The sequence below is a fragment of the Falco biarmicus genome, chromosome Z, assembly GCF_023638135.1.
Source record: "Falco biarmicus isolate bFalBia1 chromosome Z, bFalBia1.pri, whole genome shotgun sequence".
Taxonomy (NCBI): domain Eukaryota; kingdom Metazoa; phylum Chordata; class Aves; order Falconiformes; family Falconidae; genus Falco; species Falco biarmicus.
In genome coordinates this window covers 29,585,886-29,646,833 of record NC_079311.1, presented here as the reverse complement: position 1 = coordinate 29,646,833, position 60,948 = coordinate 29,585,886, and the positions used below count along the sequence as shown (strand labels likewise).

The window sequence follows — 60,948 nt, the reverse complement described above, 5'->3', positions numbered from 1 at the left end:
TTAGCTAGTCTTTATGTCCTTACAAATTGATAATGTCTTGTTGACTTGAACAGAGATTGAAAGAAGTACTAGTTGGAGTACTAGTTGTATGTCGCAGCTTTTTTGCTTGGGAGACTCTTGCCACACTTGAATAACAGACTAAATGAACTTCAGCAATTGCAATTTCTAGTACTGCCAGGAGGAAACACAGTTGCTGTGAGGGAGTCTGAAATTAGAGATGCTCCAGTAGGCCATTTCTTTGTCTTCTATTGCTAACAGTCTATAGGTTCAGACCATAATTTTTACATCTTTAACAAAGAAAATGTAGCGTCTTTGTGCAGAACACTTCAATTTCCAGAGTACAACGAGTTTTCTGTGGTTTGTTTCTCTTCAGGTTTACCTGTAGTTTAGCATCAGTACTTCATCAAATATTGATAGTAGCTTTGACCTGAAAAATATTTTGATCCACTAAAAATAATTTTTATTAGAGTCATCAGTGCTTTTAGATACAGAATTTAAAACAGCCATGGAAAAGAATGTCACCAGTTTACACATGGGGTCTTTTCAACTAAAAGGAGAATGTCATAGTTGAAAGTCAAATGCCTTCTTCAAGGTTAGTGATAGCCATGTAAAGTCAAACTCATTAGATTATTCCATGAAGTTGACTTGACCACTGTAAATCTGACTGAGTGCTAAGCTGAAAGTGTCTTTTTCTTTGTAAAGCTTCAGTTTCTGCCCAGTTTTCCTGACTTCTTCCAGTTCCCTAAGTGCCGTTTGTAGCTCTTGGAATATAATTTCTGGAGATTCTTGCTCCTTCATACTCCAGTGCAGGGCCATGTGATTTCTCATCCTTTCATCTAAGGAATACTGGGAGTAGTAGGATTGCTATTATTCAGGAAAGTAACAACAGATATGGAAGTCAGTAACAAATATCTTTTGGGTTTTGCTGTTTTTTGGTTTTGATTTTAACACAACAACTTACAGAACCATTCATTTCTGGACAAAAATAACACAACAACGTTTCTGCAACATGCAATACATCTTTCAACAACTGCTATTAAAAAGGAATAAAATATCCATCAGATATTGAATTACTTTATAAAATGCCAAAAATACTAAGCTATAGCTAAATTTTCTTCCTATGAAAACTAAACTTGAAAAGTGGTAATATTTTTAATGTCAAATGTGATTTTCTTCCCCTTGGAAAACTTGGAATACATAATTGTTCTGTAGAATGTAACACAGTACATAACCTAATTTAGGGAGTGCAATGTCTTGAAATTGTTCAACCTAATACATTTCTAAATAGTTTTACAATAATGGAAGATAAAACATGCTGGGTTTGCAGTTTAATTCTGGTGACTTTTCTGCCTGTTTCTTGATAGCTTTAAGTGAGAAATACTCCAGGGGTCCTACAGTGACAGCAAGGACAAAGTACAGACAATATAAATCTACTGTAAAGTTTAACTTTGTCTGAAGTCCTGTATAAATTAAAATAAAGGAAGAACAAATTAATTCAAAACTTCAAAGAAAATTATTTGCATATTTTAACCTCAGGTAGTTAACCACACACACAGCCCAATGTGATATGGTACTTGCCAGGAGCACTTTGTTTCATGTAATTCCCAGTAGCACTGAACTCCAAGGACGACCACGAAAAGAGCTTCAGCAGCAAAAAGTCAACATGTTGGAGCATGAGGTGCCGAGGTCTCTGGTGAGTCTCTGGGAACAGGCTATGTCTTCACTTGCCTTCCTTAAATATACCAACCAACCACAGATATAAAACCTTGGGAGAGGGCAAACAAATGAACAAGATTCACAGGGAGACACTGCACTAGCAGCACATGCTAAAAGCTACAAAAGGAAGCAGCTGTCTGCTGAGAGGCACTGGGGCGTTCATCTGCTGGCCTGATACACAGGGAAGGAAAGTTTGCTACTAGCCAGGAGCCAAGATCTGGGATGTCACAGAGAGACTGCTGGAACTGGTCAAAAGCACAGACTGCTGTCCCCTACTTCTGCATGTGGGTGGCAATGGCATGGTAAAAAAAAACACCTGCGCAAAATCAATCAAGACTTCAAACCCTGGAAATGCAAGTGGAAGGGACAGGTGTCCAAGTGATCTTCTGTCTTGCCTGTGCAGGCGAAAGCCAACACTTCATGAAAATCAGTACCTGGTTTTGTGGTTATTGTCATTGCCAGGGTTTTGGTTTTGACTTTTATGGTCATAGGACATTCTTTGACAAATACAGTCTACTGGGGAGAGATGGGGATCCATGTATCTGGAAAAGGCAGGACAGTCTTTGCTCATAGACTGACTTGTGCTTTGAACGGACAAGTCTGGCAGTAGTGTCCAAATTCATGACACCTGCATGTTTATAAATGAAAGGGTGGATGAGCTCACCTTACCACAGTAATGGGGAATGCTCCCCACCCTTCTCCAAAGGCAAGAACTCAGTTCAGCCACCTCAAGTGCAGTATACCAAGACACACAGTCTGGGCAACAAACAGGAGGAACTGGAGCCCTGTGCCCAGTCTAGGAGTTATGATGTCATAGGAATCACAGAAACTTGGTGGGAAAACTTGCAAGACTGGAAGACTAAAATGAATGGCTACAAAATATTTCAGAAAGATAGAAAGGAAAGAAGAAGAAGTAGAGTTGTACTTTATGTAAAATAAATTTTAGTCATAGCAGTGAGTTACAGAGACCGTGAAAGTTCTATTGAATGCCTTTGAGTCAGGGGGTCTTATGGTAGTTAACTGTTACTGACATCCCAATCAGGATGACAATGCTGGCAAAAACCTTACTTTGGCTGCTCAAAGACATCTTGGGCCAACAGAATCTAAACCTCATCGCTGATTTAAATTACATGGACATTGCAGGGAGAACAGCACACCACTACACATGTTGTCCATCAAGTTCCTGGAACGCATTGGGAACTGCTTCCTGCTACAGATGCTGGCCATGCCAGCTAGGAACAGCACATTGCTAAATTTATTGTTCACAAACCTAAAAGGCTTGCTTGACAATTTAACTACCAATACTAGCCTTGGATATAATGACAATAACATCGTGGAGTTTAAGACCCTGCAGTGCACACTGAAGACCAGCAGCAGGACAAAGATACTGGATTTTAGAAGAGCTAACTTCATTAGGCTGAAAGCCCAGCTGCAAGGATTCTTTGGGAAGAGTCCATGGATGGCAAAAGAGCTTGTGAGTGCTGGGAGTTACTCAAGAACAATCCCCTGGAAGCACAATAATAGTCCATTCCCTACAAAGAGAAAGGAAGAAGATAGAAAAAGAGACAACTCTGGCTTAGCAATGAACTTTTAGGTACATTTAAAAGGAAAAAAGAAATATACTGGCTATGGAAAAGAGGCAAAATATCCATCAAGGACTACAAGAGTGGGGTTAGAAAACAAAGGAAGTGTTCTAGAGGGTGTCTACTACTGTTCACCCAGGCAGGATGTAAGCACTGCTGAGTTATCCTATAGAATTAGGAGAAACTTCAGGACTGGTAGACATCAAATGGGAATATCATACTGCTGTGATGAACAGGTCTTGGAAATCTTGAAGTTTGTAGGAGGTAACTTCTTATTACAGGTATTCCATGAGTGTCACATTAAAAAGGGGAGTGGTTGTGGTGGTGTGTTCTTCAAATCCTTTATACTTGATCAGGCTGTCAGTTTCGCGGGAAAGACGAGACCCTTGTGCCCGACCACCCTGCCCGCTCCCTGCGTTCTGACAGCCCACCGTATCGGAGGGTGATTCAACCAACCTGTTCAGGGACCCTCCCGACAGCATCACTGTGTCAAATCCCCTATAACAACTACTCAAATCTCCAGACACTTGCACAAAATGAACTTTAGCTGAAGATTTTTATTATACAAAATGGAAGTTTGTGACAGGATGAAGTTCAGACATTGCTGGTGATAATACACTGACTGCAAAACAAGCTTAAAGCAATACACCTAAGAACAGCTATGAGTTAGTCATAGAATAAAGTTCTTATCCAGTAGGCATCCCTATCGAGAAGAAGACAGGTTCAGCCCATAAACTGGTCCCATAAGTTACGATGGAGTCTTCCTTAACTTCTCCTCTCCTTTGTTCACTTTTTATACTTCATAGTACATCGCATATTCATTTATCATACACAGGATTAGTTACAAGTTTCTCACTTCTAATCTAAATAAGTACACATCCTCAGATAGCACTACTGAAATTATTTACTAACTATGTGTGCTCCTCAAGTAGCGTTTTGCCCTCTTTTGGAGGAGCTATTTGAGTGGGAGGTCACAATCTACTACAATTACCTTTGTCCTACTTTCAACTAATTTTCTGTTGATGTATGTAGGTTGCAACATCTTATCAGCTTGTCTTCTCTTGTGGTCAGAACTTCCTCACTTGGATGCTTCCTTCTTTTATAATGGTGTTCTTTTCACCAACTAGTCTTTGTCTCTCATCCTTCTCAAGCCTGAATCCCTTAATCAGAAGTCCTTTTGTTCATTAAAATTGACAACTTTAGAGAGTGGGTTAAACGCTAAATCAGAGTGTGGTAATTTGGGAGTTTAGACAACAATGTCTCTCTTTCAGACTTGTTTCAGTCCAGGTCCAGTCCTTTTTCTTTACATTTAAGTGGAGCTCGAGTGACTCTAGTCATACATATTGTTGTTACTGACTGGTACCACATGCCCAGCGGGGTGTAGTAGTACCTTGGAGGCAGGTAGCTTTGAGATGGAGGTGTGTGTTAGTAATACATTGAGATTATTTCATTGTGGCAATTTTACCACAATGGTTGGCTCAGCAACACACATCTCTTAATATTCCTCATGTGACAACTGGTGCGCAGCTTATCAGCTGTGTGGTGCCATCAAGTTCCCATTCCTGCAGGGAGCACAGCAGAGCCTGGCTGTGGGGTCTCCACTCCACTCCACCCTCTGTTACTCCTATCAGCAGGTGCTAAAATGACAGGGTGTGTGGCTTAGGGAGCTGTGGTAAAGTAGATTCTGTGCATGCCAACCACCCTGAAAGTGACAGCTGTATTTTACCCTAAAAAGCTTTCTGTAATACTACACTTCTATTAGGTCTCAGTTTTCTCTAATTCCTCCCAAAGTAATTTCTCCACACATGAGCCAACTAGGAAAGATGTTCTCCTAGTCTGTGAATATAGAAAAACTCCTGGGGGCTGTGATGGTAGGTGGCTGTCCTGGCCACAGTGGTCATGAAATGGTTGAGTTTCATGAAAATTTTATGAGAAATTTTCAGTACAATTGTTACAGATCTGCTAATAAGTTAGAATTAATTGATGTTTTTTGATTTTATCAAATCATTTGGAATAAGAAATATATTTTAATGAAACTTGTAGTTGCACACCAAAAGCTGCTATGAAATCCTCTGTACAGCCCTATAGCAAGGCTAAAAGAATAGGTCAGAATCACCTAGTAGGAATGATTAGAACTTAGATAACAGACTTAAGAGTCAAGATGATTGGATACAGTATTTACGGGTAGACTAGGAGAATGCATTGAGATGTCAGAATGTAGAATTAATGGGAACTGGGGAGAGGATTTCTTTGTATTTGACCAGTCTTCTGTATGTAGAAAGTGTATTGAAATGTCAGAATATAGAATTAATGGGAACTGGGGAGAGTCGACTGGAACAACTTGTAGTTGCCTGCCAAGAAACCGTGAACTTTAGTAAAAGGTAATTCCGGCAGGGGGAGATCACGACCACCGACTCATGTACCACCTACCCAAATCGTACCCCAGACCCATTTCTGGACCTTTGTAACCTTTACTATGCAGAATCGGATATGGGAGGAGAGTATGTTAATGATTTTTGGGAAATATTACAATTATGCATGGATACTTAATGAATATGCATGAATAAGTTCTATATATGGTGTATGATTTTGAAAATTGGTGTGCGTTGATTGTGAGAGGACTCGCTCACGGACCAGGCCGTTAATAAAGAAGTGTCTGCTTATCTACATCACATTGGTGTTGATAAGTTCTTCATTCTGAGATTTTGGTAACACAATGATAAAAAAGGAGAGCAGAGTTGCTACCCTGGACTTCAAGAAAGCAAACCTGAAGCTATTCAGGGAGCTATTTAGAAGAGTACTCTGGGAATCTGCTTTTGAGGACATAGATGTCCACAAGTGCTGGTCAGTCTTTAAGAACCACCTTCTAGAGGTACAGGAGTAGGCAACCCCACTGAGTCAGAAGTCAAGCAAGAGGGACAGAAGACCAGCTTGTCTGAACAGAGAACTCCTCATGGAGCTCAAGAGGGAAAAAAAAATACTGTATGATCTGTGGAAGCGAGGTCAGGCTTTGCAGAAAGGTTACAGAGCCATGGTTTGTATATGCAGGCAGAAGACATAAAAGTCCAAAGCTCATTTAGGGTTCAAACTGGCCAGTGTTGTTTCAGATAAGAAGAAGGGCTTTTAAAATTATGTCAATAGCAAGAAGAGGTCTGAAGGAAACATTGGACTGATACTTATTAAAGATGGTAATCTGATTAAATCTTTAATAATACTGATAGACCTTGGGCTCCCTGGTCCCCTGAGTTGGAGGGTTATGACTGTACCAGCAGTGACTTTCCATTTGTAGACACGGGATCAGTTGCATCAGCTGACTTTTTGCAAGTCCATGGGGCCTGGTGGGATTCATCCCATTGAAGGACCCACTGGATGTTACGGCGGGACCCTTCTCAATTATCTACCAAATGTCTTAGGAATCTGGGCAGATCCTTGCTGACTGGAGGCTAGCCAGTTATTTCAATTTACAAGAATGGCACAAGAGAAGACCCAGAGAACTACCGATATGTTTGTCTAACCTCAGTTCCTGGAAAAAATTATGGAGAAGACTATACTAGGTACTACTGAAAGGCATTTAAACAATAATGCAATCATCAGGCATAGTCAACATGGGTTCACAAAGGGAAAGTCCTGTTCAACTAACTTGGTATCTTTCTATGATGATGTCACCTGCCTAGTCGACAAAGGAAAGGTGGTGGATATAGTTTTTCAGGATTTTGGTAAGGCTTTTGATGCTGTCCATCCCAACATCCACCTGAACATGTTGCCCAACTTGACATAAGCAGATACATGGTGCACTGGGTGATGAACTGGCTAAAGGGCAGAGCTCAAAGAGCTATATTGAATGGGGTTACACCTGGCTGGTGACTACCCAGGGGTGTTCTTCAGGATTTAATTCTATAGGCCAGTCCTCATATATACAGTTCAATGTATTTATCAACAATCATCACAGGAGTTGAACACACCCTTTGCTGATAACTAAAACGGGAGGTGCACTTAGCCCTCTTGAGGGACAAAAGATTTTGCAGTGGGATCTAGATAGACTGCAGCATTGGGTATCACCAATGGCACAAAATTTAACAAGAATAAATGCTGGACTCTGCACCTGGGGTGGAGTAACACTGGACACAAGTAAAACTTACAAGAGGAGTGGCTGAAGAGCAGCCCTGCAGAAAGGGATCTGTGGGTGTTGGTTGACAGCAGCTTTGGCAGCCAAGAGGGGCAAATCTCTGTATCCTGGGATGCATCAAACACAGCACAGTAAGCCAGTCAAAAAAGGTGATTATCCCACTGGATTCACCATTGGTGTGTTGTTCTGGGCCCCACAACTTAAGAAGGATGTTAATGTCCTTGCATGCAAAGGAAAGCAGCCTAGCTGGTGGAAGGACTGGAAGGCATGTCCAATGAAAAGCAGCTAAGGACTTTGGGTTTGTCTAGTTTGGACGAAAGGAGGCTGAGGGATGACCCCATTTCTCTATACAGCTTCCCGAGGAGGGGAAGTGTAGGGGGAGGTGCTGATCTTCCTGGGATCCAGTGAAGGACACATGGGAATGGTTCAAAGCTGTGCCAAGGGAGGTTTGGACCAGACATTATGAAGTGTTTCTTTACCAAGAGTGTAGTCAAACACTGCAACAGGCTTCCTAGAAGGGTGGTCAATGTCCCAAGCCCATCAGTGTTTAAGATGTATTTGGACAGTGCCCTTAATAACATGCTTTACCTTGGTCTGCCCGGAATCGGTCAGGGTGTTGCACTAGATGATCATTGTATGTCCCTTTCAACTGAAATTATTCTATTCTGTTCTGTTCTATTCTGTTCCGTTCCGTTCTGTTCTATCCCATCCCATCCCATCCCATCCCATCCCATCCCATCCCATCCCATCCCATCCCATTCCATCCCATTCCATCAGATTTGATCCAATTTGATTTGATTACATTCTAAGAATCTCGCTAGGGCATGCATGCAGTCAGGAAGGCTAAGGCTCAGCTACAACTGAAATTGGCCGAAGACATCAAAAACAACAAGAAAGGGTTCTTCAGACACATGAGCAGTAAGCAGAAGCACAAGGAAGACATAGGACAATTTTTAACCAGTGCAGAGAATCTAGTTACTAATAATGTTGCCAAGGCAGAGTTTTTCAGTACATTCTTTGCCTCCACCTTTACCTGTGTGCTGAACCCCAGCTCATGAAATCAAGCAACTACACCAACACATATGTTGATACATCCTTAGTGGAGGAAGGATTGGTCTTTGGTCTTTTGCAAGGGCTCAATCCACAGAAATCTGTGGTCCTAGACATAACCCATCCCAGTGTATTAAGAAAAGTGCATGATGTTGCTGTTATGCTTGCTGTTTATAATCTTTGAAAAGTCACGGATACCAGGGGATGTTGCTGATGACTGGAAGAGGGCATATGTCATACCCATGTATTGCAAAGGAAATGGAGCAGGTGACTGGGAAAAGCCAACACAGATTTAGCAAAGTCAAATTATGCCAGACTAACCTGATCATCTTCAACAACAAAATGACATTTTTTGGTGATGTGAGGAGAGCAGTGGATGTCATTTACCTGGACTTCAGAAAAACAGTCAACACTATTTCCCACAGATGATAGGACTGAAAGCAACCTCACCAAATTTGCTGATGGTACCAAGTGGGTGGTAAGGTGGACACATCAGAAAGGAAAACTGTCTTACAGAGAGACATCGATTGGACAGACTGGAAGAAAGTAGTAGCAAGAACTGTATGAAGATTAAGAAAGTCCTGTACCATGGAATGACATGTGAAGAGACCAGTACAGGCTAGGATCTGTATGGTTGGGGAGCAGCCTTGCTGAAAGAGACCTTGAGCTCAGTTGTCCAGCCAGCTTTTAACCTAGCATAAAGTACACATGTTCAAGCAATGAGCAGCCAGTTTCTCCAGGAGAATGCTGTGGCAATGGTGTCAAAGGCTTTACTAAGGTCCAGGTAGACAATATGCATAGCCCTTCCCTCATCCACTAAGTGAGTCAGCTTGTCACAGAAGATCAGGTTTGTCAAGCCAGACCTGCTCGTCATAAACCCATGTTGGCTGGGTCTGAGCCCCCGGTTGTCCGGCATGTGCCATGTGATAGCGCTCAGGATGATCTGATCCAAAATATTCCCTGGCACCGAGTCCGACTGACAGGCCTGTAGCTCCCCAGATCCTCCTTCCTGCCCTCCTTGTAGACGGGTGTCACACTGGGTAACCTCCAGCCTTCTGGGACCTCCCCAGTTAGCCAGGACCGTTGATAAATGATGGAGAGTGGCCTGGTGAGGTCCTCCACCAGCTCCCTCAGTACCCTCAGGTGGATCACACCTGGTCCCATAGATTTGTGCATGTCTAAGTGGAGCAGCAGGTCACTGATGGCTTCCTCCTGGACTGTGGGGACTTCATTCTGCTCCTCCTCATCCCTGTCTTCCAGCTCAGAGGGCTGAGTACCCAGAGGGAAGGTGCTCTTACTATTAAAGATTGAGGCAAAGAAGGTATTAAGTACCCCAGCCTTTTCCTCACCCTTTGTGGCAGTGTTCCCTGCTGCATCCAATGAAGGATGGAGATTAACCCTGGCCCTCCTTTTGTTTCTCATGTATTTGTAAAAACTGTTTTTGTTACCTTTTACAGCAGTGGCAGCCTGAGTTCTAGCCGGGCTTTTGCCTCTCTGATCTTCACCCTGCATAACCTTGTGACATCCCTGCAGCTCTCCAGAGCTGCCTGCCCCTCCTTCCAAAGGTGGCAAACTCTCCTTTTCCCCCTGACTTCCAACAAAATCTCTCTGTTCAGCCAGGATGGTCTTCTCCCCCACCTGCTTGTCTTTTGGCACATGGGGATGGCCTGCTCCTGTGCCTTTAAGATTTTTTTCTTGAGCAATATCCAGCCTTCCTGGATGCCTTGGCCCTTCAGAACTATCTCCCAAGCGACTCTGTCAACCAGGCTCTTAAACAGTCCAAAGTGACCCCTCCAGAAGTGCGAAGCAGTGTTTCTGCTGACCCCCTCCTCACTTCTCTGAGAATCAAAAACTCTTAGCATCTCATGATCGCTATGCCCAAGATGTCTTGTAACCACATCACCCACCAGTCCTTCCCTTTCTTTAAACAGCGGGTCTAATGGGGCATCCCCTCTGGCTTGCTCACTGGCCAGCTGTGTCAAGAACTTATTTTCATCACACACTCCAGGAACCTCTGACACTGTTTCCTCTCTGCTGTGTTGTATTTCCAGCAGGCATTTGGTCAGTTAAATCCTCCACGAGAATAAGGGGTAGTGATCTTGTGACTTCTCACAGCTGCTTACAGAATGTTTCATCTGCCTTATCATCCTGGTTGGGTGGTCTGTAACAGACTCCCACCAGGGTATTTGCCCTGTTGAGCCTCCCCCTGATTCTTACCCATAAACAGCCAATGTTATTGTCACTATCATTCAGCTCTAGGCAGTCAAAACAGGGCAACCCCACTGCCTCTCCTTCCTTGCCTATTCCTTCTGAAGGGTTTGTAGCCATCCATTGCAGCACTCCAGTCACGCAAGTTATCCCACCTGTTTCTGTGATGGTGATTATGTCATAGTCTTCCTGCTGCAAGACGGCTTCCAGGTCCTCCTGTTTGTTGCCCATGCTTTGGGCATTGGCTCAGATGCACTTCAGCTGTGCTATGGCTGTGCTATCAATCTCGCCTCCAACACTGTCATACTGCCACCAGGCTCATCTCTAACAAGCTTGGGTTTATTCCCTTCCCCCTTCAAACCTAGTTTAAAGCTCTCTCAACGAGCCCTGCTAACTCACAGCCTAGGGTCTTTTTCCCCCTTTAAGACAGGTGATCCCCATCTGTTGCCAGTAGACCTGGTGCTGTGTAAACTCACCTATGATCAGAAAAACTGAACTTTAGGTGTTGACACCAGGCCTCGAGCCAAGTATTGATCTGTGTGATCTTCCGATTACATGCCCCATTGTTCCCTGCAGCTGCCAGGATGATTAGTCAGGAGGGAACACTGCTGTTCTAATGTAGCAGTCACAAGATATTGTCTATTTACTTATTGTATTGGAGTTTTGAAGTTAGCCTTTAATCATTCAGATTTGGTCTTTATCTAGTTTTCTCTCGTTCTTCATCATCACAACATCTCACTATGCCTCAAATACCATGAATGCTGCTAGATACTAGTCATGAAAAGCTGTTTCATTCAAACGTGAATAAGGCAGAAGCTGTACTGTAATCCTTAAACCTGAAATTCCAGCATTGTCTTTCCAATGTTTGATTCTGGCATGTAATAATAGGCTGAATATTAGTGCTTGGGTCATCAACATCCTTCAAGTTACCCATAGGGAAGAAATAAAACAATGCAGTTGGAATAGAAATGATTGCTTTATCATGTGTGCCTAGTTTATAGTTATGAACATGTTTTAGTACTGCAAACCTGGGTCAGTTTTAATGCTTCCCCCACCCCCCCACCCCCCACATCTCCCACATCTCCCCTCCCCGTTTCTTTCCACAGCAAACAATCCGGGTATCCATTATTGTTGATCATAGTTACCATGGCAGTTATCCGTTTTAATAACATTTTTCATACCATCTGATTACTCTGCAAGGGCTCTGACAATTCATGAACACTGATTTCTTTCACCTTAAACATTGATCTATTACACATTAAGGTTGCTGATGCCTTTGGGTGCTTGCCAGTCTTCCTGTGATGACAAATAAGAATGCTAAATCACTTACTGAACTGTTGGTTACTGGGAAGGAGGAAAGGAGTTGTGGGATTAACCAGAAGTGCTTTAATGTTTGCTTTTCAGTAAGAACCCAGAACTCCAGAGGCTTGCTCAGCTAGGCCCCCATGCACATCCTACTGGTCCTTCTTAAATCATTGTTCTCCTGATACAGTTGAGCTGGTTTATCTGACATGCTTCTCCTCTTGCCAGTAACCATCACAGTACCTGCTCAGAGTTCCTTCTCTTCTATCTAGCTACGTTGTTTCTTGCCTGATTTATTCAATGCCACTGGATCAGTCAGTGAATTTTGTAAGGCTTTTCTAACCTGGTGCTTGCTATAGTTCAAATATGCTCTTAAATGTTGCAGCACTAGCATGCAGTAGAAGTAAAATACTCAGCTGTACCAACAAAGGAGAAGAAAAGCAGCAAAATGTTATCCCAGCAATGGACAATGGAATGGATAATGAAAGATGGCAAGAGAGCAGGAGAAGGCCCCTGGAAAATTATAACACAGAGCTTGTAAAATGCTTAGAAGCATTTTCCATCCAGAAAAGAATGCCATTATTGTAAATAACACATACAATTATGGAAGAAAAAAGGCAACTTGGAATTTTTGATTTGTTTACAGAAAGGAAAATTATGTAGAAGAGGTATCTGGTTCTGGAGCTCTAACAAAAGTGTCTGCTGGGTGTAAAGACAGGAAGAAAATATCACACTGGGGAGGAGGAGAAGCAGAAAAGAAGGAACAATCTGCTTTATTCTGTCCAGACCTGTTTATCCATCCTCAGTCAAATAGTTAAAATATTCTTCTTGGTTTTACAGCTCTAAGATAAATTGACTCTAATGGGACTAAAATGACAGACCTAAAGTTTGAAGCCCTACTTAGGTTTTTTTACAAACCAGAGCAGCATCCCTCTAGAGCATTTTGAAATAAACTGCAAGTGACTGGCAGCTCACCAGTATATATTTTTATACTAATGCCTTGCTGCCCTTCAGCTGATCTCGCCTATCCTGGTATTCTATAGGTAGAAGAGTCTATCTCCTGGACCCAGGATTTACCAGTCCCTGTGATACTGTTGCTTATCCACCTAAAGTCTTAAACATAATCATTTGCAATGAATCAACAATATGCCCCTTCAGTTAAATAATTTCTGTCTAGTTTGCAGGAATACTTACTGCCACACAGATAATTCTGACTGTGAAGGTTTCGCACCTCATAAAGTAAATATATAGCAATGAAGGCATTTTATAAAGTGCTTCTATGGCCATATTGATGAAGTATGATGAAATGGTCCATAATCCTACATTTGCATTTTCAGTAAAATCCAATAGCCCCATGAATTAGCCAGGTATAGTAAGGGGCAGAGTCTCACTTGAGCTCATTCTTCCTTCTCCTCATTTTCACATGGAAAACCAGAAAAGCAACATGAGATGAATCAGGACAGATTCTTTTGAATAACCCTAGCTATTCAGTGACAAAGTTAAACAGATTTCTACCCAGTATGGTTCCACTGAAATGCTAGTAAATTTATGGTTTTCAAATGCTGTAGTGCCAACACAATGCTGCTGAAATATTTACGCTGGCTTTTAAATATCCCTGAGGAAATCCAAGCAGAAGTCTATGAAGTACATAACCTTTTACCTCAAAAATTTCCATAAAAAATTATAAATTACTTGAATAAAAACTCTCTTTAAATTTCACACAAAAATAAACCATGCAATAGTTTTCTTAATTTTAATGGACTTTTGTCCATCTGAAATACATAAAATTTTCAGTTCTGGAAAAGGAAACATCCTTTTATCTGTAAACCAGGCACAGACCAGATCACCTTAGTCATCTGTTTTTACATTTTTCCTCTTAAAAAGTATAAGTTCCAGGAGTTTTACTTAGAAGTCAAACACTACAGACCATCTATTAAAATACAGGGAAACAGTAATGTTTCTTTTCAGAGTATCTTCCACACTTAGCAGAAATCCAATCATAAGAGGAATTCAATTAAGCTTTCCTAAAACCATCAGATACGTCTTTTAGCAAGTTAGTACTTTCATTTTTAAGGATTTCTAATGCCCAAAGATGGTATTTGTTACATAGGATTGCTCTGAGCTATAAATATTTTATCTAGGTATAAACTCCAGAGAAAAAAAAACCCAACTAAGAAAATTCTAAAAGTTAACACAGCCTAGCAAAACTGATGTTTTAATACCACAGTCTTAAACATAAATTTGGCTTGGACACTCTTTATTAGAATAATGGTGAAAAACCACTAAAGCTTTGACTTTCATCAGCTGGATGAAAATATGCCAGTTTTGAAGAAAAATAATCATGTAGATTTCTTTCATTAATACCTTTCCCATGTACTATCTATTGGTCACTCCTAGAGAAGAGATAGTAGGCCTTGTAGAACTTTGAGTTTTCCTACAAGGTCTTAATTATTTTGCCTACAAAAATCTTCATAAAAATTTTGCCCCTCTCCCAGCAATCTTTTAAACTGATATCATCCTACATAGTAGAGAAGCACACAAACTCTTGGGTTTCCTGGGTTAACACTGAAGATACATTTGCAGAGGTTCTAATAACCCTGTTGGAGAAGTTTATTAGTAAACCAGTTATGCATCACTACTGATACTAAAATTACTTGTGCCACTTACACCGGTTGAGGAAACAGACTCCCAAACAGTTTCCATGATTAATTCATTTGTGATCCTGCAACAATGGAACTCATTGAAGAGCAAGGTGATCAGAGCCACTTTTAAAGCACCTCACCTTGCCTCTGCTTTGCTTAAGCAGCTGTGAAAAAGCAGACATTGAATTTTACAGATCTCTGGTGAAGTCTGTATTTCCCATTTTATTTCTTAGGTGTATTTTTGCTTCTCAATACAAGAAAGGTAAAACACAGTTAAAAAAAAAAAAAAAAAAAAAAGAGGTATTACTTATTTATTAGCTGCTTTTCTCATAAAATTTGACTTCTGAGAGCCAACACTTCCAGTGAGAATTAGCTTTACCACTTTTTTCACAATAATATTGGTTTAATTAAATATTAATCTATTTTATAAAAAGTCTGTAATGTTGGTGACTTTTGAACTGACATGACACACCCACGTACCCCACATCAAGCCCAAGATTTCGATTATATCAAAGCTTTTACAAGGCTAAATCGTGTGCCACAATGAAAAGTAGAGCCCAAGGCAGTAGCAATGCCTGAATTGCAACTACAAGGAATAGATTATGTGAATTAAATACATAGGAACCTAGGAGATGAAGCCCATCCCAGGATTTTAGTCAGCTTAAAAATGCCTTAAAGTACTTATGCCAAACTGACCAGAAGGTGAAACTTCTAAAAATCTAAGATCTGGCAGACAGTCTGAGCATGAATGAGCAAATAAGCCACTCGAGAAGCAGCAGCATGCACATTCTACTTTATCTCTATCCTAGAGAGCAAATCAGTCCTAGCAATTGCCATGATTTTATAAGACAATGAAAACCACTCTCAAACTTTGCTTTGTTCATTCTTCCAGCTTTTGTCTCCCCACCTAATGTATATATAGACAGTAATTTATTGGGTGAGGAAAAAAAAAAAAGTTATGGTAGCAACAACTACAGCCCTGAAAACAAATGTCTTTCTAAACAACCTATTGATATCCGTTGTCTTAGTACAGAGTTGAAGCAGTATAAATGAAATCAATGATCTTTGTATTCTTTTTTGTATCTTACGAAGAGAGAGAAAGAACAGGGGCACTGAGAACCTGGCATGGTTTTCAACACCAAAGCTATCTTCACAGAAATTTGCACTAGACTTGGAGGACTAGTCATTTAAAAATATCTGAATATGTTTTAAATGCCAGGAAGCAGTAATTAGCATCTCTATAATTCCAATGTTTTATTTTCTTCATGGCCAAGAAGTTTTGATGTACTTGAGGGCTTCAACTTATTTCAGTGTTACTCCAACTGATAGAGCACTTTTGTAGTTTGTGATGCTTGATGTGATACATTGCATACTCTTTTACGCTCAATTGCAACAGCATCCATAGATTCTTGCATCTTTTTTTCCTCCTCCAGGCCTTAAGGAATTCAGTATCTGACACTATTACTTTAATTCTACTGGATGGTTTCTATTCACTTCAACAACACGTGTGAGTACACTGCTTCTAATTATGATGTAATAACTGGTTTCAATCAAGCAAAGCACTGTTTTAAATTTGATGAAAATGGATGCATAGTTCTCTGAAACAAGCAACAGTAATGTTTTAAATGCTTATCTTCTCATGGGGTGAAGTATTTTTTTCATTTGAAAGAAAAGCACTCTACAGTCCCTATTTAAATACCATTTTCTACAAGTTTCTTCACAAAAAATGTGATTTTTAAAAGGAAAGTGGATTTGTATTTCTTTCTTTTATTTCAGTTTTTCCTGTAATGCTAAGAAGCTGGCATCTCCCTGAAAGTGTAAAGTATTTAACCATTTTATGGTCAGTTCAAATGTTTTGTCACTGTGCATTTCTCTGTCTTTATGTTTAAATGTTGCCTTGCAGGTTGTATGCGTTTTGTTTTCCTAGATTCTGAGAACAAAACTCAGATTTACGTGCTTTCAATAGTAAAGGTCGTAATATAAAACAATCCAAATACTTTGGCTTTAGAGTGTCTTATGAAGATGAAATCTCAGAAAAAAATGACAGCTAAAAGTTTTTTTTCCAGTAAAGAATTCCAGTAAAGATAAAGATAAAAATTGTTTTCCAGTAAGACAAGGTTTATAAGGAAATGCTAACTCCTGAGGGATTAAGAGATTTACAAGTGTGGAATAAGCAAAAAATCCCTAACATTTACTAAAGGTAACAGGAGATACAAAAACTTACACAGAAATTGAGATTATGATTTAAAGTGGTGACACACGATTTTCCTTTATGATTTTTTGATTTTTTCCCCTCCTTTAATTTAGATTTTTCTCTCAGTCCTGAAAGGATGAAGCTGATTAAAGCTCATTTGAGCTGGGGAATAAAAGGCTAAAATTCTAATGTCTTTTTTTCAGAGGGCAAAGGTTTTTAGCATAGGCCTTTGGGCTCAGGTTTATAAGGGAGTCTTCAGCTATTGAAAGCTGAAGCTCGGTGATGGCCGCAGAAGTGTCATCACAGCCACTGACAGCCACGGATTGGCCCTTCAGGCTGGCTGACAGCTTCCCCTGAAACACCAGCAGCCAGAGATTTCCATTCTTAATATGCTGGTGTTTAGACTTTTTTTTTTTTTTTTTTCCTAGCTGGAAAGGGGGAAGGAAGCCTTATCCTCCATCTCCACAGGGAGGAGGTGGTGTTGACCAGGCCAATATAGGCAGATGGCAGCCATCCAGGCTCAGAGAACCGGGCTTGTCCCAGTCCTTCAGACATGTAGAGAACAGGGAAAGGATGCCCTAGCCTAAAGATGATCTCTTTTTTTTTGTTCTCAGTAGGTGAAAGTATCCAAAACCCACAGTGTTTCATTTCTTTTCTACTTTGATAATTGTCATTTATCTGACAAAGCAAGTTTACTCATCATACTCCCTGGTTTTGTAAACATTAATGCTATGGGCCAGATCTTCAACGCAGTAAAATGCACTTGTGCTGGGCAAGTGGTTTAACATACAGTGTGACATAACATTGTGTGACACATGCAGGTGGCACGGTCAGTGCTGGCTTTGCCTGGCCCTGTGGCAGCTCTCGTGGCCTGGAAGCAGTGATGTGACAGAGCCCACCAGCTGCCTCAGGTCACAGCAAGGCCTCAGATCTCTTCCAGGGAGCCAAGTCAGGGCGAGATCTTTCCAGTTTTCTCCTCTCCTCCGTTCGGTGCCTGCAAAGAGGTCAAACACAGAGCACCACCCCTGTAATTGCTGAAAAGAGGAAGAAGCTGAAGTGAACTTAAAAGTCAGGTTCATTGCCTCTGAGGCTGGAACTGGAAAATGCAGTGTGAACAGAGAACTTCAACCGAAGCATTGCTTAACATCCCAGAAGATTTCCACTGCTCTCAATTAAGGTTTCTACCCCTGCTCTGAAAGTCTTTCTGGTGAATCCCTAAGTTTCTAGTGGGCCAACTTGGATGAGAAATCAGCATAAGGAGCCCCCGTGTTCAGAAAACAGTGGCAGTGTCATGGAGGAAGGCTCTGCTGGTCCTGCTGCTTGCTGACACGAGCTTGGCATGCAGGAGAGCAGCTGCTGCAGCTCCCCAGTTTCACTGTAGAGCTCAAGGGCCACCATCTGAGGAAGCCGAGTGACAGGACAGGTATGCCTGGCACTGGTTAGGACAGCAGCAGTGAGGGAAGGTTTGAGGCCTCTTTGCCTGACCAGCAACATGAGACAACATACAATACATTTTCCTTGCCTGGGCGCTGCGCTGGGGTTTTAAAGTTCTGACTCCAGCCTTGCCTTGATTTATGCTTTGGGCAATTCCTTTGGACAACAAATTGTAGCTAACATTGAGTGTGTATTGTTGCACAGTGAGTGTACTGACAATCCTTATGAACACCAGGCTGGTCAGGGGAAGAGAAGCAGTGGCTTCCCATGGATAGTGAAGTTTATAAGTTTAACAAGTGTTTTCTGGATATTGTAGTGAGAAGCGAAATGAATTTTGAGAGCCAAAGTTAGCATTTCATGAATGATTTCCCATCACATATGTACTCATTCTGATCAAACTTGGTGCTGCAGTTAAAAAAATGGGATTTTTTTAGCTTTTAAAAAGATACTTCAGGTAACCCTAAATACCTTTCCCATCTCAACTTGGCAACAATCCTTTCAAGTCTATGCTCTTTATGTCATTGTGAAGAAACTTGTAAAAGAGACATTTGCAACATGACCAGCAAACACAATGAATTTGGGCATTTGATTGATCCCTGACAGAAAACAGGGACAGCCTTAGTTAAGTTCAGTTGCTGGGTTAAAACATAAAAAAGGAAGTCTGTAAGACTAAACGGACTTTGGCTTAGAGATAGCTGTAAATAAAAAAAGTCAGCGCTTTCTATCACCATTGGCATGAATGTCTAACTAAGCACATTCGTTACCTAATACAGATAGTTTGTTGCAATGATGTATTGCCGACTAAGCAACAAGGTTTTTTTCTGTTACATTTTTGAGAGTTTTTCCAGTGTTGTGAGGAGTAGAATGGAATACAATTGTATCAACTTGGGCCAATGCAAAGGCGAGCTTAGCACAAGGCATTTTGCAGAAATCATCACTTTAAAAAAAAGTGTCTCGGGTTCTGCTGTGTCCATATTGAAGCTACAGGGTTTCTCTCTACTCATCTGCAAATCTAAATAGTGAAGTAACTTATGTAATTCTGGCATCTGTTCTCTTACATTTCTTTCTCAGTGTTTTTGGCAGCTAGCTCATATCCAAGTCACAATGCTGAAGAAGGCCCAGCATCAAATGAAGCATTTTAGTACCACACATGTATGTGATGAGGGCAAGAATCCATTCTAGGCAAAACAACAGAAAAATTAAATGGAGAGAAGCCATCAATTAAGATGTAACACTGAAGCACTCAGACAAATATTTAAGTACAATGGACAACATTTTTTTTGATTTACAAGATTTTCAGAGGAGCTTAATTGGTCTCTGACAACTGAAGGCAATACTGGTAACAAACTCCATGTTATTTATACCACCTATCTGTTTTCCCCAAGCCCATATATGCAGTCTCATACATACGCTTTACAAAGTCTGGAAACATCTACCAAATTATTCAGATCTGCAAGAAAAAGAAAAGCTTGAAGTGAGAGGGAGGCATTGTCTGTGATTTTAAACAGCTGCTTTCTGATCACTTTATATGATAATGCTCAAGAGGAAATTTGAGTCCTTAAGTCAGTGACATCACACCTGCTGCAGGACTAAACCTACTTATTCCACCTCCTACAACTGTGTTTAGTTATGAAGGGTTTCCTCACACCACAAGGTATTGAAAAAGAGCTGAAAACATAAACTTTATATTTTACCAATGGGTATTAGAGTTACATGCACTTTGATGCTTGTGTATTTGTACTTCTGACAGCATTAATGTTGTGACCACAACAGTCTATGGATGTAACTAAGGAAATGTTCACTGGGTAGTGACCTTCTAGTTAATCAATCAAACTTTCATTAGACCAGGAAAAAAGGTAATAAAAGATAAAGTCCTTATAAAGCATACTTTGATTAACAGTACCAGGGAAATGATAGCAAGTATATAAGGAAATACTAATTTGGTATATAGATCACCAGCTCAGGGAATTTTCAGTGCTTCTATCTTTACCAAGCTACAAACCCATAGTTCAAAAGAATTAATTGATGTAGATCATCTCTCTTGCAAAGCTGAAAAGTAGGCTTGACTTGCAAAAGCATTTTTTGGTCAAGTCATCATTTCTCCATGTCAAAACATAGCAACTTGATAAAAACATGAGCAGTTAGAGTTTAGCAAGTGAGGAGCTGGAAGCTGATCATATGGGCCTAATGTTAGGCCCTCTAACATAAACAAAAAGTATTATACAGTTTTTGGATAGTTATCATGTGTGTTATATGTCCAGAATAAAAATAGAAAATAATATCTTTAAAACACATGGGCAAATTAATAGATTTTTTGACTGTGAGATACCATGAAGCGTATCCTGTAATTCAGAATAAGAATGCAGAACATTATTATTACAATGATTATTTAAAACCAGACTTGAGTGTGGACATTTGCAGTTTGTCTGTAATGCATTGCTTACTGTCTTTTACAGATGTCGTAAATATAATAACTACAGGAGTTTTTAAGCAATCTGGACGTTGAAAGCTTTGATATCTATACATTGAAATATTGGAAATTCATTACTAAATTGTTCTAATGTTTACAGTGCTTGTCTTTGATGAACCATTTCCGATTAGACCCACTTGCATGCTCCTAATGCTTTTTCCTGAAAGAATGAACAGAACCAATCTTTTAATGTCCATCTGCAGCAGCTTAACATGGGCAGCAGGCTGCCAAACTGGCTTTCTTCTGCTTCTCTATCAGTGATGTGGTCCTGAATTATATTTCTGACTGACTGTAGCAATGTAGTTTTATAAGAGAAACGTACAATCCAGCACTTGATAATGCACAGGAAAGTTATTAATCTATTTGAAAAGCATTGTTGAAAAAAAACCCCAAAACCCAACAGAAAACCCACAAAAAAAAAAAAAAAAAAAAAAAGTGCGAACCCTAGAGATGGGTAAAATGTTGGCAAAATATGAAACATGTAAAACTGATAATATGCAAGGCAGCACAATAATCTAGGAAAAATAAAAATTGTAAAAATGTGCTGGTTTTTCCTCTTGCATTATATTTTCAAGGACCAAAATGTCAAAGCTGTCTTGCTTTGGCACTATCACAAGTTTTTGAAACATTTAAGATCCAGGAAATTCTAGGATGCTTTAAGCAATTCTCTTAACAGTATTCCCAACAGTTTCATAATAAGGACAAACACATAAGTAAAAGTAGATCCAGAATGTTCAGAAGACTCTGTGAAGAGCTCCCTGCACCAAAGCTCTGAAAATAAGCCTACTCTTTAAAATTTTTAAACTAAAAACCACTACCAGTTTAAGTTCTCCCAAAGTAGTTTACTGCCATTTAAATTTGAAATTAGGTTCTATATGTGTTGCTGAAAAGTTATTTTTGATCCTAAGCTGCACAGCATGAGAAATATGAAGCACTGTAGTCACTGGTAAGCTCTCTTTAACAATTTCAGACCATTTTAGTAACGTCTTAGAAGCTTTAGACAACTACCCTGACAAACTACCACTGGGTAACTCTCCCAGACTTCTGATCAGGTGAAAACTGCAGAAATACTGGAAAATGAAAAATCTCAATGCCCATCTTCTGTCATGACAGAAAGAAGCCTAATCTGAATTCACTGCAAATCCAGAGAATTCACAGTAATTTTTGTTTTCTTGGGAGGCAGGAGGTGATCATTTTGCTTATTTATATTAAGCTAGAATCTTGCTATGAAAATTTAAGGCTAAGAAAAGAAAGATCCTATGCAGAAGAACATTTTTGCTACCTTGCGCAGCTAAGGCTCAAAACAATTCCCCAGCTCCAGTCAAAGCCCTTGCAAACCGTTATGGCTTGCTCAGTCCCTATCCTACTTCAGCTTCTAACTCCCCTATTGTAATCTGAAAAAGATCATGGTACGTGGCTTGTTTCCTATATGCACTAAGGAAATGTTCCAGAAAGCACACAATACAAAATTCATAGTCTCCAAACTCTTATTTGGTTTAACAGAAGGGCTGAACTATAGTAATTGGAAAGACCCATGGATATTTACCAAATTGGTTAAAACACTTGGAATAACAGCAATTGCTTTAGGTTCTAGATCTTAATGGATTACATATACAGACTAGATTATAAAGAATGAGTAGTTGTTGAAACTTAGGTGCAATACTGTTGCATCAGCCCTTGTGGAGATGATGGATGCTGGTCCTCATCTGAAAACTGGGCATCCATGGACAGGCTGGTCATGGAGTAATGGCATTGCCTTTGGAGATTAAACAATTAGTTTTTACTGACCTTCTCCTCACCTCTTTTTTTTTTTTTTTAAAAAAAAGAAGATAGCTAGATTTAGAAATACATTTTGGATGAGTTCACCTGCAAACTCCCTTATTTGTCACAAAGGCAAGTAATGAGCTTTATTATGTTATTTAATATCTGCTATGATATACTCTGAATTTTCTGATTCATTGCAACACTTTCTGCTTCTTTGTCACGTGAACCGCTAGAGGTCAATTAGACGCCATTCATCTTTTTCCTCTTACTATTGCAGTGGACACCTTCTAGTAGTGTAACCCATTCACAAGCACTTGTTAGACTTGGATAAGAAAAGACTATATAATAATATTATCCCACTTAATTGCTGAAATACTGAAATAATGCTACTCTAGACCAAAAAATAGATACATAAAAAGAAAATGCTTATAAGTACATATATTCCTGTAATACCTTGGCTATGACAAGCTTGTAACTTGACAAAAATGCCTTATCTTAGCTAACTTACCACTGAGTTGAAGAAGAGCTTCAATTGAAGGCCAGCCCTAAATTTCAAATGTAACCTGCTATGAATGAATACCTCATTACCTGGCCCCAGGTTCGACAAGGTACTGTGTAGTGTGAATAACTCTAAGCAGTTGAAATGAAAGATAGATTAGAAAAAAAAGATATAAACACCATAATCTTATATTTAACATTTTACTGTTTATTGGCTAATAATAAAATACTAGGAATGCTAAGGAGAATGTAAAAAAATTATAGCAAGTTTGAGTGCATATTAAACAGGAATGTAGACTATTTTTCCCATCAAAGTCTTCACCACTTTCTAATACAATTTATGTGTCTGCCCTAACTGTCTACCCCCAAAAGCAATACAAATACAGAAGTAACTATGTTCCTCAGATTTGCTGAATAACAGTCTCTGAAAACTGTGTTCCTATATGTTTTTCTTTTATTCATTTGCTTGTGGTCTGCATTTTTCATAGAATGACAAATATATCTTGCTTTGTTTTGACATGGAGAAATGACTTCTTGACCAAAAATGCAGGTAGTTCAGCAACTGGATTTGCTGGTTTATAGATGAATGCAAATGAACCTTTAAATGAAATTGCTAGCTGGGATATTTCTGGTCTTGTTAAATACTGTGTTTATATTCTTTTATTTTCGTAATTGTACCGAAGCCACCAATTATTTCACAAAAGGCTATGCAGTCAGCAACTGGTGAGAAGAAGGGAGTTATGAAGGTGTCACGGCACTTTCCAAACTATCAAGCTGCAACAAAGTCTTTTACCACCACATACCAACCTACTCTTCATGCTAGGCCCTCTGCTGTCTTCTCCTTGTCTCTCCTCATCCCGGGCAGGCACACATACTCTCTCTGCTTCCTCCTCTCTCTTCTTTGACTACTCCCTCTTCATTGGCTGCCCAACCTCTTAACAGAACCAGCCACAGCTGCACCTTATCTACATCAGCCAACCCAAAGCCCCTGAAGCGAGCCCACAGTTGGATATTATCAATACTAATTAACCCAGCTTCATTCCTTTACATGAAGGAGTCTACTGAAATTGCCACTTATGTTCTGGGAATCTGATTCTGTCTCAAAAATCTGGTTGTCAAGGATTTCAAGCTCATTCTTCAAATGTTCTATTTCACAGTGTCAATGCCTATGAAGTTTGAGCTGCCTTCCTTTAAATGAAGGTAGACTGCTTAACCAGGCAATTTTCCTCTTCCTGGAGACTGGAGGCATCAAATTCAGTTTCAGTGTTTTGTTTCACTGAAAGTGAAATCTGCACAGACTGTGTTTTTGGTTGTTCCCTATTCTTTACATGCTGGCACAGCATTAACATAGGGTGGGTGGTACATGTACTAAGTCATGGACTTTTCAGCTGCTCAGGCCCTGCCAATGGGAAGTCTGGAGGGGCACAAGAAATTGGGAGGGGACAGAGGCAGCACAGCTGACCCAAACTAACCAAAGCAATATTCAAAAATATATAACGTCATGCGCAGTACACAAACTGGGCAAAGTTGGCTGGGGGGGTGTATCACTGCTTGGGAGGGACTGTGGTTTGGGTACTGGCTGGGTATCGGCCAGTTGGGTGGTAAGCAACTGTATTCTGCATCACTTTTTTTTTTTTCTTCCCTTCAGTTTTATTTCTCTTTCTCTTTTTGTTATGTCCCTTTTTGTTACTATTATTACATTTTGCTTTATTTCAATTATTGAAATGTTCTTATCTCAGCCCATGGGTTTTACTTTTTTCTGCTTCCCCTCCCCATCCTACCAGGGCAGGGGGAGTAAGCGAGTGGCTGCGTGGTACTTAGCTGCCAGCTGGGGTTAAACCACAACAACATCAAATTTCCAAGTTTTGAACTTGGCAATTCAATAGAAGATGCCACTTCAGTCAAGAAATGTTATTGATGATATTCAGTCCTGTATTGGTATTGAAATAGATCACAATAAATATTGCCAACATCAAGAACACCACATGTTTAGGATGCCAGTATAAAGCACTTTCACCCTTCAAACAAGTGTTGTCCAGGTGTGTAATTGTTAAAAACAATGATCTGGTGTCTGCAGGAATAACAAATATGGTGGTGTACTCAACCCAAGCCGAGTCTGTTTCGCCTGCGACTGTAACTGATGAGTGATCTTCCTCTCCTCCTCTCAACTCACAACCTTTTTGTCACAAGTGTTTTCTCCCCTTGTCCTGTTGAGGAGGGGATGTGAAAGGGAGGCTTGGTAGTCACCAAAATCTTGACAGTCAGCCAAGATCAGCTCACCACTCCATTTAATTCCCTACTCCAGAGTCTCACTCTCTTTCCTTCTATATGTGATATTGATGAGGACCCAGATGAGGAATAACTCCTCTCCATTCATGGTGAACATATTTTTGCTAAGACCTTCATGTCTTATAGCACCTTCAAGCAGGCCATTTCTTAAAAAGAAGCATACAAAAACCAACCAGCAGCAAAAAAACTCCAAACAGAAATAACAATAAACCCTAAAAGAACCTTGCGGGTTTGTTACTATTCCCTAAGATCATTAAAATTCAAAATGTTTGAGTTAATAATCTCTCCACTGACTTCCATGTTGTTGGTTTAGATGTATAACTGGTTATTTTTTCTGCCTCTCCATCTCATAAACAAGAAATACAACCCTTGTACTTCAGCCTTCACCTGGACTCCTTATAGAATTCACGAGTTCAGCTTCCTTCCTTGTTTGGGTATCCATATTTTTCCTTGAAGAACATTTTAAAAAAGAAAAAGAACTGAAGTTGGAGTAAACAAGAGCATCATAGTGTATATGGAGAAAAGCAATGAATTTAATTTGCATGAGAAAGACAATTTAATTATATAGTAATTAATTACATACTGATACTTCTCATTCCTTCCCTGCTACCAGGACACGTCTACCAGTGCACAGATTAGACTAGTTCTGGGGTTAAATGGGAGCTGTGTGGTAGAAGGTGTTATCTGTATGACCCCTGCATTATCTGAAACAGAAGAAACTACAAAATAAACAGAGATCAGGGGAATGAAAAAAGTAAACATATCTCTTGCAGTTACAAGAATTGAATGCTGGGTTCCTTGTTCTACCTTGAATATCTTCCTCCATCCTCTAGGTCTTTGCCTGTTCCTCTCTCCCTGAGGCTGCCTGCTACAGCTTTTCTGCTGATTAGCTGTCTCACTTGGATGTTTTCTGTCCCACCAGTTAGTAGGCAGCCTGATATGCCTCATCAAGACTAAATTAGCCTGTGCACTTTGTGTCGGAATACTGCAGTCATGCCCTCCAAGTTCCTGGGTCAGCAGGAGCGGCCATGCCGGTGTGCGCAGGTCACTGCAACTCCACACATGCTTCACAGCTGCCCAGAGATACTGCTTAAGGCCCGGTTCCTCTCAGCACACACACAACTATTCTGGAAAAGAAACTTCACATCTATAGATTGTCACCGCTCAGCATGTGCAAATCAAGATTTTCCAAACCCAGAAGTGTGGCTAAGTTTTTCTAGCTAACTACAGAACTTGCATCCTTTATACAGAAGGACACTTCTGCTGGTAAACACCAAGTCCTTGTGAAAAACCACAGATTACAGCTTTTTCAGAAAAAGATAGATCCATATTATGTTAATTCAGACAAAAAATCGTTTTTTACCTAGTGCCTGTTGGAAGTTCTGTAATGGAACACAAATCAGTTCAAATACACAGGTTTAAGAACAAAAGCCTTAACAGGCAAGACTACTGCCTGCTCATGACTTTCTTTTATATATCAAAATTTTTGCTTCTGCCAGTTGCACCCAGGGAGGCAGGAACTTTTGAGACTCCTGTCTCTGCCTGCTGCTGGGGAAAGCCCTCTCTCATGGCATGCTCAGCAGACCATGTCCTTGGGTCAGAGTAAGCAGAGGCCCATTAGTTGCAATGGAACAAAAGTTGTGTGCGGTGTCGAGTGGTAGCAAGCAGACTATTTGCTCTGAGATGTTTGTTCTTTCCCTCTTTGCAAAATTCAGTGCGATCTATATACTAAATCAGTTCAGCTCACATTGTGAAAAAAGGTGGCAGTTAATACACAAAAGTGGATGCTGGGTGGCTTTTCATTCTTATCTGGTTATTACTGGCAAAGACTGAAACCAATGTAAGAGCTGTGGACATGCTCTCTCAGGGAACCACGAGATTACCTTTTTTCCAGACTAATACCTGCTCACATTGTTTCAGTGTCTTTAAAAAAACTAAATCAGATGAGATGGACAACTCTACCTAAATCTACCTGTTAGACTTGTCTTCTTACTGAAGACAAAAAGAATGTACGTAAATTCTCATCTGACTTAAAAGACAAAGCACTATGAATGTTTTTCAGCAGTCAGCATTAGTGGCATGCATTCACAGTAATTTCAAGCCTATGTAGGTTAAACCTATGTTAGAATGTCTTTAAAATTCTTCTCATACCTCAGAAAAACTAAAGAAAAATAGTACTGCAAGCTACTCACACTTGGATCTGTGGGTGGTCACAACTGCACTGTGTAAGCAGCTTGTATGTACACTTTCAACAAAAACCTTGTCAATAGATCTGCAGAAACCAGTTACCAGTGATAACTTATAACAAGGAATGCCTTTCTTCTTCCATCTAACTTCTTGCCTCCCACCACCCCCATCGCCCCCCTTAAATTCTTTGGTTTTGTGATGCATATATATTCAGACTTTACTGGAAGGTCCCAAGTCTGTGATGGTAAAATAAATCTACCCAGCAGCATAAAAACTGCCTGAGGTGTGGCTTCATAAAGATATGTTGAACTCCGAGTTTTGGGATGGATCCTTACGTGACAGGTGTATGAGAATAGCATCTTTCTACATGAATATTACTGCTTATTCCCAGTGAACTGCTTGTGCTGTCTCTTGCCTTTCAGTGTGAATAATAGTATGGGAATTCAATGAGTAGAGATGTTTAATGCAGACGTGTACATGCCACTGCTAGCCATGTACTTTATTTCTTTCACAGCAAGTTAGAAGGAAACCAATGGTTGCATGAGACCGATTTTATTAACTCTAAGACAGCTGTTGACAATTGAATGGAAATTAAATAAATACCTCTGCACTGTGCCTTATGTCCCACAATGAATTACAATTACATCTAAATAAATAAATAAATAAAAAAATGTCAGACATTATCCCAGCACTGTCTGCTGTGTTACACAGCTGATTGATTTAGATCAAAAACGGCAGCCAGAAGGCTCCTAATTTAACAGTTTAAGTAGGACTGAATTTAGGGGCACAAAATTAAGATAATCTATTCATCTCTGGATGGAAATTGTAAAAACAAAGGAATTCATTATTATATTTTTTAGCTGTATTAATAGAAAATAATTTTTGGGTTTGTTACCACTATGTGAAATCTGTGGAACTGGAGGTAAGTTTTGCAAAACTTTACTAATCAAGTAGCACTTCATTTCATGTATAGTCCTACTTAAATCATAAATCAAATCGAAATACTCATATTTGCATGATATGCAGGTCACATTCGACTCCATTTGCTTCGTGGGATGCCTCAGACCAGTTTATTCTGCAGTACTTACTGAAAAGCACTTCAGAAGTAGTGTTTTTGTAAGGGACAGGTACATACAGATTGTAAGATGAGAAAACTATATATGCAGAATAACTAAGTGAAAAGTTATGGCATTCTGTTAAAAAATAGGCATTTATGCTCAAGTCTGATAGAACAGATTTCCTCTCCCTATTCCATTACTTGTATGAAAACATCTTAAGCTTAAGCGGCAGCATATTACATTACATCTGTGTAAACATAAGCATTAAGATTTTTATACTTTGGAGTTTTACAGAAACACTGGTTAAAAAGTAGACAGGACAAACTACCAGAAACAGAAAGGGATGTGACATAACAATTTCCAAGGCTGTCAGGTAGTAGAAGTGTTTACCACAAGGTGAATGCTCTAAGAGTGTAATTAAGTATCCTAAGAAAAAGTTCTGAATTATCTTCTGAAATGCAGACTTAAAAACCAACCAGAAAACTACCTTAGATAGGCAATGTGGAGTTAAATAGCATTATAGTTTGTCATACGCATGCAGATACAAGCCAGTTAATTACCCTTACCTCTGCTACCTTGGACTGTAACAGACATTTGGACTAAATAAAGCAATCGACTTGTTAGATTGTTAGTTAGTCAGATAGTTAGTTATCTTTGGTACTTACAGTCTTTCAATACCAGGGCAGGGTCTCTATGAGGAAGAACTCGGGCAATTACAAGCTGCAAAGGCTCCAAGGTTCTGCCTGTCTCAGGTCTGCTTTTTTAGGAAGCACCCACAAACTGTCCTCATACCTGAATTAGTTGAGTCCTGTACTGAATCTCTGCGTTCATTAATGCACTGAATTCCTAAAGAATCTCCCCATGCCTGCCAATTAGACACTGCCTTTCACCCCATGATTTTTCAGAGCCCATCTCCCTGGGCTGCTTACCTTTGCTGTATGCTGAGCTAATTAGCTGTACAGACAGACAGACTCATTCCTATTGCCTCCTTCTGTTACACAGACCACAGGCTAAGGAGAGAAAGTGTGAAAAGAGTTGTTTCATCAGGGTATTGATGATATGCTGAAGCAAAGATCATTCTGGTTTACACCACGTTAACAGAGACTCCCTTGCTCCCCAAGACTCTAACCTTCTACGGAGAGACTGACAATATAAGGAAGTAAGATGTAAAGTTGTTCCAAACTTATTACCATTAAAGTAGTGCATGTGGACTCTTGTTTAAAGACTGAATGAACTAAACGGTATGCTTTTCTTCCTCTTTCACATGTAACAGGAATATGACTTCGATATTAAAGGCAAGTGGAAAATGAAAAAGAAAGCAAAATTAACCTTGTGATGTATTAGGTTAATGAAATTTGAATCTATTTTCCTGGAGTGTCATTTCCAATTCCACATACAGTAAGTGTATTAAAGTAGTTACATATAGAGAACAGGACCTGGGTTGCTCAGGGGTCTGAAGAGGCACTCCAATCAAAAGACACACATAGATGTGCTGGCAAAAGCCTGAAGTAGAAATGCAGGCACACTGCTGCTACACAGGGCTAACATGCTTTTTCCTTCAGGCGGAGGGCTGTTTGTAGCTACATCAACTGGAGTTATTTCATTGGTACAGAATACTTTTATATAAGTTCCAGTTAAGTCTTCCCCATTTGGAAAATATCCAAAAATAAAGAGCTGTCCTTTGGTTACTGTAACAATCTTTTCTTCCACGTTCCCACACAAAAATTAGGTATTTAGGATTCTGCAGTGGAAAATTGCTACATGACGTTGTGCCTACTGAGTGTGCATAGTTGTATGTGTGCATCTTCATCTCCTCCTTATTAATTTCCAGATTTTGTTTCGTTACAAATTAATGAACTAACACTACTTCATGTGTGTTTATTAAACCAATACATTTTAAACTGATTTTGTTATAACCCACACTTCCTTCCTGCTGAGGATATGAATTTAAGATAGTCAGTAACCCTACTGTCCTGACTTCTGCATTTTCCTAAGTTCATTCTAAATATTTTGTTTCATATGTGGACATTGAAGTGGAGTGAGTACTCTTAAGTTCATTCAAGGTGTAAACTTCATTGTGACCTTTGATGATTTTAGCTACTGTGGGAATTCTGCTGCTTTGGAAAAAATAGGCTTAACAAAGATATATTTAAGCTGTAACTTTGAGGATAGTTCCTCCCAAATCCAGTCTCAGAAGGGTCTCATCTGGCAGAGTCAATGAACATAACTCAGAACCATCCTTCAGAATACTTTTACAAGAGTTAAGAGTGTATTTCAGAATAATATTTTAAAGTAAACAGCAAGATTTCCACCATACTTTTCTCAATGTGCTGAATCAAATGGACAGCCTTTGAATATTTTCGGAACCGATTACCAAGACAGACTTAAGGTCACACATGAAAAAGAAGTTACTCCCTGTGACAAGTCCTAAATTAAACCAAGAAGTGCATGCACACCTCAGCCAGACTGGTAACTCAAATCTTGTTAAGCTGCAACTGAACCAGTCTCTTAACAGGTGAGAGCCCAGAAACAGATTATTTTCCCTCCTTAATGTTTTAAATGGAAATGCAATTAAATTCACTTGGTTTGCTTTTCTTTTCCAGCTAAAATCGGGTCTAGCTGTATCAGCAACCAGGCCTGCATACCCTGAATGCAGCCACTTAAATGTAAGATTTAATTGGACTTCCTTCTGTCAACAGATTTTCATGCAGCTCTAATGTTGTAACGAACATTTACCTACTTCATCTTACTTACGTGCCATAGTTTTATTTAAGAACATACATAGCTGCTGGCTAAGATTAGCTTTTATATCGTTCCAGAGAGAAGACAAAAATTAAAAACTTTGAAAGCAAGAGCTGTGCTGTAAGAGGACAGAGGCTGCAGTTCTTCAACAGGCTAAAACCTGAATAAGGCATCAGGTGTGTCGAGTTCACAAGGCAAAGAAGAGACAGTATCAAGAGCAGAAAACCAAAGGTCAAAGCCAAAGTTCCCCATTTCTTTTACTCAGGCAGGTGAAAGATTTAAGATTTTCCAAACTACAGACTGGTAATTTGAACACGACCTAGTTGTCCTCCCCAAGAAGTTCACCTCACATCTGAAGCACGGATACAGCATATAGGTTAAAAAAAAAGCACAGAATAGTTTAAACTGCTCTTTCTCGCTTTAGTTGCTTCAGTGTTCACAAACACTTCTCTCGTTATGTTTATTTTGTTTTAAAATATAAATACCACTTAATTTTATTGCTAGACATACCTCACTTAAAAATAGTAAAAAAAATTAAGATACTTGGTTTTCTTCTAGGTCCTCAGACCCCAAAGATACAGCATAGTAAAAGTCAGCGTAATATTTCTGAAAAGAGAAGTTGCAGAATCCTCATTACTTCATGTAAGTTATTAGATATAAAGGAATTAAATTTATTGGTAATTGTGTGGGCACACTAAAAATCTGCGTGCTTGCAGGTCAGTACAGCACTGTTATTATCACGCATTCTTCAGGGCGAGACTTGTATGTGAGATTTTGCAGTGAAGGAAAATAACTGTTGGCTTCAAAGAATGCACATTAATCATGTGGATTGCTCATGTTTATATAGGTAGAAGAGAAATCTTAAAGAGTACTAACGGCCATCAGATTAATATTTTTATTTTTAATTAAACTAAACAAATTGCTAACATGAGGGCAACACTCTAAATTTAAATTTGATTTCATTGCAAAAATTGGTTTTAAAATTTTCCTTTCCTTCCTTCTTAAAAGGAATCCTCTGCACAACAGAAGATTCTTAATCTAAATGAACACAATACAATTGATTTACAACAAGATACTACTGGAAAATTATTTCAGCCAGTACTACTGAGTAATTTCAGTTACAGTCAATGGCTTTAACCAGAAACACAAACCAAAATCTTCCAACCAAAATCACAGGAACCAGCAGAATGAGGTTTATTAACTTCCAGAAAAACATCTGGTTGTGCAGAAGAGATTGCTCCATTACATAAAAGGATTATTTGTTATTAATTCTTTCAACTGTATGCATTATGAGTTTTCTCATATTCTATAGAAGCTTTAACAAATTATCCCCAGAAACTAGCTGCATCCAAGCTAGACTTAATGTTGTGCATATTTTCTCGACGTTGTTTGGTATAAATATTTGCCTCTCCTTTTTGCAGCCGATGTCTCAGAACAGACTTTTGATGTTTGGTCAGCTGACGTTTTATCTTCTGTTTCACCAGTTCCTATAAATAAACAAAAAATTCAGCATCAGGACTTTTTGGAGATCATTTAGTACTGATACATGGCACGATAGCGCATTTTCAGTGCTAACATGAACATGCACAACCCTAACCAGAAGGCCTCTGTACATTGAGAAGTTAGTGATCTACACAGCAGTTATGTAAGCAAGCCCCGTCTGTGCTGTATTGCTGTAAGCTGCATGTACAGGGTTGTCGTCAGGGCTGTGCTGTGCTGCACAGATCTGCTGCCAGTAAGATAAACCAAGTCAGCTCCTGCTCAGTACTGGCAAACACACCTGTGTGGCCCTGCCTCTATCTAAAAGTGCAGCAAGAAGTTCTCATGTGAACCTTAGTTCAGCCTGACCACAGAAATAATGAACAGAATTGTCTCCTTGTAAGAAAATCATAAAATAGCTCGACAGACTAAAAAGAGAGATTCTCTGCCATGGGTAAGGTCTGTATGGTGTGCTGCATATGTGTCGGGAGTCCTGTTCAATGCAACACCCTCAGGGCTCCCAGCATCTTAAGAGGTGTGGGATTATCTATGCTGTTCTCTTCTGATGGTCTTAGTTACAGTAAATAGTATTTTAAACCATACCTTATGGAGTTGTGTCTTTCTTATGGGGATCATAAAGGACCAGCACTCTCAGTGCAAAACACGTCTTCTTCAAAAATGTAAAAGCTGATAACATACTGTCCTATTTTAAGTTTTAAAAAAATAAAAGGACCAATAGAACATTTCATGTCCTGCAGTAATTATTTGGTTCATGCCTATATTACTTTCAGCACCCTGTTTTTTCTGAAAAAAGTTTGGATTACAAAGATCTGAGTATGACTATAACAGAAAACAACACTTTACCACAAATGTGGCTAAGAACAAAGGCCAGGAGTGATTTACAATTCCTCCAGTTTTCCCCTGTTGTGGTGAGGCACTCTCCTGTTAATATCTGGAAGGTCAGAACTGTCTCATGCCTCTACAGCAGAAGTACTGGAACAGTTCATCTGTTATTTACACCCATGTTTTCAATCAGAGTTCTGGTCTCTGTAACAATGGCAATAGCTATCCATAATAAAAATGAAAACATGATTTAGTAGATTGTGGCTGTGATTTTGTCATTTGGAAAATGATCCCAGATCAAACTGCTGCACTGGTATTGACCGCATACTTACATATCATGTCTTGGAAGAAAAAGAAATCAAATTATTTTCACCTTTCTGACTATTTAATCATGACAGAATCATATCTTGTTGAAAATCTCTAAGGAGTGTCTTATTTTTACTCTAATTAATAAAGCATTAAAAAAAATCATATAAAGGAACAAATCTGTCCTTAATAAAAAGATCTGATTTCCAAATAACCGGACAAGAGGAAAAATATCTAATTACATTTCCTTTACAGGTACCCCAATTTCAGTTGCCTTGTTGAGCTTTGTTGATTGTACTATCAATTGAACTTCACTGTGACATATGACATGCTACGTTGGTAGGAGTAAATCAGGAACCAGAAAGCATAATTGTGGCAAGATATGCTCTTTAAGAACTGCTGTGACTAATACAATTAAAGTAACACAAGGAATGCGTGAATCCAATTACTCAATCCTGACTTCAGCAGAAATCCTGTAATAATTGAGGAACCACCTGAACAGTAGTTTCCTAAGTTACATAGCAGGCAGGCTAACTGCCAAAATGTGGGTAAAAAACCCCAGCTGGGTATGATACGTCCTTCCACGAGCACCTTGAAATAAAAAGCATAGATTATCTTTTAATTATTCTGAATAAAATACTTACTAGAACTAATTTACACTGTTGCACTGATGTCTTTCTTTTGCCAGTAAAGCACCTGCCATTCTGTCTTTTCTATAGGCAGAACCTGAAAGAAGGCTTCTCTACTTCTACTCTGGTCCAGGACAGATGACTAGTTTATACAAAACTTGCTAGAAGAAATTTTGCAAGATGGTACCAGAAGTCTTTGACATGTAACCATAATGTAAATTCACCAAATTCTATTACTTAACCACAGCACATGATTGAAAGACTCACTAATCTTTCCATCATTGTAACAGGAATACTGAGAAATGCTTCAGAGTAAACAAATTTACATTTTTATTATTTAAATTTTTCATCATTCAATTGTTTCCTCTAATTATATTACAACAATGCATATAAAGCTTTGTACAAGCACAGAAAGATACCTTACTTTATGCGGAATAGCTGATTTTCCAACATTCATGACTCTTTCTGGCACAGTCTCCCAAGTTATGACTGTACCTACTACTATTGCCACAATTGTTTATATATGCCTATATGAATTTGTGTGATTAATTTTAAAATCTGCTGATGTTTTAGTATGTTTTCTCCAACAAACAGAAAGCAAGCTGCACAAACAACAGATAAATGCTAGCAGCAATAAGAGGCATCAGCTCTAAGCAGCCCAGTGGATCTTACTACAGTGACATTATTTTGCATTTTTAGTTTTGTAATTATTTTCTGTTACAAACAGCTCATTACAGGTATCACTTCACTAGTTCTAACACTCAAAATGAAGATTCAGCAATTGTCAGAAATGTTACTTTACTCAGCATGAAAACATGTAAGTGATCATTATGCAAGGTAAATTGATGCAGGATAAAGTTTTTTGTGTGGCTGAACCTCTTGAAACCTTTTCTGCTAAAGTGTTTTTATCTTACTTTTACAATAGAAAATTAAGTATGCACACATAATTTACAAATTTTTAACACATTCCGTGTCTGTCTATGGAATAAACACACATTCTCTAAATACTCTAAAAGGTTTCTATATCCACGTAACAGCCACTGATACCACTCAGTGGGGTACAGGAGTACAGTTTCAAGTAATTTCCTTTGTAGGACTCAGCAGCACTAATTTTTTTTTTCTTCCAAATCTTGTACACTTAAATTAGCAAACTCAAAAAAAAAAAAAAATGCATGGACCAGAAACTAGGAATTCCTGCAGGTCATCCTGGCTCTTGTTTACTTCATTCCACAGTTTTAACCTAACTCTTTGTCTCCTTAAGAAAACACAGCATCATCCCCTAGAATAAGAACTGTGATGACAAAGGTCAAAGTTGAGGCTTTTTTCTTGCATAAAGTCCTGTAAAAAAATGACTTAGAAGAGATTTAAACATGCTGTTCCTTCACATTTATTTACACATGTAACTTTATTGGTTATTGGTGTATCTTTAAAATACTTATCTTAAAAAACAAAATATAATCCAAACATGAAAGAGTAAAGCAGTCAACTGTTCCATGAATATTACAGCCACTGACAGGTACCTTGTGTAAAACAAGGCTGATTCACAAAATAACACATCATCTAACAGGCCAGTAGCAAAGCCTTTGTTAGAAGAGTACCAAAGCAATAAGTAGTAGACTGAAAAGACTGTAAATTAGGAAGATAAAAGTCTAACAAGGGAAAAAAAAACCCCAAACAAAACACACTTGCCAGCACTAGACATTTCAGATGCAGTATTTCTAGGGCAAATGCTCTAATTAGGCAATAGAAATGCTTTGAAAAGGTACAAATTGGAAAAGTACATATTTATCATGAAAGAGTTGAAACTACACCAACACATTCCCCAAACAAGATTTTTCGGAGTTCTGCTCCTCACTGCAAATGAAAATGAGACTGAACATAGGCATGTATTCACAAGGTCAAGTATGTAGTCTACCCTAATTAAAAAAATGCCTCATGGATCAGCTGTCAGCTGAAAGAAGTTTCTACCTGTTTTGTACAAGAATTAATGAAGCACACTGGACTTTCTTCCCTTTAAAAGGAAAAGGCACTTTAAAAAATATGACAGAGGTAGCCACACCGACTAATGAGCAGTGCTGGGTTGAAGAGTAAGACAATAATGCAGAAAGTAAAATTTATTCATGTTGCCAAAGAAATAACTACTGAAGTGAGTTCATATAAATATTTCAGAAAAGAGTACGAAGAAATCTCTAAGATGACAGGTGAAAAAGGCCAAATTAAATCTTGCCTCAAGCATCCGATTTTAAAATAAAAAATATTAATTATGGCTAGCAACTGAAATGAATTAATTGATTATATGTTGTGTGTTAACACACATTAACATACATTAGCCTGCTTTGGCTAAATGAGAGCTTTTAATATGATGTGGAGCTTTGGTGAAAGAACAAAGAGCAGCACATGAAAGGAAGTGCTGGAAATCATTACCTGTAAACAATTCCAGAAGTATCAGTCCTATTTTTCTGTAGACATGGAAACTAGAGAGGTACATGGTAACAAGTCTTCTTACAGAGACTAGAGAACATTTTTACAAATACATACTAACAGCTATGTGCAAGTTAACATGGTCTGAACAGACTAGATAGTAACATAGTAACAATAATATTTACCGGTGGAATGGTTGAACAGCTCCCAGCACTTCTGACCGATGAGATACTTTTAGTCCTTGTTCTGTGCTCAGCACTCTCTTCACTTCTGAAATACGTAAATCAATTTTTTATTCTTTACTTATTCTTTATTCCACTAGCAAAACAAACATCTTTTGCCTCTATAAGCACCATATTTTATATATAACCTGAAAACTCACAACAAAACATGCAAATACTACAAAACATTTATGTTCTGAATATCAACATTAGTTGTTTAAAACCAGCTTTTTATCAAAGGAAGAATTCGTTGCACAACAGCCGCATGTATACCAAGCACATGAAAAGAAGCTTCAGAACACTAAAAAAAAAAAATAAATACTTCAGATTCTACAAAATGTTTTGACATGTCATTTCACTACAAAGCAAAAGCAGATGAGGACGAGTATGAGCTTGGTATATGCCTCCAGGTGTGTGCTGGGCTGGCAAATTTTCATGTACAAGGGGCTAGCCTGAAGGTAAGCAGGAATTTCTAAGTATGTCAGGAAAGGAATTAAAGGCTAGAACACCACAGAGTACAATATATTGGAACAATATATTCCAAGGAGCTTGTTCTTGCTAATTTCAGCAGAGTGAGCAGCAGAATAATTTGGCTTTGAGATATTCAAATTACAAACTTACTCATAAAAGTTATTTAGAAGCAGTATCTTACTGTCAAGAACTCCTTCACTACTAATACTAACTGAAATAGAGAAAAAGAAAAAAAATCCACCACAGAAAATAGGTTGCTCTACGAATTAAATCCAAGACCAGTTACCCCATCAGATACTTCAGTTGTCTAGCTGTTTAAGATTTGTTGCACATTACATGTGAAGCTTTACATATATAGTACCAATCAACACGTTATCTACCATTAAGACCAAGAGGAAAGATATCCACGGCAATGTTTTAAAAATAAATTGAATTTTTAGTCTTCAATTTAAACAAGGGTAGCTGAAGAGGTCCTGTTCAGTCTACTTGAAAGATTCACATTTACTGGGGAGAGGGGAGGAATCACACTCCTAGATAGGAAATATGAACCTTTACCTGTAATGCCTGAATTTCTCATTTAAAGTTGACAAGTCAACCAGATCAGGGCATTTGTCTTCATTCTCCTCATCATTACAGCACTCCTCTTGTCCTGTGTGATTTTTGACTTCAGCAGCGTTTTCAGTTATGCTTTTGCCCTTAAAAAAAGCAATTGCAGAACTCTCTGCATCTTCACCAGATTTCTGAAGCATAGCTTGCCCTTCAACTTCTTCTAAGGCTGAACTCAACTTTGACATACTCAGCCTTTGTGTATTTTCACTACTTTCAGTTGTATCAGCCTCCTCATTGACATACATAAAGTTGTCACAGGTTCTGCTTTCAGACAAATAACCCATTTCAGACATGAAGTCTTCATAGTTGTCTTTATCTTTGGTGAAGAAGTTGAGCTTATTCTCAGCATCTTCTACAAATTCTGATATCTCTGTTGTATTATCATCCTCATCAGAACCTGGTGGGTAAAGCAGGTCATCATCTTCTAGCATTTCTTTTGTATAGCCGCTGGCAGCGATCTCTCTATCAAGAGAACACTCTCTCCTGTGAAAGAATTGCATTTTGTTTTAATATGCTAAATCATCAAGCTACCAATATTCTACATTTTGGATTAAAAATACTAATCAAGCTGGACTGTAATTACCCATACTATTAACAAAGAGGATATACTCTTGTGAAACACACAGAACACCACATGGTAGAGCTGAGCTTCAGAAAAAAGTATTAACAGAATGTGACATCACAAAAGCAAACGACTACAATAGATGATTCCATCTCCATAACCAGTATTTATTTGTTTATTTATTTATAGGAAATTATTTTATTTTTGCAGGAATACAGTTTGGCTTTAAGCTCAGATTATGTTGAGCAAACAGAAGAATAAAGGGTACATATGACACAGAGAGACTGATTCAAGTGTGGTAGCCCTTTGGAACAGGGATCGGAATGAAACAAGGTCCTTTTCATTGCAACAGCTTCAGTCTTAAGTGAAAACTTACTTTGTTTTTCAAAAGGGACAAAAAAATTAGGAAGAAAACTTTCAGCATAATAATGCTTGAAGAGGCAGTCACCATATTTACCAGCATTTTAAAAATAAATTTAAAATTGAAACCCAAATTAATTCTTGATATACTAGAACTATAAAATGGGCTTCCAGAAGTAGAAGAAACTAATTCTGCATCCCTGCTAAAATTTCCTAGATATTTACCATTCAAATCAAGCTTTTAGACTGGTCTCTCTTCCTCAGCAGCAAGAAGAAAGACAAAGGAGGCAGTACTGTATTTTAAAGCACACTTTAGCTTTTGGAAACCACTTACAGTAACTTTGGTTGAATAAAACACAATAGAAATGACAAAAATATAATTTAAAATTGCATAGTTGGGCCTATTTTTTTTTTTAGTTCTTCTACAGCCACTTTTCACAGGCATCCATTTTTCTCACAACACCATCATAAACAGGACAACTCAAATTTATCTGGCAGTTTCTACCTGATGTCTTTGAATGCTGGGAAGACCTCACTCTCATAGTTGAAACGTTTCTTAAAGAACTCCTTAATACAGTTAACATCTCTGTCAAAATACCTGTAAAGAAATACAGAAGTGTAAAGACATAAAATCAAGGTAATGAATTCTACTGCAGTGACAAACTTTTACCCTGTATCTTGTCTTTTGCTGATTTTATTTTAAAATCATTCCTATTAGTGATCACAAGGCAAAAGCTAGGGAGACAAATTGCATGCAGTATACTTCCAAGCACTTCTTAATGTCATTCTCTCTCAGAAGGAATTAATTACATATTTAGCCTAAAGAGACATTTCTACTCATTCATAAATCAAATTACATTTGGAACATTTTTTTGTGCTGCATGACAACAATGGTAGAAAAAGAATCAGAAACAGGACTATGGAAACAGTCATAGTTGACTATTTGCTGTCATCAGCACTTGTCAGATTTACTTTGACAAAAATCTTTAAATTTGAACCTACCATTCAGCATTTGCATGTGATGTTGATACCATCTGAGGGAAATCAATCATAGTGACATGGTCATCATTATCCAATATGAGATTAAATTCATTGAAATCACCATGAATCAAACCATGATTGGCAAGATTTACAATCAGATCCATTAATTCACTGTAGACAGAGGCAGGATCTTCCACGTGGTGCACCTGGCACCTGAAAATATAAATAAAATATCCTGAACATTGAAAAACTTAATTTAGAAATACAAGCAAAGTATATGAAATACATGTGACAGAATGCCAGAGTAATTAAAGTTAAAAAGGTCCTCAAGTCTCTAGTCCAATACTCTCCTCCAAGCTCAGTCAACTTTGAGATCAGATCAGATGACTCAGGGCTTTATATAGTTCGGGCTTGAAAAATTCTAGGGATGAAGAGAGCCTGTGCAACCCTCTCCAAGTACCCTGTACCACTGCCTCACTGTCCTCAATGGGACAAAATGTCTCCTTATAAGGCTAAATCTCAATTTATGCTTACTGTCTGCCAGCAGGAACCATATCGTAATACATAATTTAAATAACAGATCCATAAATTTTTATGCTTCTCCTGGTTTAGGTAATTTTATGGTCTCAGTAGGAACTAGGTCTTCCTGTATTCAAATTCAGATGCCTCATGACATTTTCTTTTAGAAATTCTTATTTTCTACACTGTTAGGAAAAAAGAAATTTTAAAAAAAAAAAGCTTAAAGCATTCCTGAACATATACCTGAGAAAGCAATGTACCTTAAGTGGCAAAATACAAATCATCTGGCCTTTAGAAACAAAACAAGTAAAAAAGCAGTGTTGTGGTTTAACCCTCGCTCACTCCCCCCTCACCCGGAGGGATGGGGAGGAGAGTTGGAAAGGAATGCAAAACCTGAGGGTTGAGATAAGAACAATTTAATAATTGAAACAGAATAAAAATGAAAGAACAATAATAACAATGATGACAGTAACAGTTATAATGAAAAGGGAAAGGGAAAGAATAAAATCCAGAGGGGAAGGTAGAAAGGAACACGTGGCACACAATGCACCTGCTCAGCACCCGCCGACCGATGCCCAGCCAGTCCCCAGTCCCGGAGCAATGACCCACCCACCCCGGCCAGCCCCCCAGGCATATATACCGGGCGTGACATCCCATGGTATGGAATACCTCTTTGGCTAGTTCAAGTCAGCTGTCCTGGCTGTGTCCCCTCCCAGTTCCTTGTGTCCCTCCATCCTTTTGGCTAACAAGGCCTGAGGAACTGAAGTCTCACACCAAATCCAAACCACTGCACTGCAGTAGCTACTAAGAAGAAAACTAACTCTGTCCCAGATGAGACCAGGACACACAGTTTTCAATGTAAACTGAGCAGAAGTTCTAAAATAGTTATAATCTTACCAGAATCACCACTGTAAGGATCAAAAACTGAAGCTCAGAACATGAATGATACTGTATTCAATACTGTATATAACCAATAACATATCAAATATGTGATTTCTGTGCAGAAAACAGTTGCATTACTACCTTTTGTCACACTGCTCTTTTGGTGTATTCCTTACTTAAAAAAAATCAGTCTATTTCACCAGTTTCTTTGGACTAAGAAAAAAACTCATTTCTCTGTATAAATAAATTATAACCTTGCTTATCTTATTAAGTAGAGTGCTAGTGATTGTGGGCTAGAGAGCATTATGCAGCATGGTGAAGTCAGAATTCACTTACATGACAAGGAAAAACCCTAATCCTTTAACCTTACTGAACCTAACATTGTTAGGATTTCTACAACGTAGGGAATTCAGGCAACAGTACTTACAAAGGATAGCCATCAATGAGCTCCATAACAACTGCATGCCTGTTGTAGTCCACAGGTTTTGGAACAGGAAATTTTCTGTCATGCAAAGCCTGGAAACAGACAATACGTTGAAAAATTGAAATTAAATAGTTAAGAAAACATTACTATATTGACAAATTCCCGTCAAATATAAGCAATAAATATTACCATGGAAGCAGCATACATTACTCAAATGCTAACTGGAAACTTCAAATCACATGCTTATGAAGGAATATGTCATAACATATACGTAACATAACTCTGACTGCGAAGACAAATAAAATCTGTAAGTTTAAACAGTAAGTGCACTGCTATATTGTCAACAGTTTAATTATTGTGCACCTGGAAGAAAAACACAGCAGAATGAAGAGTGACAGAATCATACTTGGTCTGCTAGCCCAAGTAACCAATAGCAGGTAACTGGAAACAGGTTGTCAGGAATTAGAAAAATACTCCACACTAAGCTGCTGCCAATATAGTTCTGCCTAACTAGTTACTCTACAATCAGTTGCTGTAAGACGATAGTTCATTCTTAAATATTAAAAACCAGTATTACACCAATTAAAGATTAACCAAAGGGAGAATATTTTGAAGCTCTACTGTTCGCCTTTTCCAACTCAAATTTAGTCATTCACTTGATCCACTCAACTTCTTTATGGGTTCATTCACTTTTTACTCATTCTTCTGTTACTAGTGATTTTTTCTTAGATAGAGGTCTAAGTTAAGGCAACATAAATATAGCTTTTGTTACTTTAAAATTAAACTATCATCGCTTTTCAGAATGCAATTAATGCTCTCTCAACTCTCTTTTCAAGGAAATTAGCCCCCATGATCATATTCCTTCAAATTCTGACCACATCATGCTTTACCAGTTAGAACAACTGGACCAATACAGAGGTTCTAAATGATGGTAATAGTTCCTTCTCCCTCTGTGGAGGCCACTGGTAGAACCCACTGAGTTTTTTTAAGAGAAACAAGAAAATAATATTTAATGTATATGGTACTGTTAAATAGCACAAAAGGAGAAGGGAAAACTAGTTTTTTGTAAATGACTAGTTTTCCACTGTCAACTTTTAATTACTTTATAACATCTGCATTTTTTTAAAGGTCAAAAAATCTAGTACTCAGAGTAGCAATATATACTTGGAAATGAAATCTTCTTGCACAGTATAGAACAAAATGTGCCTTTTCAGGTCAGAACACCAGTCTGGACAGAAAGATTTGCTTCAACAGCACAGCAACAATTGAAAGCATGGTAAATTAAAAAATAAGTAAATTATTTTTTAAAAATGACAGCTGGGTAATAATAATTCTGACAAGAGTAATTCTGGAAAGAGTTATTCTGACAAGAAACTGTAAATTTCCTTACTTTTTAAGGTGTTTCTGCAAGCTTATGCAATAGATTTTGAAGGAAAAACAGCAGCACTGGTGATACATAAATTATCTATCCATAAATAAAAAAAATAATTTGAATTTCTCTCATGGCACCTGTTTCTGTTGCAAGGGACTTCCAAGGCAAAGCTTCATTTTGCCACTAAAAAGCATACAAAATACATAGCATTGAAATTCTCTGAAACATAATACTGTAAGTCTGTTAGGGGAGGAAAAAAAACAAACAAAAGAAGTGTAAATCCTACCACTACTGTAAATATGAAATAATCAAAAGACAGTCTGGAAAGTATCTTCAGTCTATTACACCATTGCTGCTAGTGTGTGAATGGTCACCCACCTTCATATATGCAAACTCCTTCATTGCTGCCAGCCGGGATAAATACAGCCATGACATTTTATGTCTGTGCTTGTGGTAGTCACGTTTATTTTTCAGACTGCGAAAAGAAGTTCTTCCAAGCCTATGTAATTTCAATGCAAACTGTTGCTCCTCTTCATTTGCAACAATGTAAATATCTAGAAGACATAATAGCATAGCTCTAAATCTAACAAGCTAGGTAGGATCTGATGAAAACTGCAGCATTAAGGTCTGTTACTTCACTTCTCACAATTACTGTATCTGGCATGGCAAGTTCTCCTACAGTTAGTAAAGACAGCTAAATTAACATATTGCATACTAAGAGATCATAAAAAGAAGAAATTATTGTTAGAGATTATGGTACTCCACTAGAAGAAATACTGATGTGATCTGAAACATCTGTCAGATTAGGAGATCTTAAGGTTCCTATGCTCAGGTTAACATCCCCAGGCTATCTGCACAGCAAAGAACAAATATAAGCTATCCTTGAGCGAAATCTAAGGCAGATGCTGGTGTTCTTATTAATCACAATCTGGAAGAGCCGCCTTCTTTCTATTGTGTGGATAGACAACTCAAAGGGACCAGCCTCTCACTTTAAACAGTGTTAACAGACAGCTCATGTTTCATTTCTACCATTTGTTCCAATAAACCCCTTCTCACTATCCAATTTCACAAGTTATGTGCTGCGTCACATTACAATCTACATGAACATAAGAGGAACCAACACAGCACTCCAATAGTTTTGACCCTATTTTACTTTACCATAAAGTGGGATGAAAAAACTGAAATTATCTTTTTGCTAAAATGGTTCAAAACTCTACAAAGCATGGGACAAATAGCATCTGCCTGCAAAGCAACTTTTTAAGCGATGAACTAAGAATCAACAAAACTGTCAAAGTAGAATGACACTCTTGTGAAGAAACATTCAAATGCAGCCAGAAGCCTCACACAACATTTGAACAAGTGAAACATAAATCTTGGTGTTTGACAGATTAACTGATGTGACCATCCAGAAGAAAACTTAACTAGTTTCTAGCAAAACATGTGCAGCATTACAGCTGTGTTTGCTTAAAGAAATTATTAAAAATGGGGGTTTTTAGTTACCTGATTCTTTGCCAACACCCATCTGGTTTCCAACAGAATGTATAACTTGTCGGGAAGACAGAGTTTTCAAAGCAAGGTAATCATATCCTGCATTTGTTAACCGATAACCCTGGACAGCTAGTCAAGAATAAAATACAAAACATTTAATTCCTCATTAATTAAATTAATTAATTCTACTGCATTTAAAGTAAGTCTCAATTTAGTCTTGTTTCAGCTTACAGTACACAGCACTCAAGTAGTATTTCACCCATCGGCTAATATCAGCCCGACAGGAAAGAATGGTAAAGATGTTTGAACTCCTGTAAGTTTTATGAAAATTGACAACTGGGCAAAAGACAAGACATGCTCTTAGCCCCTCTAATAGAGGCAATGGCAGTATTTTAAATAGCCTGGGAAAACCCAAGGAGCATTTTGGAAGATACACATATAGGAGATGCATCAGGGACATAGGATTGTTGTGGTAATCTACAGCAACTCTTAATGCTATGAAGAACGGAGACAAAAAGGATATGAATTTCCTGCAAACTTGTACAGTATGTTTGCAAAGCTAGATGCAACTAAAAGGCTGAAGGAAATGGGGAAAAGCCTGCACAACTACTACCTGTCACATGACAGGGAATAAAAGCTACTTGAGTAGTTGTTTGGTGGGGGTGAAACATACAAAGTGTTTGCAGTCTGCTCCAGTTTGTGTACTACATGACTGTAACTAATTTGGGTTGATTCCTGTATGCATTTGAATATTGCCTTAACTGATGTTTCTTTCATTTTTCACGGCTTTTGTGACTAAGCAATACAGAAAGTTAACTGTTCATCTCTTTTCTGCCTGTCATCTTCATAGACATGAGAATTCAGCAGACAGCTACAACATTTGGTCTGCACAAATCCATATTCCCAGGGCAGGTTCAAGAGAACACAAAGCTAGTAAGTGCTCTGGCTGCTCATACGTGCCAAGCTGTGGTACTTCTGCAAGTACCACTGTGAGGGCATTGGGGACAGAATGAGTGAGAGCCCAACATAAAATTCAAACTCACTTTTAGTTCGTTCATAAGCTAGAAGTCTGTGCTTCACCAACTCCCTCAAAATTTTATTACAACCACCATGTTTAAGGCTGGCAATGGAAGCAATTAAGCTAGCAGGAACTATTTCATGGTTCTTCATGCCCATTTCCACCTAAAAGACCAAATAAAAATAGCTTCGTTAGCCCCTGTGTTCAACAATGAAGTAAGATCCCACTTGAGACTAAAATCACTTTTTATGGATGCACTATTACTTTTTCTGTGACTTACCCAAACTTTTTAATACACACCACTGCCCCTTGCTGTCCCTTGTATAATTCTGCCTTGAAACTTCTATAGTACCGGCCCGAAAATGAATGGCCGATTAGAGTTCGGTTGCAGCAGCAGATGAACGCACAGGTCTGCTTTTCTCAGACCAGATGATTTTCTCGCACTCACACGGCCACGCTCCCTTCGCCCTCCTGCCAGGACCCCGCTGCCGGGACAGGCAAGACAGCCCAGCTGGTGCGGCCACGCAGCTAGGCAAGGCACCAGGCCGCGCACTGGCAAACCTCTGCTCCCTCCTCCTTAGACAAGGGGCCAAAAGCCACCAGCACGTGCAGAGAAACTGGCGACCGTACCTTGCCGGGCGGCCACCATCTGGACAGCCCCAGCGACCGCTCCGCCGTCAGCTATCCCGAGCCGGCCGGCCGAAGGGGAGAACGCGAGCTGGGCCCACCCTGCGGCAAACACCAACATCGGACCCCAGGGGAGGCGGCGGTAACGCAAACCGGCCCCATTCCCCCGCAGCCTTTCTTCCGCTGCCGTCTGCGACGCAAACGACCCGGTCTCCCATCCGCGCCCGGAGTGCGCCCGACCCGCCCTAGCCAACCGGCCACGCGGAACTCCACGGGCAGGGCTGGGCCAGGCAGGCCGCCTCCCCTCCCCCCGCTCGCCCGTCCTCCCAGCCAGGCCTCTCCGCCGGCTCACCGCTGTCAGGACCCTGAAGTGCTCCTTGGAGAGGTACCGAAGCATCACCACGTTCAGCTTCCCCATGACGGCTGCGGCCGGCACACGCTAGCGGCGCCGACAGCCCGGTTCGCCCGGAGAGCGGGGCCGCGCGGGAACGCGCCCGCCCGCCGCACCACCCCGGCGCATGCGCGGAACTCGCACGGCGGCGGCCAGCCCCGCCGGGCCGGGGTGCGGCGTGCTTGGGTCCTGGCAGCTGCCTCGGCTGAACCTTTGCGTGCCTCATTCGTGCCCGAGTCATTACGGACTGACAGTGGAGTCAGAGCAAGCCTTTAGTCCGACACTGCCTTGTCCTCCCTCTCTGCTGTGAATTAGTTGGGTGCCCTGTGCATCTGCCAAGACCGGCTCCCCAGAAACAGAAGCGACACCCAAGCCGCGCAGCCGAAGCCGCCCGCGGCGCGTCCCTGGCCGGCCCAGCCGCGGAGCGGGACCCGCGCCACGCCCCTCCGGCCCCTTCGGCCCCTCCGGCCCCGCCGCCGTCCGCAAGGTGCGGCCGCAGCTGCGCCTGCGCACGTCCGGGCTCGGCGGGCGGGGAGCTGCCGGCGGGTCGGGCGGCGCGCGGCGGCCGCTCGGTGTGCGCCTGCGCCGTGCGCGCGGCGCTGTGCGTGGGGGCGGGGCCGCGGGAGGCGCGGGGGTGCTCGGACCGAGGAGGCCCGTAGCCCCTCGCTGGCCGGTGCGGGTGGTCCTGCCCCGTCGCAGCCCCTCCGAGGGGGAGTCGGCGGTCCGAGCTCGCGTTTCCTGCCTGGGGAAGGAAACGCTTCCACAGCCTTGTCGGTACCTGCACCGTAATGTGTACCGGGCTGCAGAGGGAGGGTTAATTAATTGTATTCGGTAGCAGTACGGAGGAACGAGACACGCTTTCCTCAGTCGCTTTGTCATGTACTTACGTGTGATGAAAATGCCCCTGGTGAACTCGCCTACTACATTTGTCAGATTTTTTCTCAAGGTGTTTGGTGGAAAGGGTATCTTTCTGTTGTCTTAAACCAGTAAACCCTTGATACTTTTTTTTACTTTCAGAACTTAAGCTGTCTGTAACTGCTATCAAATATGCACTGCCGCCCCCCCCCCCCCCCTTTTTTTTTTTTTCTTTTTAGACATTTCTGAAATGGCCAGTTAGAAAGATGTTACTATTCAAGTATCCTTAAGAAAAGTTTTCACAATGCTAGAGGATCTATGTGGTTTTGTCTGTTTTCCTTGCAGTGGGTTGCCAGAAGTACAAGCAGAAATCCTATATAAAGATGTGAAATAATTTCTGCATGCAATGTGCTGGCCTGTGACACGGTGCTCTCAGGGTGCTGAGGACAACAGATCATGCGGAGGAACGGCATGTGGTGTGTCGAAATTCTGTACAGCAGTCTGATGGGTACTTTAGCCTCATCGAGTGGGTATGGGCCTTCCACCAGACTCCTGATCACTATTACCTCTACTGAAACCAGAGCCTGATTCTAACTTTCTGCTACAGTATCCTCATCTCTCTAACCTCCACAAACCCCGGTTCCATATCCACATATCTACTTCACTTGTGTTATCTGTACCTTTCAAAGTATTATATTTTACCATGGAATAAGTAGTTAGTTCTGCTAATCAGCTGCACGTTTCAGGTACCTCTGGAGGAGTCAGTTCACTGTTGCTCAACATCTAATGAGCCCTGCAGCAGTTACTTTATAGTTTCTGATGGATAGAGGTGGTAAATATTTACAGTTGATCAGCTGTTGTTCTGTACCTGCATTCAAACAGAATTATTTGGGGTTGTACTTTATTCATTCCATGCCTCAAAGACTTTTTGTTCTTTGTCTCTGTTACTGCTGTCACTGTGCCACCTTGCTTGCAGGGCTTGGCCAGCATGCAGGCGTGCAGAGCTGTCAGCTACAAGGTAGAGCCTGGCAGTGCTCAGGTAGTCAGGACTGCTTGATAGCATCGTGCGCTACCTGGATCCATGGCTCCCGACCACAAGCTGCTGCTCATGGTGGTTGGGCTGTGGAAAAGAAGAGGCAAAACCGAACTCCTCCTGCACCAGTGCCAGGTGTTATGGCAGAAGTGTTCTTCTGTGATCTCTCATGTAGGTTAGGCTTTCCTGCTATAAGGAGTCTGTGGAGGAATAAACAGGAGTAATATAATCAACGTGTGGGACACCTAACCATTCTCAATGTTTTAAGTTAGCACTCAGTGAAACACAGTGTAAAGAGGACACATTCAGTATATTTGTTTCCTCAATATTAGTAGTACACTTTCAGGAAAACATTGAAAAAGCATAAGAGGCTGGTGAAGGGTCTAGGGAACAAGTCTTATAAGGAGCAGTAGATGGAACTGGAGTTTCTTGGTGTGGAGAAGAGCACACTCACCTGAGATTGTGGTGAGGTGGGTGTCAGTCTCTTCAACATGTGATAACAAGTGATAGGACAAGAGGAAATGGTCTCAAGTTGTGCCAGGGAAGACTTAGATTTGCTATGAGGAAAAAATTCTTCACTAAAAGGGTTGTCAAGCACTGGAACAGGCTGCCCAGGGAAGTGGTTGACTCACCATCCCTGGAAGTATTTAAAATATGGGTAGATGTGGTGCTTAAGGACACAGTTCAGTGGTGGACTTGGCAGTGTTAGGTTTATGGATGGACTTGATCTTAAGGGTCTTTCCCTACCTAAATGAGTCTAGGATTCTATGATTTGTTGGCCGTTAATGAATGTCAGTAACGCATTTCAGTGTGGAGGTTTTGGGTTTTTTGGGGGGGAGGGCCTGTATGTTTTGCTTTGACTCAGGGTTTTTTGGGTGTTTTTTTAGTATTATTTCATCCATGTTCTCATATGACATGATGAAGAATAGTGTATCCTGATTTCCTGTTTGGCATTTCTTCTACAAAGTTTGCTGGCAAGCCTTGGAAGATGAGGTAGTTCTATAAAATCTGTATGCTAGAAACACCAGGAACATGTGACTGGAAGGTGAGTTTCCAAATGAGCTATCTCGAGACAAAAAGAAGAGGACATTAAACCACTGTACAATTAATTAATTAAGAGACCAGCTGTTTGAATATAGTATTATAATAATAATACTAATAATACTCCCATGCAGAACTTCATATTCATGGCCTTTAACAAGGAATAGTAGCTTTAAAATTTTTCCTCCAGGCTGTCTCTAGTATGACCCACTGCTACTATGCTTTAGATTCTAACTGCAGCAGATCTTGTTGCATATTCTTAATATAGAATCACTTCTTTATAGCACAAATGTGTTCTGGACTTAAAAGGAGGCCCCTTGAAAGTTGAACTTGTAAACTGAGATGTTAAATTTTCAGGATAAACAGTTAAAAAAAAGAATCTTTCTTAGAAATTGCTTGTGAGCTCAAGTTCATAACCATGAAAAAAGAATGTTCTCTACAAGCCTGCACTGATGTAACAAAATTAATGAGGACTGTAAAAATACAGTTATTTTTGGCTGGTCAATATATTTCTAAGATCATGTTGCCTTTTTTAATCTTTTTAACTTTAACTTATATTTGTGTGTATATGTGTATGAATGATCAGTGTGGGGGTAGAAAAAAAACAACCTGGTATTTTTCAAAACTTCTCTAATGAATAGCAGAGTTTATGCCAGGTGTACAAATTCTGCACATTCCTTTCTGAAGGTAGTTTTACAAATCCCCAAAAGCTCTAGTTAAATGCAACATTTGAACAGTGCAGTTCATATAGTAGACTCTTTCATAGCAGTTTTGGAAAACTACTGTTCACAAGATAGATATGAATGCTTATGAGTTTATTGCTGCAGGTGTCCCTTTTCAAATGAAAATTAGCAATAACTCTTTAGGGGATAGATTGTGGTAGTGTTACAGTTTCTGGTTTAGATAATGCCAATATGTCTGAATTACTATAAAGAGAAAAAGCGATTTATGTATGGGTAAGGAGCCCACAGTGATGGCTGTGTTTTACCTACATGTATATAGCTGGAATTTCAGATCAGCATTTGGCACTTGTTAAGCAAGTGTTTGGTCACTTCATGAACCTTAGTTGGTGGTCAAACAGCTCACTTTGCATCAGAGTTGTAGCATATCCAGTATGTGTGAGGTCTAGCTGTGATCCATTCCTTGCTGATGGCTGAGAATAGCCTCCTGAAACACTGTTAAAGCAGGGCAATGTATGTTTTCAGAAAAGATAATACAGGGGCTTTTCAGTTCTAATTGAATGATGTAGAATGTTTAATACTCTTAAATCTTTCCCAAAGTATCTATTTAGTCAGCTATTCAGGCTCTTCATTGTTAAATCTGTAGGGCTGAAAAATCACACCATTATTTTAATGCTTATGGCAAGTAGTGTGTGAAGCTTAGTGCTCATGAAGTATCTTGGTGAGGGTTTCTTTCCACAGGAGTCCAAGCTTCCCTGTTCTGCCTAATTATGGTGATACTGATCTAAGTCACAGGGATAAGCTTGACATCTGAAAGCTTGGCTCACTTTCTGAACTAGTTTCTGGTGTTTGCTGAGAAATTTCTTCTAACAAGTCTTAGATATAATAGTATGTTTAGAAGCGTTAAAATGCAGTCTCCCTTTTGCAGGCAGCAGCCCCTTAGCGGAGCTTACTGCAGACTGGATGGTGCTAACTTAAGGTGTGTAGCAGTCAGAGCTAGGTACAAATTGATGCAGTCCAGTCATGGACTGTTTTCTGTGGTTCTGTAAGCAAAATGATGAAATCATCTGACGATTCTTTAGGAGAGATTTTTCTTTGTCATTGAAATCCCTGCTCGTCGTTCTGAAAAGGAAGGAGCCTTTTCCTGATTTGAATGGCTATCCTGCAGTACACATGGGTGTTGAGGAAGCTAGTGTCTAAGACTCCCTTGTTAAGAGCTTTGGTGTATGAATTAAAGGGGAAACGTTGGAATAATCCTTAATACTACTTTCCTTGTTTGATCAAAGTGAGGGGAGAATTTCAAGCTAGTGCATTTTTGTTCAGAGTTGGAATAAAACCAAAGGAAGAAAGCAAAGGAAGAAAGGGAGTAGAGCTCTCTTCTGGACATGGCGAAGTGGCAGGCTGTGATGGAATGAGAACTCTGAAAACCTTATTGTGAAAACTTAAACTGGAAGCTGTAATTCTTTGGTTTGCAGGTTCCCTGCCTGCCTACTGATGAAGTTGTTAGAGGTTGGATAAAATACTTAAAAAAAGAGTTTCTTTCTAGACCCTAAGTAGATTTCCAGAGAGGCAGTATTTAATCTCAATGGAGCCTAGCAGTGTATTTTGGAAGCAGTAAGGACTTAGTTTTAGTTAGAAAAGATTCTGGTTTCATTTGTTACTTATGTACTGTTGACGATATATCTTGGACTCTAACCTTGTTACAGATACTATTGTTACCGAAATCTCGGAATGAAAAACTTATCGACACCAATGTGATGTAGATAAGCAGACACTTCTTTATTAATGGCCGGGTGCGTGAGCGAGTCCTCTCACGATCAACGCACACCAAGCTTCAAAATCAGATACCATATATAGAACTTATTCATACATATTCATTAAATATTCATACATAATCATAATATTTTCCATAAATCATTAACATATTCTCCTCCCATATCCAATTCTGCGCAGTAGAGCTTAGAAAGGTCCAGAAATGGGTCTGGGGTACGATTTGGGTAGGTGGTACATGAGTCAGTGGTCGTGATCTCCCCCTGCCGGAATTACCTTTTACTAAAGTTCACGGTTTCTTGGCAGGCAACTACAAGCTGTTCCAGTCGACTCTTCCCAATTTCCATTAATCTCATATTCCGACATCTCAATACACTTTCTACATACAGAAGACTGGTCAGATACAAAGAAACCTCTCAAACCCTAAATTATTACCTAAGTTTCAACAATGATTCCAGCCCATTTTTCTGGCCTTGGTACAGGATGTACAGAGGGTCTCATAGCAGCTTTTACTAAACAATTATAAGTTTCCTCAAAATATATTTTTATCCTTCTATATTTCTATTCTATAAAATCTATAAAATCAAATAATCAAACAAATAAAGTCAATCAATCTTAACTTATTAACAAATCGATAACACTATCTGCTTGAATACTTTTTTTGTCAGGCAATAACAGCTAATCTGTGCTGTAAAGCTTGGCCATTTTCATTTTCCCTGACAGTTCGTGTTGACTGTAGCTTGTCTTTTAGTTTCCTAATTTATTCCCTGCTTTTTTGGTGCAATCTTACTAATATATGTAGAAGGCAATACATAATACATGAGCTGCATCTACAAACACCAACCAGAGTGTTTTAAGAAAGAATGAGTGTAGGGAAAACACACTTTATTGTCTTAATGAAGAATCATAAGGAGACTTTAAATACATCAGAATACATAATAACATTAGCAGAAATGGTAGATTTCAGAAGCTCTTATGAATCTTTATTTTTTTTCCCCAATACATTTTAATAACAAATAATTTCAGAGCCATGGCTACCCTCCTCCCTTCCTCTTCTTTAATCAGTGTTATTAATGCTTTCTTAGTCTTTAGGGGCTCCTGATAATGCTAAACCATCAGAAAGTAAAAGAAGAAAAATACTTTTTGCGACTTTAGGGCTCCAAATGATTCTCACTAATGACTTCTATGTTTATTCAAAATCCCAACAATTTGCGTGGCCAGAATCATAGTGCTTATTTCTTAAGAGGATATTGATTGTATTTTTTTCCCCCTAAAAACCTAGTTATTTACTAAGGCTACTGGATAGATAACCAGAGGTATTTAAACAAAACCAAAGCAAAATACTCTTTGCATGCAGGTAATGAGGTTGCTGTGGATGGTTAGCAGTTAGATCAGAACAGTGAAGCAGCAAGCTGTATAATATGATTTTATTTACAAAAGTACAGTTTTGGCTTCTTCGTTTCCAACATTTAACATATATAAACTTCCATCTGGTTATCCTAAAAAAAATGGCAGTTTTTAGGTTGGGGTTAGGCACACGGAAGATAAGGCAACTGTCTGGGTTGCACAGGAAATGTACTGTTTCAAGTCCACATTCTGGTACTGTCCCATGCAATTGATTATTTTTCCTTTATGTATGTCTTCTATGTTCATTTTATAAACACTAAATTATGAGTTCTTTGTGTTTGTTATGTAGTATGCTGAAAATTTGTGTGCTGTGTTGCTTAGTTCTACAGATACTTTTTTTTATTCTAGCCTATATGGAATAGACTTTAAATAAGCACAGCAGGATATTTTTTATATTTGAAAGACATGGTGGCTTTCATTAAAAATTATAATGATTATCACCTTGAATATTCTTTCCTTTATTTACAATGATAGGATGGGGGAAGAGAGAGGATATTTTCCTTGCCCTTCAATAACAGAGGATTATATTCAGAGGCCAAAGCTTTATTATCCCTATTTTTTCTCCAGATTTTAGGTGAAAAAGGTTCTAAGTATATTTACGAAATCATAATTCTTCAGTATTTATTTTGTGAAGGTGTGATGCCAACTTTAAGCTCCTTTGAATCGTATATCTTAGGCTAGAGATTTGCTAACAGTTTACAGAAAGTACTTACTATTCTCATTTTCAATACTTTCTACAGTGTATGGAATGTTAAAAAAGGTAGAAGGGCATCTATTAAAATACAAAGTGAGATGCAAATATTACAAATTTGATGTAACAGCTCAGATGTATTTAATTTTCCTAATAATTGTTTTTATCAGGTGAAGTAATTGTGAATTATTTTGTCTCAGAATACTGTCTATGGGAGGTTTTGTTGTGTGAAGTTCTTAAATTATTCTACAGTAAGATGTCCTCAAACTCTGTGTACCTTACCAGATTATGCAAAGTATTCCAAAGAACTGTATGAACAGTGGTGTTTGCTGCTTGATGCATGCCACCGAGTTGGGATGCCCAAGCCCTAGCTGCTGTTGCTAATTGCAGTGCTCAAGTAAACTGAAGTCTGGGAAATCAAACATTAAGAACATCCCATTCTGACAGATCTCAGAAGCCTTTTCAGGTCAGTTACATTGTGGGCTTTAGCATGGAGTCAGGGCCTTGGTTTCTTGCAGCCCTGAACTCACTTCAGTCACATAAACAGTTTGTTCCCTTTTCCCTTTGTTTTAAAAGATTTGAGGAGTTTCTGCTTTGTATCAAGGAATATGGATGCTGTTTCACAAGATCATCCTCTTTCCTTCTGTGGTTTCCTTTGATTTCCCTGCACACGTTTCACCTTCTGTGGCAATGAGGTGGGAATATTACTGTCTGGTTTAGTATACAGAACCTGAAGGTTTCATCTGCAGACCTTACCTTACCCAAAGTAAAAAATAGTAATACAAGGTCAGGTAACAAGGCCATTGTAGTAAAAATACACACAGAGGCTGAGTCCAGGTGGCTAAAGCAGCTCAATTTTATTTCACTTTTTAGCTTTGCCTGACTTACTGTAATGTAGTTTAAATAAAAATTTAAAATCAATTGTGTGTATGCATGTATGTTTATAATGAGGTAGACATGTAGAATCACAAAGTAGAGTGCAACAGGGGATCTCAGTGTCACTACCAAATGCAAATGTGAAATGCAAATATTATTCTTGCTGTTTGAACTAGGCACTGAAGCTCCTTGTGAAGTCAACAGAGCCTCCACATAATTTAAATCCTCCATGCGACGAGTCCATCCAAACTAATTTTCATCTGTGTTTCAGCTAATGCAACTCAGTCATTTTTCATAAAATTTCTTACTAGGAACAAGTAAAGAGTCTCAGAAACTCAGTGCTGTGCCAGGGCTTGTTTGGTCTGGGATTTAGTCTTTGTGGAAAATCTAGCTGTCTGTGTTTCTCCCAGTTCTCATTATTGTCTACCCCAATCCTATAACTGTTTTATCCCACCTTGCTTGTATCTCTCCATCACCTTGGCTCAATCCTTGATTGAGGAATAAGAAATTCCTGGTGCTGACTGATGCGCACATCTGCCATACAGATATCTCTCTTCTCCCTCTGTATTGCTGGAGCATGACATGGAGACTGCTGCTATGCTGGAGGGAAGTAATTTCTTCAGAGTTTTGGTTTCTTCTCCTGAGACAGCGGTGTGCAAGGCAGCCCAGTTGCCATGGGATGGATGATAGTCACTGTAGATGGAGTGAATCAAAGTACTTAAAGAGTGGTAATTTGTGAGAAAAATCTGCTGAATCTGTAGAAACATTTTTTTTTTAATTAGTTCTTAACCTTCTGCTCAAATTAGTTTGAATATTTCCAGACATTAAAATGACACATTTTCCTTTTCATCATTTCTGCTTTTCCTTCCTTTCCTACCCCGCAACTTTTAAGTTCTGTTCAAATCATGGAAGTGCCTATGGATAGTCTTTAAATTCTTAACAGAGATTCAGAGAGCAAGGCAGTATTTTCTGCTAACTACATTTGTGACAATAGATGAAAAACAAATGAAAATTAGTTTGGGCAGACTCTTGGCATCAAGAATTTCAATTATCTGGTGGCACTGTGAGCTCTGGTGTCTAGTTGAGGTGCCAGGCTTAAACTTCTTCAGCTGGTGACATGGATATATCTGTGCATTGTATACGCCTCTCACTTAGTGAGCGAGTGAGCAATTAGACAATGTGTAGGTACCTCTAAATTATATTTCTCAGAAACTTCATGTAAAAATTGCCCTTTATTCTTCTTGGTAGAAGGAGCAGTAAGTGTCCCTCATATCAGATCCTCCACCAGAGTGAAACAGAAATTGGAAATTTGAGATAACTGCATAACTAGTTTTGATTAGAAAACTAGTTTTGCTTGCCTTTTTACAATTTCTAGACAAACTGTTACCATGGAATCGGTATTTAAACTGCTCTGTTGAGATGTCAATGATTAATTTGTTATTGAACAGTCTTCCTGTGTGTTTAAACTTTGAAACATTCCCTTTTGTGTTTTCTAGGGATAAAATTAATTTTTAGCATCTCTTTTCTGTGAGAATTCCTGTATTTACGTGTTCAGGCTGCTTTCTTGGTTTAACTGATCCTCTTCTGTGGTGCTGCAGACCTGAATGTATACACAGTTATGTAAGGAGTTATAATTAAGATCTGAGAAACATCATGCATAGATGACTGTAGGCTCTAATATTCGTTTGCTTTTTGTTATTTTGCTATGAAGCTTATTGCAGACAGTTTTCTTTCAGTTGACTTCTTAAAACAATTTTTAAGCAACTTCTTACAGAAAGAATAAACTACTCTTAGGTCAAAGTAGAAGCCATCAACTGATTGGCAATATGATTTCTTGTTAAACAAATACAACTTTACATGTAAGCAAATCCATTGTGCATTATGTAATAGCTATTTTGCATACTATAGGACACCACACATAATTTTTTTAATGACTAAACTTTTTTCAAAACAAAACTAAAAAGACCCCAACCCCCAAACAACTACTGAGGCAGTCATACATTCTATAATGGATAGCTTCTGGGTTTGTTTGAAGTACAACAAATGAGTTTTGAATCTGTAACACTATGGGAGTATGTATACGCAAGGAAGAGAGAATACTGGAATATAACCCTTTTGAAAGTATTTTGCTTTCACATTCAAAATGAAAGGCTAGATTAAGTTTCTCATTGGAGAAAATAAAGCTTATAGGAAGTTTAATATCTCAAATATGCAGATTGCTCTTAAAAAACAAATGAGGTCTTGCTTCAGGAATGGCAAATTAGAGATTTTGTAGCAATTTCAGATCAAGATTCTGAGTATAAAAATGTATGTGTCTTTTAAATAAATTTCAGGAAGTTTTTGAAATGTCTGAGTCCATGTCTAAGCATCTTGTTTTATTGCTGTACTTCAGTTTGTCACGTTACTGGAAATCCAAAACAAGACTTTCTTGTTGGAGGGAAGAAGCAGAATTTTTTTAGAGGAAGCCATTTGAGTTTTGGACAAGATGCAAGCATTACATTTTGGTCAGTTTACTTCTTTACATTTTATTGTCCTTTAAATCCACTGCATTTAAAGTAGAAGTATGTAAATTTTGGCCTGGTTTTTGGATCTGTGTGGATCAGATGTAAAGTGTCTTCTCACTTAGGGAAATCAAGGTGCTTAGCTCTATAAAACAAACCCAGTGTGTTTATGATTGAATGAACCACAAGTATGAACAGAATATCTTTAAATATATCTATAAAATACAGTCTTTACCTCACAGGGAGAGTCTGGAAATGTATCTGATCGATTTTGTAGTTTTGGGCACAGTGTAAATGAGACTTTCTGGTGCTGCAGTATATTTTTTCTGGCTCTGCTGTGTTCTGTCCTGGCCAGCTAGCTGTGTGTTAATCCTTTCACAGAAAGGAAATCTGTGGAGTGCGGTCTTCTGATTATAATAAAATACTCAAAAGAGTTTTGTGTAAGTTACATTTACAGCAAGGAGCTGTCTGGGACTGTAGCAAGTTAGGTACTTGTAGGAAAAATGCTAAAATTTATTTTGTGGAAATAAGAGGATGGTTTTGCTCTTAGCTGAGGAAGATGTTCTCAGTGATGTGAAAAATGTAAGGAGTGGTGTGCTTGCTGGTGAAAACTGTATCTGCTTCATCCCCAAAGATTAAAGAGTGAAGGGTCAGATCTCTCCACAAAGCTAGAAACATAAATGTCAAATATTACATCTTTAAATGTATTTGCTATGCCAGAGTATGTCACTGGGAGTCTCCTAATGATGAGTTTGTCCCGTATTGTCAGATCTTGCCTTTGCATTACTTCTGTTCTTCAGGAAGTTTCTGAGATTATTTTTTTTTTTAACCTTTGATGTGTCTTTTTTTTCTTTCTGGATTTGTGGAAACAACTAGTTTCTTGGTGCTTGTTTTGTGTTCCAAGTCTGTTCTATGTGGACATGGAGGCTGCAGGATCCAGGGAGAAATCTTTCTGCCAGTCTCAGGGAGTTGCTGGAAGAAATCACCTTTGTTTCTTGTGAAAATAGTGTCACTCTGGGGGGCTAAAACCAATATTGTTTGTTCCCTGCAGCTCTTTTAAAACTGCTGCACTTCTGTGGGAGGTGAATCAGCAGGGAAGGCAGCAAACTGAAGCCTTTCACTTAGGTAGAAATAAAGCTAGTCTAAAGCTGGAGCTTCTTGTACTGTTGCAAAATTGGCCATGCATTTGTGGCTCTAGATGAGTTCAGGTTTGTTGACTGTAATGCAAAAGCAACCTAAGCCTTATGTTCCTTCTGAATAGAACATCATTTGTATTTCAGGTGGGATGGAGCTTGTCAACAGATGGAACACAGCAGCTGAAAGCTCTTCTTCCTTCAAGTTACAGGATGACTTTCTTACCCTCAAGCTACTGGAGTTCAAAAAGAAATTTTGCTTGGTACTAAGTAACTATCACAGAATTGATTGTGTTTTCCTGTTTGCAGAGACAGGGTACTTGACTAAGCAGGTTAATGTTATGAGGGTAATTCCCACTTAAAATACCCATTTTCTTCACCTGCTCGATGGTCTTCCTTCTACCCTGGTCTCTGCCTTTCCAGTTCAGTTCTGTCTTGACTGCAAAGATAGTACCCATACGGAGCTTTGGTTCTTATTCAGCCTAATGGTTGGGTAACTTCCAGTTCTTGAAGCAAGCTGGGAACAAGCTAATGCTGAAATTGACAGCTAGTTCAAGTAAGACTTGGCAAAGCTTATTTCAGATGTAATTAACTATATTTACTTATATTTACTGTAATTTGTAGTAACACAACTTAGATTTAATTTTTGACAGCAGATTCTTCTGCCATGTGGTGATGTTTGCTTCAGTTGAGGTGGTTGTCACTGACAGCTAATCTTTCTGTGGCAGCGTGTAGTCAAGTGATTAATCACCTTAAACAATATTCTTAACTAACAGCATTCTGTCTTACAGTGAGAACAATCTGGAAACAATTTGCCTTGTCTGCCTTTTTTTTAACATGATCTGCATGCTACCTAGCTTTTGAAGAACCTGATTAGAGGGCTTTCCTGTCTGTCATTTTAAAATGCTGTTACATCTTTAATAACAGTTGCAAAAGTTTGAATGGCTATGCATTGAAGTTGTATTCTGGTTCTCATTTGCTGTATTTAGGAGTTACACTTAGATGGATAGAATGTTTCTTATTATCAGTTTGTAAATTCAGTTAAACAGCATTATGATCTAGGAACTTTTTTTTTTAATCACAAAACATTGGTCCAATTTTTATTTATACATTGGTCCAATGAACTCTTCACCTTGGAGAATGATTTCTCTTGCTAATTAAAATGGCCTTGTTCAGTATGTTCTGAGACAAAAGAGAATTAAGTCTGTATGTTTATTGTACTAGTGGGTGATGGACTTTTGATTAGGGCTTGACAGCAGTTCATGCTTTAGTTTGACCATATAATACATATTTCTTAGACAGGGTCCAAAAACCTTGAGTAATATGGAAGAAGCAGCTCTGGAAAGTAACTTCCCTGTAAATGTTTGCTTTAGGTGGCTTCTGAACTGTTTACAGTTACTCCACATAATTTGGAGGGTTTATGGTCAGTGGCAATTTTGTATGGCCTCCAGAAAAATACATTCAGATGGAGAAATGGGTTACATAACTAGCTTAACAGAGAAAGATGCAGTATTTCTGTGATTACTGGTGATTAAAATGATTGATTTTAGTTGTATTTGACAGTCATAAGTAGAGGATGGTATGTTTTCCAGAATAGTGAGTCTTGTTGCAACTTTATTGTCATTAAAGGCTATAGTTGCACAGTGACCAGTTTAATCATATTGCAATCAGTAAGGACTTTTCTGTAAAATAGCAAGCTTGTTTTATTTAAGACTATTAATTCCTCACTAGTTGAAGGTTATAGTTTACAGCACAGGCTTGTTACATGTGTATTTAAGTGTAACTAGCTAGTATTTGGAGGTTGTTTTTTTATACCTTTAGGATTAAACTTGTAGTTGCAGTAAACCCTTGGGTCTCTTGTTATTTGCTGTGAGAAGGAAAGTCAAGGTTATGTATGTTTGTATATACCCATGTACTCATACACCCATATATTTGTACATGTTCTCTGCAAAGCTGTTTTCCTTGATGTGTCAGCAGAGACAAATAGGAAAGCAAGATATGGCATAGAGATATTATGTATTCATGTTTGAAATATGTCTTTTAATCCCAGGCAGTGTATCAGAAATTTGAATGAAATATAACATTATAAACGATG

General features: G+C 39.1%; 2 protein-coding genes and 1 long non-coding RNA gene across 4 annotated transcripts in view; 1 reads left to right on the top strand and 2 right to left on the bottom strand.

Moving 5' to 3' along the window:
• Positions 1 to 593: 593 nt before the first annotated feature.
• On the bottom strand, positions 594 to 29,280 carry LIX1 (limb and CNS expressed 1; the record flags this gene model as incomplete). The annotated part of the gene is given in 6 exon segments (XM_056325077.1): positions 594 to 642; positions 644 to 864; positions 11,520 to 11,575; positions 11,578 to 11,615; positions 14,654 to 14,791; positions 29,174 to 29,280. Coding segments are annotated over 6 exon segments (609 nt in total), but the record flags the coding sequence as incomplete, so codon positions are not given.
• A 3,153-nt stretch (positions 29,281 to 32,433) lies between these two features.
• RIOK2 (RIO kinase 2) lies at positions 32,434 to 47,261 on the bottom strand. Of its 2 annotated transcripts, none has more exons than XM_056325039.1 (10): positions 46,828 to 47,261; positions 45,874 to 46,012; positions 44,843 to 44,959; positions 43,721 to 43,896; positions 41,974 to 42,062; positions 40,167 to 40,358; positions 39,670 to 39,762; positions 38,189 to 38,725; positions 37,127 to 37,211; positions 32,434 to 32,750 (listed from the first exon to the last, which is right to left on the bottom strand). In XM_056325039.1, the coding sequence occupies exons 1-10, from the start codon at positions 46,891 to 46,893 to the stop codon at positions 32,589 to 32,591; spliced, it is 1,656 nt and encodes a 551-aa protein (XP_056181014.1). In that variant the 5' UTR covers positions 46,894 to 47,261; the 3' UTR covers positions 32,434 to 32,588. The 2 variants fall into 2 exon arrangements, with proteins under 2 accessions (XP_056181014.1, XP_056181015.1); XM_056325040.1 differs by having other exon boundaries at positions 38,198 to 38,725; positions 46,828 to 47,259.
• A 7,514-nt stretch (positions 47,262 to 54,775) lies between these two features.
• Positions 54,776 to 60,948, top strand: part of LOC130142709 (uncharacterized) — a 7,511-nt gene continuing 1,338 nt past the window's right edge. Inside the window, exons 1-4 of the long non-coding RNA XR_008819485.1 lie at positions 54,776 to 54,809; positions 54,920 to 55,038; positions 57,612 to 57,723; positions 59,001 to 60,948. The exon at positions 59,001 to 60,948 is cut by the window's right edge and continues 1,338 nt beyond it. This is a non-coding gene — a long non-coding RNA (uncharacterized LOC130142709). The remainder of the gene's footprint in view (positions 54,810 to 54,919; positions 55,039 to 57,611; positions 57,724 to 59,000) is intronic.

Bases quoted from the DNA above. Each gene is read 5' to 3' on its own strand.
- RIOK2 (XM_056325039.1), bottom strand. From the start codon at position 46,893: ATGGGGAAGCTGAACGTGGTGATGCTTCGGTACCTCTCCAAGGAGCAC. The intron at 46,013-46,827 runs GTGAGCCGGCGG...TTGGTCTTTTAG, and splicing joins ACTTCAGGGTCCTGACAGCG to GTGGAAATGGGCATGAAGAA. The intron at 40,359-41,973 runs GTAAGTACTGTT...TTATATTTTCAG, and splicing joins CTCATTGATGGCTATCCTTT to GTGCCAGGTGCACCACGTGG.